This window comes from Notamacropus eugenii, chromosome 5 (genome assembly GCF_028372415.1).
Source record: "Notamacropus eugenii isolate mMacEug1 chromosome 5, mMacEug1.pri_v2, whole genome shotgun sequence".
NCBI classification, from domain to species: Eukaryota; Metazoa; Chordata; class Mammalia; order Diprotodontia; family Macropodidae; genus Notamacropus; species Notamacropus eugenii.
The window spans coordinates 102,655,781-102,727,869 of NC_092876.1; the positions used below are offsets into that span (position 1 = coordinate 102,655,781).

The following is a 72,089-nucleotide window of genomic DNA, read 5'->3' on the forward strand; positions in this document are numbered from 1 at the left end:
GATCTGGCCTTAGCTTTCAATACAGACACAGTTGTCAGCTGATCAGAGGATACCATGAGGACACCAAGGAGAAGTCCAAAATCCCCCAGACCCCTCAGAGTTGGCAAGGTCCTCTTTTAGCCAAGGGAAAAGATATTTGGTCAAGGCTAATGTGAAGATCTCTCTTTTCTCACTTCCTCCTACGAGGTTTTACTGTAAATCCATACTTGCTTCAAACTCTCTGTCTGTCTGTCTGTCTTTAACTCTAGTCTGATCATTTATAGATTAGCTATGAGCCCTAACCAAGTGTTCAGCCTATTTCCTAACCCTTCTTCCTGAAACACCATTCTATTACAAGTATTTTTAGTACTTGGTCTAAAGTATATGATTGAGATTGATTGAGTAACTTGTTACTTGCTTTAAGAACTTTACACAAGACTCTTTTGTTCCTCCAGGGCCTGAGATGCTACCTTTCCCAGGACCTGAGATGCTACCCTTCCCAGGACATGGAGAAAATCCCTACTCCTGTGCAATCCTCTATCTGGAAGAAGTAGAAGCTACAAAAACAGACAAAAGAGTCTGAGCCTTTACCTCAAGAAGGACCCCAACCTATGACTATAATAAATGCTTTTTGACTGACTCTAAAATAGGAAGAATCCTAGATTTGAAGTCAGAAGAACTGAATTTGAAGTGGTTCAAATCCCAAATGTGCCACTGACTGTTTGGTCATCTTACCTATAGAATAAGGGAGTAGGATTAAATCAATGATACCCCACCTTGTACAGGAAGAAGATTCCTAATTCACATTAAAGCATTTCAAAGAGACCAACAAAACAGTAATTGCACTATTAATAGCCATCTGATTGAAAAAATACACAATGACAAAAAGTTACAATGAATTCAAGAAAGTTTTAACATGGCTTTGTATTCTGTTATTTATAACAGCTTCTACATGAATTTTTAAAATGGTGATAAATATATCTGTGAGAATATTGATTTAGACATAGGTAATTTGCAGGTGCAGTCTCCTTCTGTAACCAGATAGTTGAGGGCATTGATCAGTCTCTTCTGTTCCACTCTCCTTCAAGCCTCCTTGTACAGGATATACTGTTGAGATTCATAGCTTTCTTTCTTTCTAGGTTACTCCACCTTTCATCCTAGTATAAGGCTTGACTATTTCTCTCACACCTCTTGATCAATGGAAAGGCAAAGTTTCTTTTTGTCTATTTTCAAGGTCTTACCTTTAATTTCAAATAAACAAGCATTTATCACATGCCTCCAATGTATCCAGTGCTATATTAGATGCTAGAGCTACAAAGATAAAAAAGAAAATCATCCCTGTCTTCAGGGAGATTACATTCCACTGGAGGAGTTTCAAGTCACAAAATCATAGATTTAGAGCTAAATATATATATAGCTATAGATATATAGATATATAGACATAAAAGTATATATAGCTATAGATATAGATAGCTATGTCCAAATCTATCTATCTATGGGTGGATGTGTGGGAGTGGGTGTGGGTGTGGGAGTGTGTGTGTGTGTGTGTGTATGTGTGACATCTGGTATGAGGCCATCTAATCTAATCCAGTCATTTTACCTAAGAGAAAAGTGAGACCCAGAGAGATTAAGCAACTTGTCCAAGGTCATGTAGGGAAATAAGGGACAGAGGCAGTTGTTGAACTTGGATCCTTTAATGCCAAAGCCATGTTCGTTGTCCTACCTGCAACCATCAGAACCCTGGCTTGGTGTCATCCCCTAGATTCTTGTCAATGGAATTTCCCTCCATTAATTCTCCATATTTTATAAGCCTCTGGTCCTAGAGTAATCATATAAATATACAAATATGTATATGCATGTATGTATGTCTCTGTGTATATATGTGTATACACATGTATATTTGTGTGTTTATGTGTATATATGTGTATATACACGTATATTTGTGTGTCATGTGTATACACATATATACACATGCTTCAAAGCTTTCTTGTCTAAATTAGCCATGTGTAGTCACTAATAATCAACATCAGAAGTCTAAGACGAGGGAGGTATATAGCTAGAAAACAGCTCCTGTAGGGAAAATAATTGAGCAATACGGTAAAATGCACGTTCAACATAAGATATGGCAGAAAAAATAAGCTTATACTATCTACAACTGAGTTAAAAGGTATAGTATCCAGAATGGGAGGGGTGGGGCAGTGTTTGAGGAGCAGAGAACACTCTATTGCATTCTGCACCGCTCAAGCTATGTCTGGTTAATTACACTCAATTCTAGGTACCATACTTTAGGAAGGGCATTGACAAGCTAAAGCATATCCAAGAGTGGGCAACCAGGATGGTGATGGGACTGAACAACATGCCATCCAAGGATTTATTGAAAGAATTGGGAAGATTAACCTGAGAAGATTAAACTAACTCTTGCTAAGGACAGAACTAGGAGTAATGTGCAGAGGTGGGTTTTGGCTCAAACCGCTTTCCACAAGTGAGAGCTGTCCAAGAGAACAATAGACAGTGTCATAAGGTAGTGAGTTCCCTACTACTGGAGTACTTCACAATAGCTAGAAGGTCATTGGTCAGGTGTATAAAGAGGATTATGGGCCAGGTTGGTCTATGGACCCTAAGGTCCTTCTCAACTCTGAACATTCTATGATTTTCTGATCTGATCCTCCCTCTTTTGTTAGATTCTTCCTTTTAGAGCAACTAGGCAGCATAGTGGTACTAAGCCTGGAGTCAGGAAGTTGTTGAGTCATTTCAGTCATATCCCATTCTTTGTGACCCTATTTGGGATTTTCTTGGCAGAGATACTGAAGTGGTTTGCTATTTTCTTCTCTAGCTCGTTTACCAGATGAGAAATTGAGTCAAACAAGGTTAATGACTTGCCCAGGGTGACACAGCCTGTAAGTCTCTGAGGCTAAATTTGAAATCAAGAAGATGAGTTTTCCTGATTCCAAGCACAGTACTCTATCCACTGCAGCACTTAGATGCCCATGAAATCAAGAACCACTGTGACACTTAGATGCCCATGGAATCAGAAAGATCTGAGTTCAAATCCAGCTTCAGACACTCACTAGTTATAGGACCTTGGGCAAGCCATTTAGCTATCCACCTCAGTTTCCTCAAATGTAAAAGCGAGATTGTAATAGCACCTACTCCCCACCCCCACCCCAGGACTATTGTGAGGATCAAATCATATTTGTAATGTGCTTAGATTAGTTTCTGGCATATAGTTGTCTTAATAAATGCTTATTCTCTTTTCTCTTTCTCCAGTTCCCTTCCCTTTCCTTTCCACTGCTCTAAAAAAAAAAAAAAATCCTTGCAAGTTCAAGTCTCTGGGACCTCTCTGCACCTCCATTTCTTTAATCCCCAGTCTTAGAATAAATCTGTCACTTATTCATCATTTTAAAAGTCCTCAATCAACCTAAACACGCAACCCTTACATTATCCTTTCTTATAGTAATAAATAGCATTCTTAAAAGTTCACATTTCTATGGATTATATTTTCCCTTTTCCTTATGGGGTGACATCTCAATATGCACACATCTGGGGGGAGGATGGTGGGGGAATCTGTTTTATTTTGTTTTCCTTAAACTTTTAGATCTATTTTATACATTCCTGGGAAGGAGAGAAAAACTCATGAAAATGCTCACAACTCTACTATTACACTCACTTAGAAGCAGGAATCACATTGGGTTTTTTTTTCCCCTGATGTTTAGAAGTTGGGAGTGCTGCTTTTATCTGCACCTGTTGTCTCTGTACAAAGCTGACTGCCTGCCACCACAGCTCTGATTCTGCTTTGTTTTGATGCCTCGGAGAGATTCAGAGGACAGTGGAAAGGCTCGTTGTAATTCAATAATGAGCATCTATGCGGCTTTCTTTTTCCCCTTGACCAAAAATGCAAGGTCATTCTGTACTGTGAAAGTCATTTCCTAGCTACATGCTTACACTTTAATTCATTAGTTTCAAAATTAGGAGACAAAGAAGAGTAAAACATCTGAAATTTGCATAATATTTAAACCTTGCACAGTGGGGAACAGAGAGAAAAAGGCAGCCATCTTTGATCCAGAAGCATATTTCTGTACTCTCCAAGTATAGTCACAACTAAAAACAATTATTTCAAGGCACCTTCTTCTGGAAAAATCTCTCATTGCCAATAAACACTCCTAAAAAAGCCACTTTCATCATGGCACCATCTTCTTCACAAACCATCAAATGTTCTCCATTACCTTAAGAATGAAATTTAGACACTTTGGTCTGACATTCAAAGCCTTCCACAGCTCTGTCTGCATTTACATTTCTAACTTAATTTCCCACTACTCTCCTCCACAAGCCCACTTCTTTCAGCCAAATTCATCAACTCCTTTTGCCCCCTAAATTTGCCCTGCTCATTCCTACTCACACATTGTCCCATCCTAGAACATTCACCTACCTTTTCTTTACCTGGTTACTCATTATCTGCATTTCCATGAAACCTAAATATTCTCCTCCCCCATGCTCTATGGCTCCCTTTGATGACCTTATCTCCATATACAGGAATGTGTTACTAGATTGTGAGAAAGAATTCATTGCTTTATATTTCTGTGTGAACATGCCTAATGTGGAAATATGTCTAGTATAATTGCACATGTATCAGATGGCTTGCCATTTTCGGGAGGGAGGTGGAGAGAGAGATAAAAATTTGGAACTTAAAAATCTCATAAAAATGGATGTTGAAAACTATCTTTACATCTAAGTGGAAAAAATAAAATACTATTTACCAAAAAAAAATCAGTGTGAGCATTTATACCTCAGAAATCTACAATAGCTACAAATTCAGGCTTGATTTCTTGTTTTGCTGATTGTCCAGACTTAAGAAAGTATTAATAATATAGGTTAAACTTCAAAGTACATGTGTATAGGCTTTTCCCCCAGAGATCCCAGTTGTTAACATCTATTTTTCCTGATATACCCCTGTGTATACCTCTTAATTGCTCCTTTATTGCATACTGCCATATGCTGCTATGTTGTGTTATTATTAACTTTTTTGATATGGTCACTAGACTGATATATGAGGAAGACCCCCAAAATAATGTTTCTGGATCATAGCAAGGCAACTGCAAAGACTTTTATGGGATTTTTATGTAGAAAATAGAGAGATGTAGTAGAAATTAAATGGAATTAAGGATGGAAGAAGCCCTCCCTTTGGCCCTATTCTGTTAAACATTTTATCAGTGATATGACATACTTTTAAATTTTGTAGTGACAAAGTTGAGTTCAATGCTTCTGGAACATAGAACTGAGATTCAAAATTATCTTGATGGCCCCAGAACAGCAAGCCAAAACCAGCAACAATTCACATTCATGTAGAGTGGTAAAGTTTGTCAAGCATTTTCTTCACAGCAATTCTATGAAGTAAATACTGTAGTACAATCCTTATTAGCCCCATTTGGCAGATGAAGAGACTGAGACTCTGAGGGCTTGTGATTTATCCATGGCTATGCAGCCACTAAATGTCTGAGGTAGTATTTGAACCCAGGACAAATCCATCACTCATTCCATTGAACCGTGCCTCTCTCAAGGAATTTAGTCTAATGAGGAGAAATATTTATAACAGGGCAGAGAATAATATTTTAAAAGATTCAATAAATGTATGCTGAAAACAAGATGAAATTTAATGTCTCAGAATTGAAACATAAAAGTCAATTGCATAAGTGAAGGATGTAGGAAAGCTAGTTTTGCAACAGTACACATGGTGAGGAAAGTCTTTAAGTGGTCCTCAGGTGATTTGTTAAATATGAACCAACAGTGTTACATGACTGCTTAAAAGGTTTTATGCAATCTAAGGTCATGTTAATAAAAGTGTAGATTAAGTGAAGTAGTAGTGTCCCACCAGGAGAAGTTCTTAACTTTTTTGTATGTCTTGGTTCCTGTAGTGTGTTGGTAAATATTTAAGAACTAGCTCTCAAAAAAAAAAAATACCTTGATACAATTTTTGTTTCATCCAAATTATTAATATTTTGCCCATCACTCTCTTTGTAGCATTTGCAAAAAATGCTCACGTGGAAAACTTAACAATCAGCTCTCATGATCCAATCAGAACCATCTGCAGTATAATCCTGCATAGACCCTTTGAGCAGTCTGGTGAAGCCTGTGTGAAGCCTGCTCAGAATAAGATTTTTAAATGCATAGAATGGTTATGATTAAAAAGGATATCAATGATATTGAAATAGTATTATCAATGTTTTCTTCAATTTTGTAGACTCCAAGTTAAGAACCTCTGATCTGTACTCTGCGTTATTCAAACCACATTAAAAGTACTATGTAGCACTATTTGGGCTCCGTGAATGAGTGGTTATTGACAAACTAGAGATAAGAGAATGAACAGGACTGTTGAGAGTCTGGAAACTTTGTTATATATGGAATGGTAGAGGAAATTGGAGAGGTTTCATTGGAAGACAATTTAGCAGCAATACATTGTCTTCAAACACTTGAAGCACAATTGGTTTTTTTTTTTTAGCATTTCTATAACACTTTAAGGTTTGAAAAGCACTTTACAAATGTATCATTCTAATAGTATTATTTATTTTAGGATATTTATTATCACCAGGTAGTAGGTGCTATTGTTATCTCCATTTTACAGATGAGGAAACTGAGGCAAAGAGAGATTAAGAGACTTGCCCAGAGTCACATAGATAGTTAAGTGATCGAAGCTGAAGTTGAATTCAGGTCTTCCTGATTCTAAGTAAGGTGCTCCATTCATTGTGCCACCTAGATGCCTCAGAATGATATTATTCTGTTTAATTCAACTCAAAATAAAAATGTGCATCCAAAAGAATTACAGATTTATAGAATGTTAGAGCTAGAAATTACTTCAGCAATCACCTAATTCAGTGGGGCCGATTCAAATAGAAACAAGGGCCACAAATCTATATATAAGGTTTTCTGAGGGCTGCACATTGACATAGTTTTCAGCTGTAAGATTATGTGCATTTCATTGTATTTTTGCTTACTTTGTTAAATATTCCCTAATTACATTTTAATCTGATTTGGACCACACAGAGTACCATAGGTCATATGCTACCTGCTGCCCTATGTTAGTCACCTCTGACTTAATTCAACCCTCTCATTCAATAGATGAAGAAATTGAAGCCAGATTAATGAAAATCATTTGCCCAAAGCAACACAGTAGGTGAGTGACAGAGGGAAAACTAAAAGTCAGATATGGTTCTTTCTACTACATGACGTATAAGAAAGTTGTTTTTCAGTCATGTTTGACTCTTTGTGACCTCATTTGGAGTTTTCTGAGCAGAGATACTGGAGTGGTCTGTCATGTCCTTCTCTAGCTCATCTTACAGATGAGGAAACTGAGGCAAACAGGATTAAATGACTTCCCCAGGGTCACATAGGGGTAAGTGTCCGAGGCCAAATTTGACCTCAAGTCTTCCTAACTCCAAGCTCTATTCACTGACCCACCCAGCTGTCTGTGTGATAAAGTAAGATATTTGAAAGACAAAGAAGGAAGTCATGGTAATTGTCTTCAAATGTTTCAAGATCTATCCTATGAAATACAGACTAAGTGGTTTCATTTTGTTCCAGAACTGGCAGAATTAGGACTGATTCAATTCAACCAAAAAATTAAGGACTTATTTATTTTGAAGATGATGAGACGATGAGGAGAGATACACTCTAGACTCTGCCCTCAAGGAGGTAGGGAAGGTGGAATGGGGGGAGAGGGGTGAGGAGGGTGGAGAGGCAGCAGAGATAACATACAAATAGCCATGCCACAAGTTAGAGCGTAATATATATATGAAGAGGATCAGATACTGTGCTAAGGCAAATTTGGTGAAAGAAATTACTTTTAGTTGAGGCATAAGAAGGAAGTAACTACTGAATTAGGAAATGTAACTAAGGAGCAGCTTCAACAGGTCAAGATGGGAAAGGAGCCCCTCTCAGGCATGGGGCAAGAGATGGTAGGACAGGGAGGGAGAGAAGGGGTGAGAAAAAGCACAGAGACTAGAAAGCACAAAGTGAGATCCTCTGACAGAGGATACATAGAGTGCTACAGGAGGACTGGAATGTGGAATATATCAAGGGAGATTGTGTAGGCAACAGGAAGCCACTGGAAGTTTTCAGGGAGAGAGGTGAGATCCTTGGGGTACATCAGGAAGCATCCTCAGATAGCAGTGATGCATTCATTGGAGAGTGGAAAATGAGGTAGGACAAGTTGTTAAAAAACAAAAAAGATCAAGGAGACAAAAAGAGATAAGGCAAATGGAAAAGATGAATGAGGTTCAAATAATATTTTACAAAGAGAATTGATAGGCATTTGCATTCATTAAATGTGTAGAGGGGGAAAGAGTCATGGTAATGATAACCATCCTCACCATCATCATAGGATTGGGAGGGAGTGGGACTTACCAGTCTAGTGAAGTTTACAGAGAGAACTATTTTAGCACAAAATAAGAAAACTTTCTAATCTTTAGAGCTGTCCACATTGGAGCTGGAGAAGGAATGGCAAACCCATGATAACAGATTGTCTCCCTCCAAAAGTGAATCCCCTAAGTTTAGATATATTCAGGCAGAAGCTAGGTGACCATCAGTCAGGTATGTTCTAGAAGATAGTCATCCTAGGGAAGTGACAGCTTCTCCATCCTGGTGACTTGCTTCAGGGTCACACAGCTAGTAATTTTCTGAGTCTGGATTTTAACTTGGAGGTCTATCTCAGAAAGTTAATTTATGTCTGACCCAGAGATCACCAAAACAATTGGAATAATGGTAATCCAGCAATGTTGTTGTTCAGTCATTTCAGTAGCATTTGACTCTTCATGACCCCATAGGAGGCTTTCTTGGCAAAGATACTGAAATGGTTTACCATTTCCTTTTCTAGCTCTTTTTATAGATAAGGAAACTGAGGCAAAGAGAGTGGAGTGACTTGCCCAGAGTCATGCAGCTAGTAAGTATCTGAGGTCAGATTTGAACACAGGAAGATGAGCCTTCCTGACTCTAGGCTTGGCACTCAAACCACTGTGCCACCTAGCTGCTCATAGTTTCAGCACTTAACACAGAACAGTAAATAGGAACATGAAGTCCAGACCAAATGAGGTGACAGGCCCTCTCTACTCTGCTCTAGTCATATAACAACTCCGATATTGTGGTCAGTTTGGGGCACCATATTTCAGGAAAGATATTTTCAAGCTAGGTTGCATTCAGATAAAGGCAACCAGCATGTGAGGTCATGCCATTTGAAGATCACTTGAAGGATCTGGGAATCTATTGGGTTTTGGTTTTTTCTCAGATAAATAATATTTAGGAGGAACATTACAGTTGTCTTCAAGTATCTGAAGGACTTTCACATGAAAATATCAAAGTTGAAATAATGTATAAAAGATTCGGAGGGCAGAGCCAAGATGGCGGAGTAGAAAGACGCACATACACATAGCTCCGAACCCACAACCCATAGAACGGCTACAGGGAAGTAACTCACGGCGAATTCTGCACCCAGAGGCCACAGAATATTGGAGCGAGAGAGATTTCTGTTCTGGAGAGACCTGCAAACTTCTCGCGGGGGGTCCTTTGCTCTGCGGACTAGGCGCCGGGACTGGGAGCTGAGTGCAGCCTTGCCGCCGCCGTGGCACCGAGAAGAAAAGATCCGAGCAGGCTTCGGGGATGGGATCTCCAGCGGCCACGCAGGTCCCTCCACCCACAGAGGGACCTTCAAACCTCTCGCAAAAGGTCCATCGCGCTGCAGACGCAGAGCCCAGCCCAGACCTGCCGGGGCCACGGCACTGAGAGATACAGATCCAAGCAGGCTTCAGGGATGGGATCTCCAGCGGCCGCACAAGTCCCTCCACCCACAGGTGACGGGGGTCAGTGAGAGAGTCTCTTTGGCGGGTCGAGAGGGGAGTGCGGTGCCCCCATAACTCAGGCCCCCCCGGGAGGTAGAAGCTGAGAGGTGGCTGCAGACCGGGGCTCCCCAAGGGGGCAGGAGCCTGGATCCATTGTGGAAGGTCTGTGCATAAACCCCCTGAGGGAACTGAGCCAGAGAGGCGGCCCTGCCCTGACCTGAGCACCTAAACTTAATCTCACACTGAATAGCAGCCCTGCCCCCGCCAAAAGCCCTAAGGCTGGAAGCAGCATTTGAATCTCAGACCCCAAACGCTGGCTGGGAGGATCAGGAGGTGAGGTGGGTGTGAGGAGAATATTCAGAGGTCAAGTCACTGGCTGGGAAAATGCCCAGAAAAGGGAAAAGAAATGACTATAGAAGGCTACTTTCTTGGGTGAACAGGCATTTCCTCCCTTTCCTTTCTGATGAGGAAGAACAATGCTTACCATCAGGCAAAGACACAGAAATCAAGGCTTCTGTGTCCCAGCCCACCCAATGGGCTCAGGCCATGGAAGAGCTCAAAAAGAATTTTGAAAATCAAGTTAGAGAGGTAGAGGAAAAGCTGGGAAGAGAAATGAGAGACATGAAGTCAAAGCATGAACAGCAGATCAGCTCCCTGCTAAAGGAGATCCAAAAAAATGTTGAAGAAATTAACATCTTGAAAACTAGCCTAACTCAATTGGCAAAAGAGGTTCAAAAAGCCAATGAGGAGAAGAATGCTTTCAAAAGCAGAATTAGCCAAATGGAAAAGGAGATTCAAAAGCTCACTGAAGAAAATAGTTCTTTCAAAATTAGAATGGCACAGATGGAGGCTAATGACTTTATGCAAAACCAAGAAATCACAGAACAAAGAGAGAAGAATGGAAAAATGAAAGATAATGTGAAATATCTCATTGGAAAAACAACTGACCTGGATAATAGATCCAGGAGAGACAATTTAAAAATTATGGGACCACCTGAAAGCCATGATCAAAAGAAGAGCCTAGACATCATCTTTCATGAAATTATCAAGGAAAACTGCCCTGAGATTCTAGAACCAGAGGGCAAAATAAATATTCAAGGAATCCACAGAACACCGCCTGAAAGAGATCCAAAAAGAGAAACTCCTAGGAACATTGTGGCCAAATTCCAGAGTTCCCAGGTCAAGGAGAAAATAAAAGATTCAAGGAGGCCAATTTTGACCCAGCATAAGAGGAGGAAAAAGTTTCTAACAAACAGAGTTGTCCAAAAGTAGAAACAAGTGTTGCAGGTTATAATAACAAATTCTCTTCTACTGAAGGTGGTCAAGCAAAGGATGGAGGTCTGTTTGTCAAGGATTTTGTAGAGGAGGCTCAAACTTAAGGTATGGTGTAGACTAAATGACCTCTGTGGTTCCTTCCAATGTTAAAAGCCTATGACTTTATTAAAAAGAAACCCTTTTTAAACCCCAATCACTTAGCTCCCCTGTATCTATCATAATGCTCTAGACATGAGCACTTATCAAATATTTGTTGAATTTAATTGAATTGAATCTCCTCAGATTGACATCCAGACCATGTTGGATTCTCCACATTTGCATTTTCTTTCCTCTCTAACTACATTAGTCATTCTAAAGGAGTCACTCTCTCCTGCTCCAGTTTAAAGCCCTTTGGGTGTGAAAGAGAAGGGGAGGTGAGAATGGCAGGCCTAGCCAGAGGATAATTCACTAGTGGGGGTTAGAATCAGAAAAGAGCAGAAAGAGGCCATAAGGATCAGCCAGTTCAACTGTCTCATTTGACAGATAAGGAAACAGTGACTCATAGAAGTTTGAGTGACTCATCTAAAGTCACACAGTGACTTAGTTTCACAACCAGAAACCCGTGTCCTGGTCATACAATAGTTTCACTGTGTGCATGGACAAACTAACCACTCCTCTCTGGGACTCAGTTTTCCCCTCAACGCCACAGGGATCTCACACATTATAAGCAATAATTAAAGCAAACTGAAGGGAAGTTCTCAGGTGGGTAAATAGATAATAGACCTGCCTGCCTCTGTATGCATTAGGCTTGACTGGAAATTCAGCCCTTCTGCTCTGTGAAGATAACATGGGGGTGGGGAGGTAAATCAGGGCACCGGGGGGCCTTGTTTGCTTTGCAGCTGGAAATCAAAAGACTGAAATAATACAGTAGAAGCAAGATAGACATGAACTTCCTCTCATCCCTATACAGCAGCTTTCTCTTCAAAGTCTCATTTAGAGCATTTCAAAACCTTTGAAGCCTTTTTGGTCCAACAGAAGCATCTCTGAGCGAGTCCCTGAAACTCGTTTGCTAAAAAGCATCCTACATTAGCATACATCTGGCATCAGAAGGAAGTGTTGAGTCTGCAAGCTTCTGTTGACTGGTGCCAGTCATTTTTAGTTTTGTTTGGTTTGGTTTCTAAGAATGCTTTGGAAAACCACTGCAAAAACATTAAGTGTGACCCTCTTTTTCCCCTCTACTTTGCAATTATAGGGAACTTTCATCTATAAGTTGATAAGTAATGTAAATGGATACAATACTATGCAAGAAGCATAGAATACTGAAAAAGGTAACTCTGTGTGCCATTGATCTCTTATCCAGGAAAAGAACGGACATCCTTTCTATGATGGTTAGCCTGGGAGATGAAATGGACATGGACATGGACTTCACAGACTTAAATGTATACAAGACAGAACAAGTTACACTATAGATGGATAGTATGGAAATATGGAAAGCAATGCTTGGCTCTCTCCTGTTAAAACCTGGACTTCTTAAATATGTAGGGGATCTTCACATCCTTACAAGAAGGAAGGAAACCAAACAGAAAAATGTAAAAATTTGTTGTTAAGACTTCAAGACTACCTCCCCACAGATCTTATAATCAGGCTGGGCAAAGTGCAACACCCTCAATTCCCCTTTCCTTTTCTGTCCAGCTTTGGTAATACACCATTTCACCAAAAGAGCATTTGGAATCACTTACTACTTTTGACATCTTTCCTTTACAGTGTGTTTAACCTGATGACATATATGTATGTTTTAAAAACTTACATGGGTGTGCATTGATTGGTACTTACTCAAAATCACCCCCACTCTACTTAAAGTGGTAAGATAGAAGTCCAATGAATTGATTTTAATCATAGGTCTTAGACTAAGTAGAAACAGTCTTTAAAAGCCATTTGATTATGTGAAATTATGCCATGCAGGAAGTCTTTTCCAATTGCTACAGGATTTCATCACATTCCCTGGGTCTTCCATAAAGCATCAAGTTAGCTGGAATCAGGAATTACAGAAATTAGAGTAAGTGTGACTTTCCAGCAAATGCCTGAAGACCTGAAATCTCCTTCCCCTCCACCCCCCTTTGACTGAGGGAAGACCTCTTGAGCTTCAAAGGGTCAGGAAGATATTGGATTTCTCATCCTCTCATTGGTGACCTTGACGTATTATCAACTGAGGGCACTATTTGCATTAAAACCCAAGGACAGACTAGACACAAGTTCACCATGCTTAAGGGGAATTTTTTTGAGTGTCTCCAGAATGGAAAACAAAATGACTCCAAGCAGCAAGAGGAGGTATGAGTGATCCCCTTGACCACATGCATTCTCATAACTTGAACATACATGTCACAGATTAAAGGGCTGCAGAAAGGAGAATTTATACATTTATTCACTCAAGAGCAGGAACTGGTTTTGCCTATCTCCATATCCCTAGCACTTAACACAATGTCCAGCACACAGTAGATGCTTAATAAATGATTAATGACTGACTGATATCAATCATACTGTAGGAAGATGATACTATTCATTCACCCATCAGAATAGGTAGATACTTTGAGCATATGCACATACTCAAAATTGAGTTGTAAGTAACATCTGTACTTTCTTACTATGCAATTGTAAGCCTGGTCAGTGTTAGAGTTCATGGTCCTGAAATAAAACACGAATGAGTAATCAAACATATGATTTTAGCCTATTTAATCTACACAAATGAGCAGTGGAGCTACCGGCAAGTATTTCCAGATTATATGCCCAGCATTGTGCTCGATGCTGTAGGTCATACAAAGGAAGTATGGTACAGAACACAGTCCTTGTAGACCTTGTGAGGATATGCAGTCTCATACTGGAGAAAAGATGCCCATATAGCACATATTCAGCCAACATGAAAGAATTTGTAATCAAGTGCAGACTAAATGCTATATGACTTAGGAGGAAAAGAGTCATTGTGAGCTGACATGTTCAAGGAAAAGTTTCACAGGTGATTTGGATCTGAACTAGGGTCTCCAAGAATCAAAAGGCTTCCCATTGATGAGGAGAGGAATACAATGAGGAGAGGGGAGGATTGAAGGTGATTTCACATGAGACATGAAATAGGAATAAAGAAATGAAGGCAGATAGGAGTACAGCAAGTGTGAAATAAGGAAATAAGCCTGACTAGTGAAAAATTTGTACTAGAAGCAGTGGAAAATTAGGTTGGAGAGGTGTGGGGTTAGGCTTTAGAGTAAAGAACATTGGAGTTAATGTCAAAAGCCTTAAATTCAAGCCTCAGCTCTTACATGAAAAGTCATGTCATTTTAAACAAGTCATTTAACCTCTCAGAGCCTCAGTTACCTCTCCTGTAAAATAAAGATAATTCTACCTTCCTTGCCTACTTCATGAAGTTGTGAGGAAAGTGCTTTGTTCACCTGTAAAAGCTCAATAAAAAGGTGACATATAAATATATGTATATACATATGATATGTTATAGACGATAAGGTATTATAAAAATGTGACTTTTATTCATCTATAAAAATAATAATCATAATATTCAATGCCACACTGAAAATTTTGACCTTTACCTACTATTACTCATAACTAGCACATGTATAATGTTTGAAGGATTATAAGATATTTTATATATATCATAGGATACTCACTTTATCATCCCCATTACAGACAAAGAGACTAGGGGAATCTAAGAGATTAAGTGACTTGCGAAGGTTTCAGAGTCAGTGAAAGCCACAGCAGGGGTTCAAATACTGGTCTTCCTGATTTAGACGCTACCAATCTACCCATTATGCTTACTGACCCTCTCGTAATAATAGTTGTCGTTTACATAATGCCTTAATGTTTGCAGATCACTTCATGTACCTTATCTCATTTGGCTCTCACCATATTCTTGTGAAGTAGGTGCTATTTATTATTATCTCCATTTTACAAATGAAGAAACTGAGGCAAGGAGAGGTCTCCTCCTCCTCCTCCTCCTCCTCCTCCTCCTCCTCCTCCTCCTCCTCCTCCTCCTCCTCCTTCTTCTTCTTCTTCTTCTTCTTCTTCTTCTTCTTCTTCTTCTTCTTCTTCTTCTTCTTCTTCTTCTTCTCCTTCTCCTTCATTCTTGAAGAGGACCAAAATGACATCACATGCTAAATTCAAATTTCAGTGTATACAACTGTGGCTGATCAGACCAACATGAGATCGGAATGCTCACCACAGATTGGGCACAGACAGTCCATGAATATTTGGGGCTGGTGAATGTCTGAGGCAGGATTTGAACTCAGGTTTTTCTGATTCCCCATCCAGTACTCTATCTATCCACCCTGTTACTCTAGACAATGGTGAATTACTAACAGACTATTCAATGGAAATGGGACAAGTGATATTGTAGGAATTTTAATCTAGATGGATGAGAGGAGAGAAAAACTAGTGGTAATAAGACCCATTTAGGAGCACATTTCAATAAGTAAGCATTCTTATCCATCCAATCTAGATTTTGACAATGCCTTCAATGATATTGACAAGCTGAGTGGAGCTACATCACTTGAAGACTTCTAGGGAAGAAGGGAATGTTCTGCCTCCTCACATACCTCATTTCATGTTGAGGCAGCTTTAAGTGCTCCAAAGGCTCTTCTTACATCTGCTACTGAAATTCCTACTCCTCTCTCGTAGGCAGAACAAATCCAATTCTTCCAAACCTTCAAATACTCAGACAAATAACATGTCCTCCCCTAAGTCTTCAGTTTTCTAGGGTATGCATCCTTATTTCCTTCAACTGACCTTCAAATGACCTGGCCTCAAGTCCAGGTTCTTTGCATAAGATGATGAGAAATAAAACTAGGAAGGCTGAAGTGGAAAAGGAGACATGAATCTAAGAGACCTGATAGAAATAGACACCTGGTTGGATATGGAAAGTGAACAACAAAAAACTCAAAGATATCCAAAGTTTCAGAATAGGAGGCAAAGAAAATGGTGATATACTAAAGAAAAATGGGAAAGGTAGAAAGTGAAGTTAGGTTGAAAGTAAAGATTACATCTAGTTTTATGTTGCTCCTATTTTTTTAAACTTTTTGAGAATGAGTCTCTCTATCTCACTCAGACTGGAAGAACAGAAGCCAAGTGGGTTTGATCCCACTGCTTTCCCGATGGGTGGGGGAGGAACTAAAAATAGGAAGAGAATTTAAAACGCAAAATTTTTAAAATAAACATTAAAATAAAGTACGCATTTATGTGTGTGTATACATACACACACACATGCATGTAATGCACAATATACTTGGATTTCAGCTAGGTATTTTAATGAGTCTCTCATGATATCCTTGTGAGCAAAATGTACACAAATGTGGACTGAATGACAACACAACACAGTAGTTTTGAAACTGGTTGAATGACCAGTCACAAACTTTTGGGATTGCTGGATTGATGTCAGTCAGGTAAAAGATATCTAGTGGACCCCAGAGCTCTGTCTTTAATTCTGTTCTGTTCGACACTTATAAGTAACTAGATGAAGGCATAGCCAGCATGTTTATCAAGTTTGCATGTGACAAAAAACTGAGAGAAATGGTTAACACATTGAATGACACATGTCAGGATCCAAATGCATTTCAACAGACTAAAATAATGACTCAGATCTAACTACATGAAATCTAATAGGAATAAATGTAAAGTTCTATACTTGGGCTAAAACATCAACTTGAGAAGAATGGGGGCTTTTAACAGATTGTAGATTTGATGTGTCAACAATGTGACACAGAAACAAGCTGAATTGATGGAAGCATCATTTCCATAGCAAAGTAAGTTATAGTACCTTCTGTCCTCTGCCCTGATCACATATCAAAAGTATTATTTTCAATTCTGAGTATTCCACTTTAGATACTGAGAAGCCAAACTGCAGCTACAGGAGTGTGACAGAGATGCAGAAGGGAGAGAAAACTGTTCCATATGAGTATGAATTCAAGGAACTGGAAGCATTTGGCCTGGAGAGAAGAGTTATTGGGGATAGATAACTCCTCAAATACTTGAATGGTTGCCAGGTAGAAGAAGAATTCAACACATTTTACTTGGCCCCAAAGGACACAACTAGGAGTAATGCAAGAAAGCTTCAGGGAGGCAGATTTCAGTACAGTATAAAGGAAAAACATTCTCAAATTTAGATAGCTATCTAATGGTGGGATGGGATACCTTGGAAAGTAGCAAGATATCGATCAGCTGTAGCCTTCAGATGGAGACTAGATAAATAATAATAATAGAATTAATATGGTACTTTAAAATTTGTAAATTATGTATGTATGTACACACATATATATGTATGCGTAAGATCTCCTTTGGCCCTCATAACAACCTGGGAGGTAGGTGCCATCATCCCTATTTTACAGATGTAGAAATTGAGGTTAAGTTATTTGCCCCAGGGCACACAACTAGTTAAGTGTCTGAACCTGGATTCAAACTCAAGTCTTCCCAATTCAGAGTACTCTATTTATTATGCCTCCAACCTACCTTTAGAATCATTTGATAAAGCCCTGTGAAACTCCCATTTTTGGATAATTTTTAATGATTCTAAGTAAATTCTATATTCAGAATTTCAAAGTTAGAGAATGGATAATTTAGTTAACTAATTAGTTGGACAGGAAATGAACTTCTGATTTGAAGAATTTTCAATCTTAGTATACTTAACAATATATAATATTTAATAGTAATATAACATATAAAACATAAAATAATTTTCTTACTTAGTATATATAGTAACATATAATAACAACTTTGTATTAATATATGCTGTTAGACATTGTAAATCATCAGACCAAAGGAGAGTGTAATCAAAATTCTAAGTCCTTGAAGTGTGAATTCAAGTGAATTCCTTTGGTCCAAGAAGAGGTGAGTTGTATCCAACACTGAAGCCTTAAGAAAATTCTATGAAACAGAAGTAGCTTAGAAGGGAGCAAGAGGGGAGAGAAGGGTCAGCTTTCAGCATGTAGAAATCTGCTATACTGGACCCAGTCATTTAACTCCTTCCCAAACAAAAATTTTCAAATAAATATTTTGGGTAATTTTTTTCCCTCACAAGGCATACATTTTATTATTAATATTTTATTAAAAAACTGAAATGGATTCACTTTACATAAGCTTATATCACAGTCAACTTTGCTGTGGGATGTTTAAAAAAAATTAATCTAAAACTAGAAAGGACTAGGGTTCCTTCTAACCCAGTCACTTTGATTGACAATTGGGGAAATCAAGTCACCAAGAGTTTAAGAGATTCATCAAAGGCCACACAGATGATGAATGGTAAAGCCAGAACTCAAACCCACAATTTCTGATATCAAGACCACTGCTCTTTCTACACTTAACAGACTTATTCTGAGACTAGAAGAGAAGTCTTGATTTTCAGACCATTACATTCTTAATGAATGTAAGTTTTAGGCAGAAAGAAGACCCAAGGAGCATGTTATTTGATTTGGACCCCTAGAACTCTCAGAAATCTCTTCCAAGCTTCAGTAAAAAATGCTCCTTATAAAAATAAAAGTGGTCAGTGGCTTATTCAACAATGTTCAATGGTCCAACCAAAGCAAAGGACAAAGTTTCATATACGTCTACTCTTTAGATAGATTTGATTCAAAAATATTGAACCCAAAGAAATTAATTACCAATGTATCTCCTATTTTTGCATTGGGAAAATAAAAGGGAAAGGGGAGAAAGAAGATATTCTTAGTATGTTTCTCCCAGAAACATCAGACTGACTCTTCGCTGTGAATGGCCATCAATGTTCTATGCCCAGCATGCTTCCCAGTTGCTGCCTGGAATAAATAAATATACTCAAGATTTAGCCCGACTATTCCTCCAAGGAATCCTGATTCTAAGACCGGCCATGATTGAATGGAACAGCAGGTCCAAATTGCTGCCATGTGCCAAAAAGAAAATGTCTGAAGCAATTAAAAACATCTTCACTTTAGCATATGATAGCAATCCAAACCATACCTTAAAATCCTAAGCAGTCCCACCCCCTGCCCAACCACCACATAGAGATAACTCAAGAATTTCCCTTTACAGCTCCATCTTAATCACACTTAAGGCCAAATGAAACAGGTGCAAAAAGGTCCCTAAAGCATCAAGGCCCTGAAGGAGGCCCATGACCCCAATTATAATTACAATAGGAAGCACAATTACCTCTTTTAGCTAAGGTGGCCACTCAACCAGCTTTGACCCAAGTGTCTCAGGCATTTAGGTCTCTGTCTGAGCAACTGAGTGACCTTGGGAAAGCCAAGAATGTGATGACCACAGCCACCACCTACCAGTACACTTATCACATGCCACTGCTCTGTTCCCAGATGCCCTGTACTTAGTTGGGGAAATAGAATAGGATAATATTCACTGCTGCCTGATTGCCTCCCAGTCTCTGTTCCTCGAGTTTCTGGTTTGTCCAGAAGTACATCTGAATAAGCCAAGGTCAAAAGAATTTGACTTGAAACTCTCCCTCCAGTCAGCAAGAACTTATTATATCCTTATAATGTTGCAGACCCTTCAAACCAAGATTTTTTGTTGCTGTGGTTTAGTCATTGTTAAGTCATGTCTGACTCTTTGTGATCCCTTTGGGAACCTTAGCAGAGATACTAGTGTGGTTGGCCATTTCCTTCTCCAACTCATTCTCCAGATGAGGAAAATGAGGCAAGCAGAGTTAAATGATATGCCCAGGGTCACACAGCTAGTGAATGTCTGAGACCCAGTTTGACCTCAGAAAAATAAGTTTGACTTCACTGCTCTATCCACCATGCCATCTAAGTCAAGAGAGACCACCACCAAAACAGTCCATTTCTTTAAAGGAACCAAAGGTATGGCATATGTACTTTTTAAAAATGCTATGAATTTTTGGTTTTGAAAATTTAAATCACAATTTCAAAATGTCATGGAAAGAAAATTGTGCTACTGCATCTAAGACAGGAAGCACAGTGGATAGAGACTAGGCCTGGAGTTAGGAAGACCTGAATTCAAATCGAGCCTCAGACACCTACTAGCTATGTAACCTTGGATAAGTCACTTAACCTTTCTTTGCCTCAGTTTCCTCATCTGTAAAATGGGAATAATAATAGCACTGACCTCTCAGTATTATTGGGAGAATCAAATGAGATGATAATTGTAAAGCACCTACCTCAAAGAAGGTGTTATATAAATGTTAACTATTTTTATTGCTATTATTATCATCAGTGTAGAATCACCAATTGCCTCCTTGACACGTCCATTTGGTAGTCTCATAGGCATTCAAAATAGCATTTGTGGTCTACTCAAAAAAAAAAAAAAACCTACTTTTTTTCTAATTGACCTATTTCAGTGGAAGGCACTACCATCCTTCCAGGCACCCATGTTCACAGCCTTGAAGTCATCTTCAGCTCTTGACTTTCCTCCTCACCCCCTACAACTCCAATGTACAATCAGTTGCCAACTCTTACAGATTATACATTCCCTCATCTTTCACATATTTCACATCTTCTCTCCACTTACTTGGCAGCTACCTTAACTCAGATACCCATCGCCTCTTGCTCAGATGGCTGCAGAAGCCTTCTTCCTCTAAGATCTCCCTACCTCTGGTATTTCCCTTCCTCTAACATCTCCCTTCCCCATTCCACCAAGTTCTCAAACTGATGCACCTCAGACACAGGCCTGTTCAAAAGCTTCAGCAGCTGTTTATTGCTTCTAGGATAACAAACCATCTCTCTTGTTTCATTTGTAAAACCCTTCAGAATCTGGCTCCAGCCTATCTTTTCAAGCTGATTATTTGCTAATTCCTCTCAGACATCCTATTTCGGTCAAACTGGACTATTTAATGCTATATCTTGTGCCTTTGTATAAGCTCCACCTGATCCCTAGAATGTTCTCACTCTTCATCTCCACCTCTCACATGCCTTAGCTCCTTTCAAGGTTGACATCAGGTTCTACTTGCTACATGAGGCCTTTCCCAAGAGTGTAGTACCACCAGCTCATGCTGTACTAGAAAGCCACTTGTTAAATTTCCAGTGTGAGTGTTTACATCTTAGAAATTGACTAATGCTACAAATAAGAGCTTGATTGTTTTGTTGATAGTGTAGGTTTTTAAAAGTCATGAAGAAAATATTAGTAATGCAGATTAAACTTAAAAGTAGGTCCTACATACATTTTTTAAGGCGGAAGAGCCAGTTGTTAAACATTTAACTGCACAAAGGTAGTAGTCTACCTTTCCTGATCCCCAAGTGATTAGTCTTTCCCCCAATCACTCTGTGCTGATTTTATTTTTTAATTTGTTTGTGGGTATCCATTATTTCTACTACATACAATAGAAATGCTTTGGTGACAAAGATCGTTTTAATTTTTTCTTTGTGTCTCTAGTAAAATGCCTGGAATTTAATCAATCAACAAGCATTTATCAATTTAATAAGCTAAAAAAAAGTCATCTTGAAGGTCAAACTCTTTATTTTTACAGATGAGGAAATTACTGTGACTTGCCTAAAGTCACATAGAGCTCTAAAAACTATAAAGCATTACTTAGATGCCAGTTATTAATATCATCAAAATGCTAAAAGTATTCTACAAATGTCAGAAATTACTAATGGTTACAGGTATGTAAAGTCTTCCACTGATGACTCATCTCAGCGTAGCTCCTCAAAGACAATATTGTGGAACTTCGGCTCTAATCCACTCCACCAATGAAAGTAGTTCTGAGCCTGGGCCCAGGCTCAGATGAACTGTATGGTTGGCATTTGAGACCTGCCCTAGTAAAGTTCAGAGGCCACCTGTTGGTGATTAATTTTTCAACTTCAGATGATTGCCTACTGTGTTATGTGAGAATTGAAATCAAAGTCATTAAAAGGAGCATTCATAGGACGCATTGTATGTAGATCCCTGACTTATTAAAGCATGAGCAAGTGAGCATGTGAGCAAATGAATCTGGAACAGAGGTTCTTAACAGAAAACTGTTAAAAAATATATATCGTGTTAACTTTTCTAAGGAGGAACTCGTAGGCCTCACAAGGTTGCCAAAGGGATCCATGACAGGAAATCAGTGAAGAACCCCTCATCTAGAAACTGACCCCAGAACGCTATTCTGACATGGAGAAGGAACCAGTATAATATAGCTATCCTCCCTGGTGCTTCAGTCAAAGGAAAAGTATTTTGATTATAGGAGCTGAAAGGTTTGAGACCTCATTTGCCTGAGATAAAAATGACAGTCTAGCCCCCTGTGACTGGGAAAATAGCCAAATATAATATGAAATTTAAAAAACCTGGGAGGATAAAATGAGCATCAGTTAGGATAAAGGAATTTTTTTAAAGGCAAGCAGCATTTGAGGCAGTGTGGAAGACTCCAATTATTATAATTGTATGGACTAATTGTGTTTGTATGTGTGCTTGCATACGTTGGTGCATGTGTATTCTCCCTCTCAGTGGGGGTGATGGTGGTGGTGGTGATCAAAACAGTTCCCAGATATATCAGTCCTCAAGATAGTTCTGACAAACGTGATCATCTCCACTTCACAAATATTAAGATATGGGACCCAATATGGCACCCAAAGTTGCTTACCTCAGGTCATAGAAACAGAATCCAGGGGTGCCAACTTCTAGACTGCCATCTGCTGTGGTAGGCTTTCATGTTCAAGCTAGAGAAGGGGCCTGGAAGCCCTCTCAGGAATGGACCTTTTGATCTGAGCTACAGACCACACTAAACAAAATTATAGTTTTCCTAACGATTTTCCATGGAGTTGGCCACATCGAGAAGGTTTCTTGTTCACTTGAAAGGGAGGGAAGAAAATCTGAAAATATATTTTTGATATGGTTGAATATATAGATGATGACTGAGAAATAGACACCAAGAAAAATAGCAAATTCACTTCATGCAAAGCTTATTTGAAAAAGCAAGAACAGATGAGTTAAAAACTGGGATCATATCCAGGTGGACAGATCTTTGCCTAACATTCCAAATACATTCTTCCTGTTATTAAAATAATATAGGGAACTGGGGTAGCTTGTGGATTCTCTGCATGCAGTCTATTTAGCCCATGCTGTGACCATTTCAATCTCTTTTCAAGTGGTGTTGCTTTAAAAGTCTTTTCATTTCTGGGTATATTTCTACTCCACCCTGGCAAGGGAAGGGCCAGCCATTCCTTAGGCTGTTTTCCTATGCAGAAGTAACTTAATAGGACCAAGCCTTACAAGAGAAGGGAAGAAATGGTGTAGGGAAGGAGACTTGCTGAAGGGCTCTATGCCATGTTTCCTTCATCCCCATTCCATAATGCTGAGCCTTCAGAAATTTCCTTTCAGCTCCGCTGGTCCTGCCTTTCAAAGATAGCTTTCTCCTGCTCTACACAGAATACCCTTAGTAGTCAAGAAGCAGTACAAGGTTAGTGAACTGGGAGTATAGACATTAAGGAGAACAAACACAGAATTCAAAGATATTGAGGCTATAAGAGAAATTAGAGATAATCTAGTCTAAGCCCCAACTGTTTTACAGCTGAGGAAACAGACCACCAGGGAGGCTAAAAGAAAAAACAAAAAACAGTCTCAGAGCTGGAAATTGAACCCAGGTCTTCAGATGTGCCAACCAAGACTTTTTCCACTATACTGTCTAGATTTGCCCAAAGTCATGTCAGCCCAGGAATTACCTGAGAGCGATGCCATATCTGATGGATCCCTCATGTGAAAAGGCCTTTAAGAGAAATAAAGGAACAGAACAAGTATCTACTTGTTCTTATTAAGTATTTACTATGTTCCAAGAACTGTGCTAGGCAGGATTCTCTGATTGGTCCCAGAACTCTCAGTAAAAGGAGCAGAATTACACAAAAAGGTATACTATACTAAACCTAACTGGGGAGGCGTTTGGTTTTATCTGAGTTACTGTCCCTTCTTTTCATAGCAAAGCTTCCCAAAAGAAAAGCAATAGTAATGTACAGTGACTTCCTCTATTTCCCCACTAAATGAGCTTGGAGTCATGATTTCATTAGTATAGAGGGAGTTCCCCATGAGGAAACTCTACCACAAATTAGAATGCAAGAACAGGAAAGTTCTATAAAGTGCTTTGAGATAAGATGAGGAAGAAATCATGTCCAGAAAGGAGGTCTTTTCCTGGAAAAGAAGACAGTTCAGTAAATGTAAATTTACTGGAAATTCAATTAAATTGAATTACAACAAATATTTATCAAGCTCCTACTATTTATCAGTCACTATGTAAATCACTGGGGTTACAATGAAAATACAGACCCTGTCCTCAAGGGGATTGTACTTTAAGTCCAATTTACTTGCAAGGTAAAACATCACCTCCCTGACATCATTGTTCCTTGAGAAGGGAGGGCAGTCAGCAGCAACATTTTAATGGAGAAAACAACATGCAAATAACTATGCACATACAAGGGCAGATAAGAATTCTTCTCAGAAGGCACCTAGCAAAATTGAATTCAGCTGAATGGAGTGAAGTCTCCCATATGGCCCATTCAATCCCTTGTTCTCTGGTTGTGTCCTCTCTCTGATATACTAAGACTTTCTCTTATCTCTTCAACTTTTTCTAAAATGCTTTGACCATATTCTGGATCAGGCCTAACTCAGGTCAGTTCAATATTTTGTCTCAGAGTTTGGATGAAATGAGACATTTATCGACCACGGAATGCAAATAAAATAACTTTACTGATAAGTGTAAGAAAGGCACAATTCCTAGTTAAACTCAAATCAACCACTACCCCCTTAGTCTCTGCGTTTTCTATGGCTATGGGTTATAATAAGTCAGAAGGACAACCCTGCAAAGCTGTGAGAATTCAACAAAACTTCTGATAGTAACGTCCCATAGGCTGGGCCTTTTACATTTCAGGAGGCAAGGAAGTCCAATGGCTTTCTCTGTCCCATTTAAAAAATTAACCCAGACTACCTAAAAGAGTGCTCGCTACTCCTACCGCAGTGAGGATGCTCCCTTTGCTGCTCTCACATACTGCCTCAGTGATATAAATGCTATATTCTTTCATCAGATTGTAAATTCTTTGAGTTCAGGGACAGTTTTTACTTTTGTTTAATTTTCAGTATGTAGCACAGTGCTCAGCACATACTAGGAACCTAATAAATTCTTGTTGATTGATAAATGTACTGAAAAGGAAAAAAAATAAATCATAAAAATGCCTCTCTTTGTATCCTCAGCCCTTAGCATTGTGTCTGGCACATAGTAGGTGCTTAATCAATGCTTGTTGACTGAATGACTAACAAGCATACCTTTAAGATTTGCCTTTCTCCATGGGTTATTTATTGTTTGTGGCCTTCATTATCTTTAAGAAACACTGTAAGGCACATATAACCTATATTGAATTGTTTGCCTTTTCAAATGCAAGGGGTGGAGAAGGAGGAAGAGAATTTGAAACTCAAATTTTTAAAAACAAATATTAAAAATTGTTTTCTTCACATAATGGAAGGAAAAGAAAATACTAATTTTTTTTTCAAAAAAAAACATTTTAATGGGGTGAAATGTCTTTCTAGGAGGTTTCTGAAACTTTGGAGACAGATGAAGGCAGGAGAAAAAAACGCGTGCATGCATGTGTGTGTGTGTGTGTGTGTGTGTGTGTGTGTGTGTGTGTGTGTATGCTCAACTATCATCCAGTCTGTATTTTGACACCGTCCTTTAGAGTGGAGCACCAAGCAATATAATAGCACAATTCTGAAAGTTTCAGTGTGTCTATCTGATACAGCCCCTGCCCTCCCATTAACCAGAAAAGGGGTGGGGAGAAGCAGCAACCCCAGCTTCACTGAGTTTCTCACTACTTGCCGCCACCACTGTGAACTCTCTGCCTGTGCCACCGTTGAGTTCTGAGGAGGAAAACTTATTTTATCTGGGTCTTAGAACTGATGAAAAAGCAGTACCAGCCCTTCAAGTAGCTACACAGAAGCAGCTAGTTGTCATGTTCTTTGAGAGGCAGGAAATAAGATGGTGCTTTATTTTTTAGTAGCCCAGGAGACTGCAACGATTGTATTAAAATTTTAATCACAAACTCCTTAAGTTTAAAAAAAAATTCACAAAGGACACATTGTAGAAGAGAGTTCTGCCATTTGGAGCTTTTTTTTTTTTTATAAATTTGTGTCAGATCACAATTTGCTGTCTGGGAAATGTAAATTAGTTATTAATGAGCCAAAATTCTAACATCAAAGCCTGTGCATCTACATGCCAGAGAAAAACAAAAAGCTCTCACAGCAGTATAAACTGCTACATGCACTGGCCTGAATAAGGCATTCATTTTTACTCCTTGCTGCCTTATTAAAGAGATTGATATCCTTACATCCCACCATACAATGGCAATCAGATCATTAGCATCACCTCCACCTGAGCACTGCATGACTTTAGGAATTTTGGGAGAAGACAACATATATGTTTGTGAGCTAAAGATATCTTCGGAAAGTAGCAATGAAGTTCTTTTCCTTGCCATCAAAACCAAACCAAAGGGTGCATTCAGGCTTGCGAGTCTGATCTGGACCCAGGCCCCCGTTCAACTGGGAACAATGATCTGTTTTATAGCTGTTCACATTTAATTTCCCAACTATCCCCAATTCTTTCTGTTTTCATGGAGAGTAAAAGAGATTTAACACCCATATCCAAAGAGAAATTAGAACAATGGCAGCTTGGTTTGGGGATACGTTAAATTGGACATCCGGGAAGAATTATTAGTAAGATATTGGAAGAAAAAACCTGGAGCCCACGAAAGAAATCAGAACCGAATGTGGAAATTTGGGGGCAGCTGAGTGACAGATGAAACCATGAGTGGAGGAAGGAATTAGGCATAAAGAGAGAAAGAGCAAATAGAGAGACTTGGTGTACACCCACAGAGAGAGAGGAACTGAAGAGAAGGAGCCATCTAAAAGAGAAAGAAGGGAGTCAGAAAGATGGGTGAATCCAGAAAAGGGTAGTGGGACAAAATTGCCCAGGGATTTCCACTCTAGGGCTTCTCAGATTTGGCCTTGAACTTTTCCTCTGCCCAAAATCAAAAACTAAAAGACAGTCATCCCCTGCAGAGAACAGCCACATGGCTGTTGGTATCTCTTTATTCTCCTCTCTGTGGCCCCCCTCTTCAGTAGTAAGTCATCAGAATATCCCCCTTGGTCAGGTGTTTGGGTGAACTGTTTATTTACAAGAGTTTGAGGAACCATCTAGTACAAATTCTATATGGGTAGGCAAATTACAAATATATGAGTATCATGATGTTCAGCTTGGATAGGCTTAACACAAAAGTGCAATTTGAGAGAAACATTGAACTTGGGACCATAGAATCTGAGTTCAAATCTCTACCCTCACATTTATGACCTGTGCAACTTTGGGCAAGTCAGCTTAAATTCTCTGAACATCAGTTTCCTAATCCATAAGTTGAGAGAGATGGTCTAGATCAAGTGCTTTTAATCTTTTTGGAATTTTGGTGAAACCTATGAATCCCTTCTTAGAAGAATGTTTTTAAATGCATAAAATATATAATATAACAAACCAAACCCATAACATTGAAATACAATGATCATTTTTTTAAAGTTCATGGATCCTAGGTTAAGAACACTTGGGAACTGTAAATGGTCTTTTAGGTCCATTCTAACTCTAAAGTCATGATGCTATGAAAAATCTGGCTTTCCAAATTTTGCTTCATTTCTGAAATTGCCTAGCCAATCACTCTCAGTCTCAGAAGGCCTTGAAACAATTAAATCTAGAGGTATAATAAACTCTGGGTTCAGACTGAAGTCCTTGGCAACCTCCTGACACCCCTTAGTTGGCTGTTTCCATTCCTGGATCTTATATATACCTCAAGAATTCCTCTCTTTTAGGTTCCCAGCCCAGATCATCTCTCTATGGATATACTACCTCTGATTTAATTTATTTCCCAGTTCCTCCACACCATCTTTTTTGCCATTCCACCTTTCTTGCCCCCTAGATCCAGGCACCTTCACTCTTTTAAAACAAAATATTTTATTTTTCCCCAATTACATATAAAAGCAATCTATAACTTTTTTTTCAGTTTTGAGTTCCAAATTCTCTCCCTCTCTTCTTTCCCTCCACCCTTCCCTGAGAAGGTAAACAATTGGATAGAGATTATGTATGTGCAATCATGTAAAATATTTTCCATATTTGTAGAAGAAAAATCAAACCAAAAATAAAGAAGGAAAAAAGTAAAGTGAAAATAGTATGTTTCAATCGCATTCCATCAGTGTTTTTTATCCCCCCTTTGGAGGGGGACAGTATTTTTTATTATGAGTCCTTTAGAATTGTCCTAGATCATTGTACTGCTAAGAATAACTACATCATTCACAGTTGTTCATCATACAATATTGTTGCTACTCTGTACAATGTTCTCCCAGTTCTGCTCACTTCACTCTGCATCAGTTTATGTAAGTCATCCTGCACATTATTTGTTATAGCATAGTTGTCATTACAATATGTCATTACAATCATATACCATAACTTGTTCAGCCATTCCCCAATTGATGGATAGCCCTTCAATTTCCAGTTCTTAGCCACCACAAAAAGAGCTACTATCAATATTTCTGTACAAGTTCTTGCCCCCTTCTCTTTTTTTAACCTCTTTGGGAAACGGATCCAGTAGAGGTATTGCTGGATCAAAGAGTATGCAGTTTTTTCTTTTTAGTTTTCAATATTCACTCTTATAAGATTGAGTTTCAAATTTTCACTCCTTATTTCCCTCCTCCCTCCCCAAAACGATGTGCAATCTGTATAGGCTATATATGTACAATCATATTAAACATATTAGTCATGCTGCGAAAGAATCAGAACAAAAGGGAAAAACCATGAGAAAGAAAAAAAAGAGAGAGAAAATAGTATGCTTCGATCTGCATTCAGATTTCATAGTTCTTTCTCTGGATCTGGTTAGCATTTTCCATCATGACTTTTTTTGAAATTGTCTTAGATCATTGTATTGCTGAAAAGAGCTTCATCTATGAAAGATGGTCATTGCCCAATGCTATTGTTACTGTGTACAATGCTCTCCTGGTTCTGCTTACTTTATTTAGCCCCAGTTCATGTAAATCTTTCTAGGTTTTTCTGAAATCCACCTGCTCATCATTTCTTATAGAGCAATGGTATTCTATTACATTCATATACCACAATTTGTTCAACCATTTTGCAGCTGATGAGCATCCCCTCAATTTCCAATTCTCAGCCACCACAAAAAGAGCTACTGTAAATATTTTTGTGCATGTGTATCCTTTTCCCTTTTTTATGATCTCTTTGGGATACAGACCTTGAAGTGGTATTGCTAAATCAAAGGGTCATAGTTTTATAGCCCTTTGGGCAGAATTCCAAATCGTTCTCCAAAGTAGTTGGATCACAATACCACAAACAATACATTAGTGTTCCAATTTTACCCCATCTCCAACATTTTCCTTTTCTGTCATATTAGTCAATCTGATAGGTGTGAAATAATTCCTCAGAACTGCTTTAATTTGCATCTCTCTAAACAATAGTGAGTTAGAGCATTTTTTCATATAACTATAGATAGGTTTGATTTCTTCTTCTGAAAACTGCCTGTTCATATCCTTCAATGATTTATCAATTGGAGAAAAACTAGTATTCTTATAAATTTGACTCAGTTCTCTATATATTTGAGAAATGAGGCCTTCATCAGAGATTTTTGCTATAAAATTTTTTCTTAGCTTTCTATTTTCCTTCTAATCTTGTTTGTATTGGATTTGTTTGGGCAAAACCTTTTTAATTTAATATCATCAAAATCCATTTTATATTTTATAATGCTCTCTATCTTTTGTTTGGTCCTAAATTCTTCCCTAATCCACAGATCTGCTCTCCTAATTTATTTGGACATGGACATGTCTATTCTTGGTCCATACTTCGTGCGTTGGAGCCATTTCTGGTATTTGTCTCATTATTCATGGTCTGTCCCTCCACTTCTACCTCATCCTAATGAAATATCCAAAGCCCATATTTGCATTCACATATAGAACTTTTTATATACAACAAAAAGGGCTATAATTATATAGTAGATACTTAAAAGCAGTGCTGTCAAACTCAAATAGCAATGGGGGCCATACATAAGGATTCATGGGCCACCTACTGACTTAGTTTTTAAATGAAATGTTGTGTATGTTTTGTTGTATTTTTATTTATTTTATTAAGTATTACCCAATTATATTTTAATCTGGTTCAGACTACACTTGGGATGTTGTGGGTGCACTTTGATACCTCTAAGGCTATTCTCACAACCCCCTCTTAAACTGGTGGGTCAGGTTCCAGAAGCAATCCCTTCAGGATTCTAAGAGTAGCCTTGATGGGGCTGGGAGTAATTTCCTTAGTATTGTTGCTCATGAGCCACCCCTAGGGTACTGCCCCTTCTGATTATCAGCTGATATCAATTAGTCAGGAAAGCTAGGTGATACAGTCGATAGAGTGCTAGGCCTGAAGTCAGGAAGACTCCTCTTCCTGAGTTCAAACCTGGCCTCAGACACTTACTAGCTGTGTGACCCTGGACAAGTCACTTAACCCTGGAGTCATAAAGAGTCTAAAATGACTAAGCAAGAACAAATAATAATAGCTAACAGGGGATAGAGTACCTGGCCTGGAGTCAAGAAAGCCTGAGTTCAAATCTGGCCTCAGACACTTACCAGTTGTATGACCCTGGACAAGTCACTTAACCCTGTTGGCCTCAGTTTCCTCATCTGTAAAATGAGATGGAGAAGGAAAAGGCAAACCACTCCAGTATCTTTGCCAAGAAAACCTCCAAATGGGATCATTAAGAGTTGGACGTGACTGAAATGACTTAAGAATAACAAGAAAATCAATTAGACAAATTGAATTCCCTATTACTTAAGAGTATTTACTAAGGTGATAAGGTCAAAATAATTGCCTTTCAAAAGTCTATGGCATACTTTCCCACAAATACATAAAGAATCCAGGGGCAAATGAATCCAGTCTTAGCAAGCACAGCAAAAGGTAACTCAAAGACCCTGGATCCTAGGAGTCCTCTCCTTTGCAGGAGAAGTTTCCTTTGGTGTGGTGTAGCTTCTCTTCTGGGCTCCTTAGAATCCTGAAGCTATCTTTCCTCCTTGTGTCCAGTATGTCCTCAGATCCCTATGCAAACAATGTGTTAGCTGTTTGGGGAGCACTACTAGGATTAGAAAACTGATGGGGATTTCCAAACCCTCTGACCTTCCAAAGTTCAGAAGATCCTCCTCTGACCAAGATAGACACCAAGAAAACCAAGGCCAAGGCTGAAGTTCTCCTCCTCCTCCCCCACCCTGCCCCAATTATTCTTTTTCAGGGAGCTGGATGGAAGGCTTTCAGCCTAAACTGCTTGACCAATGCTCAATCTCAAACTAGTTGGATTTGTACAAAGCATTCAAGGAATGACCAAGTCCACCAATCTGAGCATAACTCATGTAATGCATAGCCAAAATATTTTTGATTGATTAATTAATTGAATCAATAGCGGTTGTCTAAACTTTGATCACATCATACTTCTAATTCAATCAAAATATATTCTCACCTGATAAAGGTATCTAGGCTAAGTGCAATGGAGTAACTGACTTGATTTAACACCGCCCCCCATACTTATAACTACAATAAACCTAATCAGGGAGAGGTTTAGTTTTACCTGAATTACTGTCCTATTTCCTTTCTTCCTTTTATCAACAAAGCTTCTCAAAAGAAAAGCAGCAATAATCGTATACATTCACTTCCTCTATTTCCTCACCACAGGTGATTTTGCTAGTATAAGGCATCCCTAATGAGTAAACTCTCAACCAGTGCAGATCAGCACCTGTTCTGTACTGTGAATCTTAGGGAGTTGTCTGGGGTGGGGGGCACCTAGAGGTTGAGTTTTGCCCAAGATCACCCCGCCTTTGTGTCACAGATTGGCATGAACCCAGATTTTCCTGACTATGAGACCAGTCCTCCATAATCTAGGTTAAGCTGCTTCTCCATATACTCACCATATTGCCACACAATGCTTTGCATTGTACTATTTCTCCTTGCCTCTCAACTGAAACTGATCTTTTGAACATCACCAAGGACCTATTTATCCTACCATCCAAAGGCTTTTTCTCAGTCCTCACGTTCTTTGGCCTTTATATAGAACTTGGCATTGTTTACTATCTCCTTTTTTGGTATTTTCTTTTCCTCCTCTTTTGCTACCTCTTTACTAGCTCCTTCTCTATCTTCTTATGTGAATTCCATTCCTCCTTTGGCCTCCTACACATAGGAGTGCCCAAAGTTCTGTCTTCAACCCTTTGTCTCTCCCACTTCACTCTTTTCCTTATGAATCTCACTATTCTCAGAGATGCAATTGGGATCTCTATGTAGATGTATGCAAATCTTTATCTCCAGCCTTGATCTCTCTCCTGACTTTCAAATCTACATTTCCAAATGCCTCCAGAACATCTCTATATTACGTTCCAAGCACCTAAACTTCAATGTCTAAATTCAATTAAATTACAATCCTCCCTATCAAAACAGTCTCCTCCTAAGTTTCCTATTAGCTAAATTATTAATTCACCAAACATCTGTGAAGTGTTTGCTACATAGAACTCAATTTAAGTAGCATTAATTAAGTCTCTACTACATACTAGGCATCATTCTGAGCTGTAAAGACAAAAATGAAGCATTCTGTCCATGCCTACAATAGTCTGAAAACATATGTAAATAGAAAGTAAGGCACAATTTACATCCCTAAACAGCTTATAATAAGGGAATAAAACAAGATAGTAAATTGTCATATCTGTTACAAGTTAAAATATAAGCACATGAAGGAAGGATAAAGTGCTATGACATAAGATGAGGAAGAATCAGATACAAATGGGAACTAAAGAAAGGCTTCACAGAAGAGGGGGCAGTAAGTAATTCAAGTTCATTTGTTCAAGTAAATAGAACTGAAATGAGCTAAGATGGTAGGTGATTAAAGTGGAACCCAGGGCCAGGAATCAGGTAAATAACTTGAAATCAGGGTTCAGAAGAGGATCATTAGTTAGAGTAAGGTAAAGGTTAAATAGACAAAAAAGAATCCGGGAAGACTTGTGCCTCAAAATATAGGGTAGGTCCGTGTCCTGGCCAGCAATCTGGAATCAGGAAATCCAGAGCAACTGAAAATGTAGGACATGGCAATTTGGAGAACAGACAGGACATATCAATATTAAGGATACCTTGAACAATCCAGAACTAAGGAGAGGCAGCCCCCCCCAGGGGATACAATGAGTGACACTTCTGAATGCTATTTTTTATAAATGCCTACAATTTCCATGCCAAAAAATTCCACTCTCCACAACACATGGGAAATTATTTTGTGGTAAATCAATTTCATATGCTACAGTGACAGTTCAAAATCTCCACTGGGCAGTACCACACAGGGGGCACAATTTTCAAACCACATCTACCAGCAACAAATGCCCACTGCTGCCACTCATCTTGATAGTGCTATAACTTTCTACTGCCACTCAGAAGTTTCTTATATGCCTTCTGTTAAAGAAGAAATCATTCCTAGGTTGTGGCTTGTCTCTAGAGCAACTATACTACATGCCTAGCAAACCCTAACACAAGTCTACCTCAACTTACTACCCCTGATACACACATACACGTACACACATAGCACACATGTACACACATGCCTGTACACATGTATGTATTATACACTTATATGTATATACTTATATACACGTGTGTGTACTTATATACATATGTGCATATACACACAAACACACATAGATGTATTCAGTTCTCATTAACAGGTAGTTTCTTGACTTACCTGGTTTAGAGAGCTGATAAAGTGACCTCTCAGAAAACTCAGTGACAAACCCAATTTCTTGAAAGCCCATCATCCCATAAGGCACAATGAATTCACCTTCACCTGGTGTAACAGCAAGCAAAGTAGGATTTTTTGTTGTTTTTTTGGATTGAGTTTTAGCCAATCAAGTGCCTTTGATTAAATCAAGAGTCTTCTTTTGAATCAAGTCTTTGATTGAAACAAGAATCTTTGACTGGAAATAGTATATATATACATATACATATATATATATATTTTATTGCTTAAAGGAAGAGAAGAGAGAGAAGTAGAACAAAGAGAAGGGAGAATGAGCAGGCTAGAGGAACTTGCTTGTAGGGAGGCCTAACAGAAAGAATATTTGTGATGTATAGAGCTCTATCTGTTGATCTGTGTTAATTCCTCAGACAGAAATCCTGTCTGTTGATCTGTATTGATTTCTCAAACAGAAGCCCTGTCTGTTGGTCTGTGTTAATTTCTCAGACAGAAGTTCTGTCTGTTGGTCTTTATGAGTAAATTGAGATGGTGGTCGTGGTAATGTGTATAAATATTGTTATAGCTAAGTTTTGTTTTCCTAGAAACAGAAGCTATGGACAGGAGCCCCTGGAGCCTGCTGTCAGGCAGGAGCAGAAACAGTTTGGAGTAGAACAGTCCCCATGAGCTGAGACAAGGAGCAAGGAGCAGAGAAGTGCCTATACATGAACCCAGGAAAGAGCTCAGAGTGGTTGACCCACAGAGTAGAACCATTTGGAAGTTAGTCTCAGGTTTTGGAAGTCAGCCTCAAGTCAAGATGAGAGAGGACTTTACTTAGATACTGTGTATTGAGTAAGGAGACTGTTCTTACTATGACCTAGGAGTAGATGGCGTAGTATTTTCTGCTACCCCTTAAGGATGCATTGTGCTAGGGAAAACCCTAGCCTGGGACCCCTGACTTTGGGGATGCAACAATATATGCTATGTGCCATATATCATACTGAGTGTTATGAGATACATATAGATATTAGATGATATGTTTTGCTTAACAATGTTGCTATAAGTGTTATATTTTATTGAACAATAGTTTATTACTGAATAAATAAGGAGTTTAATAATAATAATAAATAGAGATCATTTAGATCCTTTAAAATCATTCAGGTATGCTGCATGATTGACGTTGCACCTGGTCACTATTGAGACTAATCAGTAATACGTTCTAAAAGCACATTCTAAAACCTCTAAAAGAGGTTTCTGCACATTAGGGAAGACTGTAAACTTCCCCTAAGGGAGAAGATGTTTTTCTTAAAAATTATCTATAAAGAGATTTTCTGTAAATTGAATGATATGCTGTAGTTTTGGTTGATTTCCATGACAAAATTGAAGATGCATTCCCACAGAGGAAAGGAAAAAAGTAGGTCATAAGATGTAGTAAGTCACACTAAATTTTGTAGGAATTCAGAACACAAGTTTAAATCACTTAAATGGATTTTTTTCACTAGTAATAGTCAGTGAGTAGCAATGTTAAAACACTGCACTTCAATTTAAAATATTATGCCAGGCCTTCACCACGATCTTTGGGCTGTCTGACTCTAGATTATAAAATGTTATGTCTCTTTCATGGATATATTTCAGATTTCAGCCCTTGAGCTCTTCACCCCTGAGCTGTTCTTTCAATTCAATTTTTTAAAAAATTGATTCAGCACCTTGTGTATATTCTTGTATCTACTAAGATACTGCTCTTACTGCTTTCCTCTTCCTCATTCTTTCCCTTAATCAACATCTATAACTCCTATTATAGTTAATCTCTTGAAAAGAGTTTGTCTTGTTCCATATCACCTTCATTTAAACAAACACCCTCCTCCCTTGTCATATTCGAGGTCTAAGAGGTAAAAGTATCCTTGTTGTTATTTGCTATTTCTACAAAGGACAAATTCCTGCAGAATGGATTTCCTTTTAAGCAGGATATACCTGTAGCAATATTTGGCCATGTGAAGAATGAACACATAAAGACATACATGAATGAATGAATGAAATGAATATATAATTAAAAGGCATTTGTTAAGTGTTTACTAGGTACAAAGCAAATGCTAAGGTAATGTCTTTTAGATAAATTATTTAGGCTAATATTTCACCAAGAAAAGAAAAGTGAAACAATTTGATCTTTAAACAAATGTTCTATAGATAGAAATTCAACAAATACTGCCAGGTGCTGATTAGTATGGAGAAGAAATTCCCCTGAAATGATCCCATTACTTCAATTCTTACTGCAGATTTCCACTGTTGTTGTTTGGTCATTTTTCAGACATGTCTGCAATTTTCAGTTATCTCTTTGCGACCCTGTTTGGAATTTTCTTGGCAGAAATACTGGAGTGGTTTGCCATTTCTTTCTCCAGTTCATTTTACAGATGAGGAAACCAAGGCAAACAGGGTTAAGTGACTTGCCCAGGAATACATAACTAGAAAGTGTCTGAGGCCAGGTTTGAACTTTTGAAAATGAGTCTTCCTGACTTTAGGCCCAGCATTCTATCCACGGAGTCAATATTTTCACTGTGCTGAGCCCAATTACCATATTTTATGTAATTATAATTTTGAATAGTGCAAATTCTAATCACTTCAGGGAATCATTATTTTGCAGATTTGGACCTAGCTAAACCTCTTGGTACCTACTACTTATTGACAGTGTACTAAGAGAATTAAAACCCCTTTCACTAGAGGAGATACTATGATTAAAAAGGGGAAAAAAAGCATTTATTAGCCACTTTCTACATGCTAAGCATTGTGTTAAATGCTTTACAAATAGTAAATCTCATTTGATCCTCACAACAACCTTGTGCTATTATTACCCATATTTTGCAGTTGAAGAAACAGAGACAAATAGAGATTTACGTGGCTTGCACAGGGTCACACAGCTAGTAAATATCTGAGCCTGGATTTGAATTCAGATATTCCTGCCCTTAGGCTGAGCACCATGTCCACTATACCACTTAGGTCATTCAAAATTCATCTCCATACACTTAGAAGACTATAAACCCCAGTTTATTTTACAATCTAGTGTTAGTATTCAGTTAAGGATCACTTAAAATAAATTGTACTTGACTCATAAAATATTGGAGATAATCTGCTATTATGAGGACCTGGGTTTGAGCCCTGACTCTCACTGACCAGCAGTGTGACCATGGGTAAATCCCTTCATTTCTCTGAACCTCACTTTTCTCTTCTATAAAATGAAGCAATTATTCTGGATTCTGGAAGCAATTATATGCTGGATGTTTTACAGAGCAGCTAGTGACTCAGTACATGCAGAATTGGGGCCTAAAATCAGGAATTCAAATTTCACCTTAGAGGCTTATTAGCTATGTAATACTGAAGCAAATCATTTAACCTCTGTTTGCCTCAGTTTCCTCAACTCTAAAATAGGAATGATAGTAGGTAGCACTTACCTCACAGGTTGTTGTGAGGATCAAATGAGATATTTGTAAAAAGCACTTAGCACAGTGATTGGCACATAATAGATACTATATAAATGCTTATCTCCCTCTTTCCCCACTTCATAAAATAACTCAGATACAAGTTATCATTATTTTTATGAAAATTGGAAGGGACATTTGGGATCACCTAGTCCCAACCCTTTCATTTCACAAATCACAGATTCTCAGAGCCAACTGTGATGTATAAAAATTTCAAGAGATATCATTTCTGGGTAATTAATCATTTTATTAATTATTGCTAGCAAATAATTAATAAAAGGCATCAGTGGCCTCTCGAATGCCAAAGATGGATCATGGGGCTTCTTGACACTTGTATGCTCTTGGAAGAGTGGTTATTCCCAACAGATGGCAATCAACTCTGATTGGTTTATAATTAATGAGAAGAATGAGTATTATAATAAGAGGAGGACTTTTTCTAATAAGGGGCTAGGCCATGACTTAGATTATATCACTCATGGACAAAGACTTAGATTATATCACTCATGGACAAAGAAAGGCTATCTCAAACCAGACCACTCTCAGCCTTGGGCAATCTAGACAAAGGAATCTAGTCAAAGGACCTACCCTTCTCTCTTCCTTCCCTCCCTCCCCAACCCAAGCCCCAGTAGAATACAATACCCTGGAATTTACCTTAGATTAATTTTTTTATTGGTTGGTTGGTTGGTTGGTTGGTTGCTGTCCTTTGTTCTGGAAGAGGACCAAAACGGCTTCTTTATGCTAGAGTCAAGTTACAGTGTGTCCAATTGTGGCTGATCAGACCAATACAAGCTTGGAATGCTCTACCAAAGGTCAGGCACAAATAGTCCATATGAACATTTTGGGTGGGATTCTCTAAATTTGAGTATCTCACATTTCTTTTGAGCTGCTTCAGTTCTGCTTTGGATTAATTTTTTTTTTTATATAAGACTCTCTAGTTAGGTGGGGTCTCCCAAGTAATTCCTTGTCCATCAACAATGTCCTTTAAGAGACTGAACAACCTACAGGTTTCTGGTTTCTGAATGAGGAAATAAGAATTGAAATTGCAGTCCACTAAAACCAGATCTTTTTTTCTTATCATGCCCCTTCTATACTATACTTGTGAAATTTATTTCAAAATCAAGAATAAAATATTACATTTATCCCTATTCAATTTCACCTTAATTTAATCTATCTTTCTAACCTATTAAGATCTTTTTGGTTTTTGACTCTGCCATCTAATATGTTACCTAATTTCCACCCCCTAGCTTCATATCCTCTGCAAACTTGACAAGTGTGACCAATAGTGAGGAAAGGAAGGCCTAGAAAGATGAAATAACTCGCTCAAGATCATGTAGCCATTAAATTGCAGAGACAAGACTTAAATCCGGGTCTTCTGCATCCAGTTCTAGTGCTCTTTCCACCACCTCACGCCTCATCCTTGAGGAAAGAGACTGCCATGATGCCGAGTTCAGTTCTGTGAACCAAAGAGATACTCAAGTAAATATTACTACCCAGATTCTGAACTGTTGAATAGGCCCCTATGGAGGAACTACACAAAAGTAGAATTAAGTAACAAGGGGGCTTTGGGAAGGAGGTAAACATCAACCCAAAAAATCCTGTTTACAACAGAATACAGAATTTACTGGAAAATGCTTTTAGTGGTGACCTGGCCTAGACGCTGAAAGATTTACAATATGGGCTATTATAAAACCGTCTGGCAATGCTTACAGCTGGGTGGAAGTGTTCATCCCACTATCTGGAAGCTACTGTATTTGGCTGGCTGTCTACTCAGGTCTGGTTTGAGTTTTTCTCATTTTCTTCTGTATCCCAGACAACACTAAATGACTGGGATTTTCACTTTGTCCTAGGCTAGGCATTTGGCTACCTCACCTCATAATAGAGAGATTTTCATATACCTACAATGATCTAATCCCATTTGACAAAATACTTTCTTTCAGCTACAGTCTGTGGGTAAGGGGGAAATGTCCAAGTCCCCCACGTGTTAGCTGGCCATCAGCTATTTTTTGCCATTTTTTAAAGTGCCTCTCTTCTCTAGTTAAAGCACTAACTGTATGTACTTCCCAACAATTTACGGGCCCTCACCTGTATTGGGGTACAGTAAACAACAATCAGATGCAGATTGAACATTTTAAGTGCTGTCACACAAGAAAACATTTCAGAAACCCTCTCCCCCTGCTATTTTTTGTACATTATAGAATAAATACACTTTTATATTTATTAGGTTCTCTCTGGACCTCAATTTCCCAACCAAGAAAATGGAATTGCATTCATTCATTTCACAAATATCTATAATGCACTTAATAATCAATCTACAAATCTTTTATTAGCTGATACAGTAAATCTCTTACCTCCTTTCCCTTCTCTCCTTCCTCCATATTCCTCCTAAATCTCTTAGAAGCCCAAACAGACCTGTAGGGATTTAAAATTTAGGGGTTAAAATGATTAAATAATATCTATAAATAGATATATCTAATAAAAATTAGAAGCATTTCCTGTGTATCAGGCACTGTACTAGGTGCTGGAAATACAAAGATAAAAATTAAATAGTCCTAGACACTAAGACATTCCTACTGATATTGTACTAAGGAGGAGTTTGCATTCTATTTTGGGGTATTATGATAATAACAGCCAGCATTTATATAGTGTCTTAAGGTTTGCAAAGCACTTTTCAAATATTATCTCATATTGTCCTCACAACTACCATGGAATGTAGGTGCTATTATTATTCCCATTTTACAGATGAGGGAAGATATAAAGAGGATTCCCTACTTCAACATGATCATTATGAAGGCAAAATGAAATCATTATGGTGAAAATTCTGTGAAAAGATGAAACACACTGACCATAAAGCATTAATTAATTATTCTGATTTTGAACCTGAAGCCAAAGCAACCTGGCATAATAGACAAAATGTTGACTTAAAAGTCTGAGAGATCTGGGTTCAAGTTTAACTTCTAACACATAATGAGAGTGTGACCCTGGCCATGTCACTTAACTCTAAGAGCCCCAGACAGCTCCCTAAGGTTATGAAGTTGCAAAGAAAGTACTGACCTGCATTGGTAGAAGAAGTTACCTCATTGAGGGCTCTCTTTACCAATGAAATCACAGGCACAGTCCCATTCCACTCTGAACATGAAATCTCTACATAGATAGATCTCTTTGGGCTTCTAAAATATTTAGGAGGAGAATGGGGGAAGAGTGAAGAAGGAAAGAAAGTAGAAAAATTTGTTGTAGCAATGATTTAATTGTAGGGTGGGAACTAGCAGATACTATGGACTAGAGAATTCATCATTTTACCGATGAGGAAACTTAGGGGCATAGGCTTGGGAGTGGCTTTGTTCCCTGCAATGCTAAAATGTATTGACTTTCTGGTTATTATGATGGATTTGGCTTTATCGTGTTGGGATCTGGCTTTCTGGTGTTGGCTTTCTGATGTCTGAATAAATGTTTTTCTTCTGCCTTCTTTATGGAGAGTTTGTTATATTTTGTGATTCAGAACTACACCAGCATATTCATAGTCACTGTCAGTACTGTGAATATTGTCTTGATGATAGAGACTGTAAGTGATCCACCCATTATCATATAATTAAGAAGAGTCTGAGCTTGATCTTGAACCTAGGGCTCCTAATTCCAGGACCAGTGCTCTTTCTATTTAATAATATAGATGATATCTGTTATCATCTGAGTCATAATACTTGTTTTTCAGGCATCTTATTGCCCTGTCCATGATCACCTTTACAAAAATATAGGGAAAGGGGAAGAAATGAAGGTCTCAGTACTCTATTTTTTATCATTTATTAGCAATTCTGGAAATGGCTTAATGAAGGAAGAGGTGGGAAATTCACTGGCCAATCTATCCAGTACTATCATGAATTGGATTTAATTGAGGCAGAGTTGCACAAAATTGTCAGCCTCACTCATGTGCAAGTCAAGACATTACCCATGATGTCACTGGTCCTCTTGAAAAACCAAGGACAAACAAAACAGTGCTATCAACCTTCACAGTACTTTTGAAAGCATTTCTGGGACCAGAAGTCAATCAATCACCCAGGATTTACTGACTGGCAACACTTGCCTATTATGTTACAGTGAGGATTCCTCTCAGGTATCTATTGGACTAGGGAACTGGAGAGATCCCTTCCAACTCTCAATTTCTGTAAGTCTCTGATTCTGGTTGTAAACAATATAATCACGATATGAGTGGGTCCCATTAATAAAATGAGTCCCCATCCAAAGGATTGATTACTTATGGACTAATTTTTGGAATAGTTATAGCTGTTAGGTCAAATGGTCAGTTAGTCCAGTGATATTTATTGACTGGATACTTGTGTGCTCAATATTCCCTCAAGAAATCAGGAAGCTCAGAAGAAACAAGGATGTGTGCTCCTCCTATTGAGATATACTTATGGCAGAGATGTCTCTGAACATCAGTTTCCTCATCTGTAAAATGGAGATAATCACCCCTGTTAGCTCTGGGGATGTTTGTCCAAAGGAAGGATGAGTTTACAGTAATCTGTAGCCTCGATGCCTCTTTCTCAGACTTCTTAAAAATAATAACACTTTTAAGATAATCAAATATGGCATTCCTTTTTTTATTTTATTTTTAATTCATGGAATAAAATAAGCATTTCTATAATATAGTATATTAAAAATAACAATTGTCCACGAAACTGCAAACCTTCTATGTACAACCTGCTATTCCTTTGAAATATACAATTAAATTCTGATGCAACTTTTTTCTTCCCTCCCTTCACTGCAGAAATGGCTACCATTAGACACAAATAGGTATGTATAGGTAACATTCATACACACATATATGCACAAATACATATATACCTATACATGTATATGTGCATATACATATACCCATATATACCTATACATATATGCATATATAAATGTAAAATTATTCTATACATACTTCTTATCAGTTCTTTCTCAGAATGCAGATAGCGTCATTCTTCATATGTCCTTTATTTTTAATTTGGGTATTTATAACAGACAAAATAACTTATTCACTCAAAGTCTTTCCTAAAACAATATTGCTATTACTGTACACAGTGCTCTCTCAGTTCTGCTCATTTTGCTCAATTATTTCATGCAAGTCTTCCTGTTTTTCTAAAATCATTGAGTTCATCACTTCTTATAGCAGAGTAGTATTCCATCACAATCCTATACCACAATTTGTTCAGCTCTTCTCCAATTGATAGGCATCCCTGCAATTTCCATTTCTTTGCCACCACAAAGAGAGCTGCTAAAAACATTTTAGAACATCTAGGCTCATTTCCTTTTTCCATAATCATCTTGGAGGAAGCAAGCAACTCCTTCTCCTTCCTCACTTTCTGATTTCCTGAAGGTATACTGAGCACACAAGTAACCAGTCAGTAAACGATGGACCACTTCCAGCATCAATCACCTCTGCAAAGACCAGTGCACAAGCAATCAAGGCTTTGGAAGGACATTTCATTTCATTAACAGGGCTTCCTTGTGTTTCACTGTGACTATATCTGGTTTTCAATCAGAAATACAGAAATTAAGAGTAAGAAGGGGCTCTCCAGCCATTCATTCCAACCCATACCTGAAACCAATTACCACCATAACAAGCCCCATTATGTGATCATCCAACTAAGGGATCCCTTCACTGCTAAAGAGTCTGAATGGGAGATACTTGCATCCCACAACCAGTGTGTTCGGGAGTAAAGGCAGTAGTAAAGGCATCTTTGCATCATTAAGGTTACAATTGCCAGTTGAGAACCATTATCAATTGATAAATCCATCGACAAACACTTATGAAGCACCCACTTTGTGCCAGAACTGTACTAGATGCCAGGGATATGAAGAAGAAAGGGAAACTATCCTTGACCAAAAGGAAATTCTGTTCTATTGGCATTTAGTCTATCTAGGGCCACTTCTAGATAATTCAAGGAGAAGGAAAAGAATGAGTCCAGCAGCACAGCTGATGTGGTAATCTCTTAATCACTGGGGGAATGTTGTGTAGTTCAATGATTTATTAATACGTATTTGTCCATTGTTATGGCTAAAAATTCAAAATTAGCCAAGGCATAGCCAAGCTGCCCATATTGTAAAGACCTAGTCTCTATGTAGGCCCACACCATGGGCACACAATAACAGTGTGGGTTTGATGTTTAAAATTCACCCTAAATGATCCCTCCAGCTTGAGGTGTTTCCTGATCTCCCCCAGATTCTAGAGCCCCCCCCTTCCCCAAATTACCTTGTATTTAAATGAAATAATATTTGTAAATCGCTTACCATAATGCCTGGTATATAGCAGGCATTAGATAAATACTTTTCCCCTCCCCCACCGATCCCAAATACAAATATAATTTAAGTGACTTGCTCAGGGTCCCACAGCAAGTCAAGTATCTGAGGGAGAATTTGAACTCAGGTCTTTCTGACTCCAGGCCAAGAGGTATAAATATGGAGCTACTGAAAAGCCTCTAAGGCTAGCTAGTTATCGTAATCATACAATAATAAGCTGACAAGAGACAGTTTGGCATGGTAGATAGAGAGCTGACCGAGTTGACTTCAGCCAGGAAGGTAGGTTCAAGTAACTGAGTGACCCCCAACTTGTCCTTTAACTTCTCAATGCCCAAACAGTTGGAGATTTGTTTTCATGGAGGGCATTTCCTATGTCAGCTTGAATCACAGATCTGAATCAAAATATTTTTTAAAATTTATCTATATTTGTACAGGTAAAACACAAGTTCAGTAAAACATAAGTAAGTTTCTTATGGGTAACAACTATTTCAGGAGTTTTTTTCTTTGTCTTCCCAACAACTGGCACAGAGAGTACTAACTGGGTCTTGACTGGTTTAATACTAAAAGAAATGTGAACAACAAAGGATCCTGGATCTTTAACATCTGCTCAGCATCCAGTAATAGTATATTGTGCAATTTTCTTGAAATCAGTAAAACTCTAGTAACCAATCTGAGTGAAATCTACTTGCAGAAAGACTCACAAGCCAGCTATGTCTTCACAATAACATGAAGAAAAGGAGAGAGAATAAATGTTAGCAGATAATGCAGCCAGGTTTACAGCTTCATGTTTAATTTTCATCAAGGGAACAAGTTTTTGGTGAGAGACAGGAAGCACACTTGTTCTAGGTGAGCTCTGATTTCAATCAGAAAAAAAGAAAAGAAGAAAATTAATTTGGGCCACTCTAACAAGCCCCTACTCTAGGCCTAGTCACATTCAAAAGAAAGAAAAGGAAAGTATCTGTGTGATAGAGCCACATCCTTTAAAAAGAAAAAAAAAAAGAGGTTGAAAGAAAGGGGAAAGAATCTTTTTTTTAAAAAAAGTCAAGTTGAACTAAGCCCGGAAAGAGAGGTCCGCATCCACTTGAACCTTCTCAGCTAACTTCTCATCCATACCCTTTGTTTAACTATGAAGTTCCTCCCCACTTGTACCCCCCTATTCCCCACCCCTACCCCATTCTCACCCCCACCCCCCCACTCAGGGAACACTGAAAATGAAATATTGGAGGCCTTACAGGCTTGAGACTATGAAGAAAGCACAACAAATTCAGCCTTTTCTGCTAACTGGCTTAGTGGGTTGTACAGCTTATTGATCATTTACATTTATTTCATATTCAGAACTGCCAACCGGCCCTAAAGGGTCAGGAGCAAATAAATTAACCTTAAAGTTGGGACCTCAAGGTCCTCAATTTTTAATTTATTATATTTGTGTCATCGTTTAGTTATTTGCATGTTTTTTCTTCCATGAGAATGGATGTTCGTTGTGGGCAGGGATTGCTATTTTGGCTTTATAGTCTCAGAGTTTAGCACAGTGCCTGATAGTAATGAGTGCATAATAAATCCTTGTTGCCTAGTTTGTTGAATGTTTTCCTCTAAAAATAATTATCTGATACACATATGCTTGTGTGTGTGTGCGTGTGTGTGTATCTGTATATTTGAAGCATTTGGGGAAATAGTCTTAGATACTTTAAAATTAAACAGTTTCTCAATATTCTTTGCAAATGTCCTGATGAAATTAGAAATTTATATCTAATGTAATTTCAGTTAATTGTTAGATCTACATATCAAATAACATTTAAAATAGGTTGCTGCTTTGTCTTCAAATGCAGAATTGCCAAGTTAATGAAGGTGAAGACAGCCATTCAGGTTTGCATTTAAATCCCAGGAAAAGACATTCTGCCCAATTCTTTCTGTCACCTTTGGGAACATCAGCCATCCTTCCAGAACCTTTCCTAGAAATCTCCACTTTAATGAAAATAAGGCTAAAGGTTTAGTTTGGGAATGGAATAGTTCATGCATTATCCAAAGGAGTTTAGTTTCCCAAGCAGCTATGGGGGTTGAATGGGTACAGGTGCATGTTACAACTTCATGGACTCCGCTCCAGGGTACCTGGACATCAGCCTGGGGTGGGAGGGTGCCCTATCTCCACTATACCATCTTCCCCCACCCCCTCACTCTATTCTATAGCTTATTCCTGGTGAGTTTCTAACTCAATGGCAAGCACATGCCCCAGAACTGTCCCTTCTTCCCCTCTGAAAGGGGTAGGAAAGGAAAAATAGAGACTTATTTTGAATATATGGGCTACAGAACTGGGCTCATTAGTTTTAAGTTAGGTTTTGTTTTATGAGAAGGCACAGGCATGTGGAGCAGTAGAAAGGGTCTTGGCCCTTGGTTAGCAGATTTGGAACTCTGAGCTACATTGGTCAGTTGGGCCGCTTGGGTCAGCTGGCCTTTGATTGTAAAAATTAGGGATACTATTTCATGTGTGTTGTATTATGAACTGGGATTCTCTGTGATGTGACATTTTGGGGTTTTGGGGGGGTTTATTTAAACCTCTAAACCAGGAGTAGGGGGGAACCTGCGGCCTCAAGGCCACATGTGGCCCTCAAGGTCCTCAAGTGCAACCTTTTGACTGAATCCAACCCAAAAAGAGGTGTCCCATGCATGTCAAAATCACAAAAGATTCCTTGAAAGATATATCAAGAAGAACTTTATTCAACTACTATCTGATTGTTAACACCAAGCATATGATGTAGCTATTTTCATAGCAAAAAACAATCGAATGGTGAATACCTATTGTCTAGAGCAGAGGTGCCAAACATGCGGCATGGCCCACATGGAGCCCACAACACTCTTGAGTAGGTTCAGACCAGATTGAAAAGTTCATATATAATTTAAATGTGTTGATGTATTAATTTTAAAAAAAAAGAAATATATAAATATAGTTTTCTAAGTCAATATGAACCTTTGAGGATCATTATGTATGATTTACTGACCCCATTTACATTTGAGTTTGATACCCCCAGTTCTGTGTGATATGTTGCTTCTTGAATATCCCATAAAAAGAGTGGATTAGTACATATATCTTGGATAAATATCTTATATGGGCAATGGGTCCAAAAACTGAATAGGAGAATGGTATGTTTGACAGCCTTTGGAAAATTGTACAATGCTTATGATGACTCCAATCCTCTCCCTGCAAGAAAGACAATTCTCTTATTGATCATATGATGTCATAGTCACTGAAAAATCTTTTTTTTATTTTTTTTTTCTCTCTTTTTAATTTATTTATTTAACTTTTAACATTCATTTTCACAAAATTTTGGGTTCCAAATTTTCTGTCACTGAAAAATCTAAGTTGTGAGTCATCTAAAAAGCAAAATAGAAATGCATGGTGGGTGTGAAAAGCCTTCAAGATACCATTAGTGAAGAATTCAGTAAAAGGAATGCAAAATGGCTCAGTCAAGAAGACCCAAGTTCGAATCTGGCCTCAGATACTTACCAGTTATGTGACCCTAGACAAATCAACTTAACCTCAGTTTCCTCAATGGTAAAATGGGGGTAATGATAGAACTTAAGCTCCCTGGTTTGTTGTGAGAATTAAATAAGATAATACTTGTAATGCACTTGACACATAGTATTTGCTGTTTGGTCCTTTCAAGCTCTTCATGACCTGATTTTTGAGGGGCTTTCTTAGCAAAGGTACTGGAGTGATCTGCCATTGTCCTTCTCTAGCTCATTTCACAGATGAAGAACTAAGGCAAACAGAATTAAGTGATTTGCCTAGGATCACACAGGTAGTAAGGATGAAGATGAGTCTTCCTGATGACTAGGGAAAGAAGGTAGCCCTAGCTACCTGATAAAAGTGGAGGGACAATTGATGAATAGTCCACATGCTTCATTGGCATCCATGCAGTGTCACGAGACCTAGAGGAATGGCTCTAGAATTTCTGGTGGACCCACAGGGGAGGATCAATGAAATCACAGATATAGGATAGACCTATCTTGGACCAATGTCATATTTTAAAGGAATGATGCCCCAATGAGATTAGCATCATTCGGCAGTAGATTACTTATATGCCTTCCTCAGCTCAGGAACATAAATATCAGAGCCTTTAAGATTTCCATATGCCTTCCTCTCTGTTCGGAGCCTCAATAAGGACTTGCAGAAGTGAACAAGCAGTCAGAAATATGAGACTCAGGTGTGCACTGCACCCACCCGACAAAGACCCCATACAGATCCAACAGTGTACAGGGAGAGACAGGAAGCCACAGCCCCACCTTCATCATACTAATTTCTTTGAAAAACCAATTTGTTTCCTTTCCTCTTTCCAAAAAAGCTCTTTGGGAAGTTTTGCTTTATTGCTAAATGGTTTTCTTTATATCTGGATGATCAATTCAACTGAGATTAATTGAGCATAAAGCTGACAGCATCTGCAAAGCCGCTTATTAGTGAACATGAGCCAAAGCATAGCAGAACACACCAGCTGTCATTATGCACTTGTTGTTCGGGGGCTCAAACGCGCACCTGAGCCTCAGGTTTTCTGATACATGTTCACTTTCGAAAGCTCCCACAGAGACCTTGAATGGGAAGCTGTGCAGATGGGGGTTAGAGGGAAAGAGACACAGGAAAACCTGAAATGTTTTGATAGAAGGTTACAGAACTGGGCTGTGACACAGATTACATTGTAATCTCATGAGGACACTATTTCGCACCTAACGGGTGACATGCAGTGTAATGCGGGTCCATGTTATACTTCCAGGAAAGGAGATTTAATTCATTAAGTGCCCAAGTCTTTGTTGCGAGACTTTATCTCAGCACGGACCTGCACCCTAGAAACAGCTTTATAGAAAGCTACAATGTAAATTGATCAATCATAGATCTGGACCAAATATATAAATATATGTGTATACAAAGGTGTATAAACCTATATGTAGCCTAGCTTTATATGTATATACATATACACGTATATAATATATTTATATGTTTGGTCTAGACCTATGATTTAATCATATAAGATCATACACACAGAGATTAAAGAGATCTTAGAGGCCATATAATCTAACACTATCATTTTACAGCTGAGGAAACTGAGGCCAAACAAAGTTAAGTGACTTACCTAACCAAAGTCACACAAGGATTAGGTGCTGCAGTGGATAAAACACTAGTTTTGGAATCAAGAACACCTAAATTCAAACCCAGCCTCAGACACTTACTGGCTGTGAGACCCTAGGCTAGTCATTTAACTTCTATCAGTCTCGGTTTCTTCACCTGTACAATGGGTATAATAACAGCACATACCTCTCAGGGCTGCTATTAGGATCCCATGAGATAATACATGTAAAGTGTTTCAAAAACTTTAAAGTGCTATATAGATGCTAGATATCATTATTCATTGGAAGCGGGTTTTCAACCTAGGTCCTCCAACTCCAGAGTCAACATTCATTCCTTCATACCACAGTTCTATTGGTATAAGAAATTCTGGGTGAGAACATGTCCTCTGCTAAAGCACTTCAGCAACTACACTGAATTGATGGTTTTAGGGAATTGCCTTGAGAAGTCAAGAGTTAATTGCTAATGAGAAGTTAAATAATTTGTCCAAAGTTAGCAACCAGGATGGATAAGAGGAGAGTCTTGGACCAAGAGCCACTTGATAATAAGGCTCTATATTTACTGTTGTCTCTTGATGAGAAATATGCACATATATGTCTATGTATTAAATGTATGCATTTATATTTAATACGTGCTTTATATGTATGTATGTACATAGTCACACAATGAGATCTATAGATAGAAAAAGTTATCAGCAGCTTCTGGAGTCTACACAGTTTAAAGCCTAGCTCTGCCGGTGCCAGGAGACTGGAGAGTGTGTCCTGGAAAATCAAAGAAGAGGTCTCTGGCATCTCTGCCACCTGACCAGGTTGTACTCAGCCATACCAGCACTACATCAAAGGGCAGCAGACCCCATTCTCTCAAGTCTCCCCTCCTCCTTCCCTTCCCTTGGAACACCATCCAATAGATTGCTATCCTGGCTCCCTCCATGATAGGGGAATGGGGGAGGATAGAGTCATTTTTAGTACTACTTATCATTATGCAAATACTCAAATGACTCTCATTGATTGTATGTTCTCTCCAGTGATGCAAATTACAAGTCAATCTTGTCTACCTATTGTCTGCAACTCTTGTCCTCCCGGTGAACATGGAAGACATTCCCTGTCCATGTCCTCCCATAGTCATGAAGGGGTGTCCACTCAATATTACTGGCATCTTGAAGATATCAGTGGAGCACCCAAGTTGGCCATCTGTTATCCTTTGAGTCAGACACATAACTAGCCCATATTATCTTTCTATCACATATTTCCCTAATGATATTTTTTGTCTCCATGGTGAATAATATTTATCCCAGATGCCCTACTTTGGGACTTCTCTGTGTGACATTTAAAAAGTTTGAGAGACATAGTACTGGGGTGATTATTTTAGTTATAATGCTGGATTATTATTAATAAAAGGGGTCAGTGACACTCTTAAATGTCAAAGACCCCTCATGGAACCCACTCAATGTTTACATGCCCTTGGAAGAGTAGATATTCCTGAGGATGGCAATCATTCTGATTGGTTAGCAAGTAATGAAAGAGAATAAACATTAAAATGAGAGGTGGGCCTATCCTAATGAGGGACTGGGGAAAGAAGTATATGATATTGATAATGCCATTTACTTCCAAGTCACCTCCCCACCTCAGGCAATTTGACAAAGTATTTATCTACACTCAAACTGGAGGAGAATACAATGGGGAGGAATTTATCTAGATAAGATGATCTAGGTGGAATCAGTTTTCGACTGATGTCAATAAAATCCCTCAAAGACTGTGTTTCCAACAAGGAAACAGGACAGGGAAAAAGCCTAGATCTCCCCCTGGCTTTGTCAAAGCTTAGCACATAGTAGGTGTTTGTTGATCACCTGATTGAAGAACCCTCTCTAGACTACCCCCTTTAACTTGTTGGTTGGTTGTTGTCCTTCGTTCTCAAAGAAGACCAAACTGGCATCATCACGATAAAATGAAGTTTCAATGTATATGACTATGGCTGATCAGACCAATAAGAGCTTGGCATGCTCTACCACAGATTGGGTACAGATAATCCATCTGAACATTAAGGGTGGTTACTCCAAATTTGCACATCCTATGTTTCCTTTGTGTTGTTTCAATTCTGCTTTGCTCATAGAGCACAGCACCTTTTCTAATGTGGGCATACCATGCTGAGCAGTCCTGCACCAGTGTCTCTCATGTCACACAATAAAATCCAAAGTTCTTGAGAGAAAACTTGAAAGTGTCCTTGCATCACTTCTTTTGACCACCATGTGATCAACTGCCCATGCGAATTCTACATAAAATAGTCTTTTTGGCAAGCTTACATTTTGCATTTGAACAACATGACCAGCCCCTCGGAGCTGCGCTCTCTGAAGCATAGTTTGAATACTTGGCAGTTTAGTTTGAGCAAGGACCTCAGTGTCTGCTACCTTATCCTGCCAGGTGATCTTCAGAATCTTCCTAAGACAGCTCAGATGGAAGCAATTCAGTTTTCTGGTATGGCACTGGTAGACTGTCCATGTTTCACAGGCATACAACAATGAAGTCAACACAATGGCTCTGCACACCTTCGTAGACAGCCCAGGGGCCTACAACCCCAGGCTCAAAGTGTTCTATGGGTCTGCACTTTTAAAACTGTTCCTCTTAAGCCCTTCCAGTTCACCTTCAAAAGTAAATCCTTTGACACAATTAGCTCAAAGCGAAGGCTGATGGCTGATGTGGTAACTGGACTCTTTTCTGTAGCTTACTCTCTTCTCAGCTACCAGAAATATTCATTTTTAGAATGTCAGAAATGACTCTCCTCTCCTCTCTACTAGGTAAATAACTTCAGAAATCCCTTCCATTTCTTGGACTCTGGGAAGTCTGCTTGACTGTGAAATGGGAGGTTGACTAATGGTCCCCCTCGACATGATTCTTCATTGCCTCCAGGAGGAGAAACAAAGGATAAGAATTTTAAAAGGATAAAAAACAAAGGATAAAACATTTCCTTTAGAGTCTGCTAATAGGACACTCAGAGTGTGACCCATTCACTGTCTCAGATCTTTTCCAAAGTATAAATATGATTATTCCCAAGTCTGAAAGGGGCAAAACTTTGATATGACATTATTTCTATTACCTGGTTCAATTGACTAATGGTCCTCCATCAACCTTCCACCACACAGGTAAACAGACTTGATCACAATATTTCAGAAATAGAAGAGATTTCCGAAGCCATCTACATAAAGTGACCACCCATTTTAGGATTAATGATAGGTAGAAAAGAAAAGTCAGACATAGTCTGACCCATCTTTGAATTTAAAGAAAGGTTATTTCAGAGAGTTCAGGGAAAGGGTGAATGACACCCAACATCTAAATTCTACACAGTGATAGTAGCCTAAGAGACATGAGAAGCTTTTTTTAATAAAAGACTCAGTCTCCCTATCTCACTCAGGCTAGAAGTATAATAGCTGCCATGCTGAACTCTCTGTTTTTCCTGACCTAAGCCAGATGATCCCTCCTTAGGCAGCCTAGTGACCCTTCCTTTCCAGGAGGGGGTCATCATTTAAGTGCCAGACGTAATGTAGAGACTTGATTAACTTTAGCCCTACTTCAGTTCAGAATTCCCCAATTCAAGGGCCTCGCCAGCCCTTGTAGGGAGATGGAAGTAGGAGAGATGGAAGACTTTAAAGAATACAATTCTAACAATACAAACATTTCCAAAGGTGGGCGGGGGCAGGGGTGAGAGGAGGAGCCATCAAATGAACCTGATTTGTATACACAGAGAACTGATGAGGCAAATGAACTTTTTTATAAAATGTAAAAAAGGAAAGAAGCAAAAGCAAGTTATAGAAGAAGAATACAATATGGTCCTGTCATAGGGCCAGAAGCTCAAAATGACTTGAGGTTGACTAGAAATGCTGAAAACAACATTTTGTTTTGTTTGTTTGTTTGAGCTATATTAGGGGAAAGAGTAGAATCTTAGAATGCATAGGATTGCTGCTCCTGGTGAAAGAGATGATAGTAGTGGGTAAAAGAAAAAGGCACAACTACTTGTTTTGAGTCTTATTTCACTTCTGTTTTCTCTGCCAAGAAGAGTGATCTTCAGACTGAAAGAAACAGAACAAGAATAGTCAAAAGACAATTGAATCCCAAGATAATTAAGGAGATAAGAAGAAAGAACATAAATGTGTCCTTAATTAATTCACATAACCAGACCTAGATGAACTATATCCCAGCACATTGAAAGAAATGGCAAATGTGATTGCTCATCCCATATCAGCAGTCTTCGAAAGATCACAGACAATGGGAGGGGTGACAGAGGACTGAAGAAGGGAAAATATTACAATTTTCAAAAGATAGAAAAAAGAATTAAATCTAAAAACTGCCTATCAGTGAGCTTTATCTTCAATTCCTGGCAAAATTCTAAAGGGATGGCTAGTGAATGTCTAGAAAAAGAAGTACTGATCACAAATTGCAGTATGGCTTTATGAAGAACAGACCATGACAAACTAACCTCTTTTCCTTTTTTGATAGGTTTTTTAGACTACTGGATCAGAGAAATGCTAGGTATAAGTTGCCTAGATTTCAACAAAGCAATTAAGAAAACCTCACATGATATCCTTATGGATAAGACTAGAAAGGTATGTGCTAAATAATAAAACATTAAGTAGATTCAAAATAGTTCCAATGGCCAGACTAAAAATGTAGTACTAAGTTGTGTCCATCTGGAGGGCAGTCTGCCGAGTAGTCAGTTCCCACAGGAATTTGTCCTTGGCTCTCTGTCTCTCTCCTTGGCTTCACATTTTTACAAATGACTTGAATGGAGACATAGGTGGTATTCCTGTTAAATCTGTAGCCAACAGGAAGTTGGTAGCTAAACTTTTAAATGAAAGTGTTAAGATCCAAAAAGCTCTTGACAGGCTAGGATGTTGGGGCAAATATATTAATATAAATTGTAATAAGGATAAATGTAAAGTCATACATGGAGACATAGGTGGTATTCCTGTTAAATCTGTAGCCAACAGGACTTTGGTAGCTAAATTTTTAAATGAAAGTGTTAAGATCCAAAAAGCTCTTGACAGGCTAGGATGTTGGGGCAAATATATTAATATGAATTGTAATAAGGATAAATGTAAAGTCATACATGGGGTTCAAAGAATCAACTTTATCAATACTAATGTAGGATGGGAAAGGTGTGGCTAAATAGCAGTCTCTGCAATAAATGAGGGCTTTAATAGAATGCAAACTCCAAATATATTAACAGCAACTGAAGCAGCTAATGTGACCCTAGATTGTATACCATCCTGCATGAGGAAAATGCTAATTCCTTTGTATTTCTTCCCTGTCATATGACATCTGGATTGTTGGGTTTAATTCCACATTCCATATTTTAAGTAGGACACTGGTGTGTTAGAGATGATCCAAAGAAAAGTAAGCAGAATTGAAGACCCCTCAAGCTTGTTTATAACAGAATTAGTTGAAGGAATTGGGGATGTTTGGCCTGTACAAGAAAAGTCTTGTGGCTTAAGACATAATAGCTATCCTCAAATATTTGAAAGGTTTTCATAGAGAAGAAATGTTAGACTTTTTTCCATTTATTCCCAAAGGGAATAATGGGAGTGATGAATGTCTGAATGCAGAGGCAAATTTATGCTTAATATAAGGGGGAAAAACACATCTTCATAAAACTGTCCAAAAATAGAATGGATTGTTTTGGAAGGTAATTGACTTTCTGATCACTAGAGGTCTTCAAGTACAGGTTAGATCAGCAGTTGTTAAGAGAAATTGAAAAAGTTTTTCACAAACAAAATCAATACAATAAAATTAGAAAGGAAATAATTAGGGGATAGTATTTGCAGCAAGTTTTTCTGATAAAGATCTTATATCTAAAAAATATAGGGAACTTATTCAAATATATAAAACAAGATGCATTTCCTGATAGATTAAAGGATATGAACAGCAAGATCTCAAAAGACCAAAGGCAAATTGTCAACAACCGAAAGAAAAAATAGTCCAAATTGTTAATTATAAAAGAAATGCAAATTAAAACAGCTCTGAGATTCTACTTCATACCCATCATATTATAATATAGATTTTAAAAAAAGAAAATTGTTGGAGTGACTACAGGAGGACAGATATACTGATCAGCTATTAGTAGGGCTGGCAAGCCATTTGGAACTATACCCACAAAATCACTAAACTGTGTGTACCCTTTGACCTCGCAATACTGCTCCTAGCTATATACTCCCAAAGAGATCAAAAACAGAGAGAAAGAACTAGTATGTACAAAAATATTCCTAGAAGAACTTTCTGGTTTAGCAAAGAGCCAGAAACTGAGTGTCCCTCTAGTTGGAGAACAGTCAACAAATATGGCATATTTAATGCAACAGAATATTATTTTTTCCACGCACAATGACAAAAGAGATAAAGTCAAAGAAACTTTGGCAGATTTGTTTGAACTAATAAAGAGTGAAATTAGAACCAGAAAAAAAATTTCTTTTATTAAATTTAATTTAAAAGTTCTAATTGAGAAAAAAAAAGACATGCCAGACAAACCTTATTTCATTTTGTATAGTTACCAGATTGATCAGGGTAAATAACACAAATACCATAAATGTGAATTTCATCAAGTTTGACAAAGTCTTGATGGATCCATATAGAATAATGTCAATTAGATCATGGTATAGTTAGGTAGAATCAGAACTAATTGAATGATGAGACCCAAAATGAGACTAATTGATCAATGTAATTCTGCAGACAGTAACCAGATTGATCTTGCTTTGTTCCATTTTTTTGTCAAAGACTTGGTTGAAGACATGGGTAGTACCCTTTTTAATCTGAGGTTAAGCTGAAAGGAATAATTTACATACTGAATGATAGAATCAGGAAACAAAAACATGTAAACCACATGGAACAATGGATCAAATCTAATAAAATGTATGAGATATAGATATAGATAAATTCTGGTTTAGAATTCAAAAGTCAGCTACCCATATGGGAGAGGTACTCCTAGAAAGCAGTTCAGGTCCGATAGACCTAGTTCATGTTCTATAAATTCCATATGAGTCAGTGATAAGTAATGTTAGCCCACAGAATCAATATGATGTTAGGACATTATTAACAGAAACTCTGTGTCCAGAACAAGGTGGAAGAAAGTTCATATCCTGCTATAATCCTTCCTAATTAGGTCAAATCTGCATTAGTTTGTTCAGTTCTGGGTATCAAATTTAAGGAAGGACGTTGAGTGTCATTGTGTTAACAAACATTTATTAAGTGCCTACTACGTGCCAGGCACTGTGTTAATCAATTTTGTCCAGAAGAGAGTAATCAATGTAGTATAGTGAGGGGACCTGAAGTCATGCCATATAAAGTTCATTTGAAGAAACTAGGGATGGTTAGCCTAAAGAAAGGATTATTAAGGAGGACATTATAGCTGTCTTCAAGTGCTTGAAGGGTATAATTTGTAAGAGTAATTATATTCATGTTACAGAAAAAAATTTTTTACTTGAAGTCAGAGGACCTAAGGAACAAACTCGACATACAAATTCCACAAACGTTGATTAGGCACCTACTATGCGCAATGTACTGTACAGTGGGGATACAAAGTTACTACCAGGGAGATACAACCTGTACACAGATAAATATTTACTAAGTAATTTCAAGAGAAACTAAGCAATCCCATCGGCAGGAGATCAGAGAGAAAGTTTAGGATTCTAAGAGCCATGCATAAGAAAAGACTGTATTCTCAATTGAGGGAACATCCTTTAAAGGCATAAAGGCAGAAGATGGAATGTGATACATAAACATGGGGGAAGAGAGAGCTAGCAGATGAACTTATTAGACTAGAAATTACATAAAGGAGAGGAATATAAGAAAAGACTCAAAGGCCACTTTGAGCCACTTCTACTCTCCCAGCCTTCCTTACTTCATCTGTAAAATAAAGGAGCTGAATTAGATGACCTAGCTCTTAATTCTATGTTCTTATGTTACTTGATCCCAGGGGCAGGTAGATAGTGCAGTGGATAGAGAGCTGGACTTGAATTCAGGAAGAATTATCTTCTTGAGTTAAAAATCTGACTTCAGGTACTTACTAGCTATATGACCCTGGGTAAGTCACTTAACTCTATTGGTCTCAGTTTCCTCATCTGTAAAATGAACTGGGGAAGAAAATGGCAAACCACTTCAGTGTCTTTGCCAAGAAAACCCCAAATGGGGTCACAAAGCGTCAGACACAATTGAAACGACGACTGAACAACAAACAAGTGATACTTGAGACCAGACTATAAAAGGCTAGTCCCAGCATTCCAAGCCTGGACAGTATGGAAAACAAAGAGACCAAAACTGCCACAATCATGTCTAAACACTTGCCTTCTAAATTCTGAATCACAGACCTCTCACCAGTATAGGGAAACTCTTGGACTTCCCCTACCACTTTTTTATTTTTTTTCTATATAAAAGCAACAATGACGAAAGGAAATCCTTTGTGGAAGACTTCCTACCATTTCCTAGCAACTTTTTTTTTTAATCTAATGGAATCAGGCCACCTCTCCTGGCAAATGATTCTTCTGGAATTTGATGAAAGGGTAATGTTTTGCTTCCTGTTGCGTGTATTTTGCAAGTGGCCATGATCAGCATAGGTTTTTATGAAGATTTTCTCAATCCCATACTTCCCAGCACCAAACACCAGGGGTAGCCTAAGTGCTTGACATCTATAGGTATGAATATCCCTTTGACTCTTGAGACCATTTCCTGTACTAGGATCTTTAAATGGGGAATCTGCCTTGCAAATGGAAAAATAAGGCTGTAACTAAAACTTGCATGATTAAGTCACTGTTATCAAAACAAATAAAATAAGTGGTTAGAACTGTGTCTCCAAGGCATCCATTGGTCTGGCTCTCTGAAGCTGTGGTGGAGAATCAAGTTTACTATATGGAGAAAGGGAAAGAAATACGCATTTGTATGTCTACTACATGCCAAGTGCTGTGCTAAGCACTTTACAAATATCTCATTTGATTGTGAGGTAGGGACCACTATTATCCACATTTTACAGTTGAGGGAACTAAGGCTAATGGAAGTCAAATGACTTACTCAGGGTCATATAGTTAGCTAAGTGTCTAAGGCTGAATCTGAACTCAGGGCTTCCTGACTCCAGGCCTGGCCCCACCTAGCTGTCTTGGAGAGTGTGTGACATGATACAAGGGAAAGAATGCTTGATTTGGAGTCAGAGGACCCAGCAAATCCCTGTTCTGTTGTTTATGACTTGTGAGACCCTATCGTCCTTTATCGCTCTGGTCTTCAATTTCCTCAGGAAAATGAGAGAGTTTAGAGTAGCCAACCTCTGATGTCCTTTTCTTCCACTTCTAGATGTGATCTTATTCTTATGATCCAATGTGGTTCTTTGGAATTATAAAGAAGCAAAAGTGTAGAAAGAGCTTCAACAATAAAACTTTGGAGATGCTCTACTAAAGCCAGTCAGTTGGTAAACATGTATTAATCTCCTACTGTGTGCCAGACACTATATTAAGTACTCGTATTCGTCCTTCATTGCCAAAGAAGACCATGCCATCAGAGAAATGATGACATGACTTGCACTTGACTTTGTTTTGAGTGAAGGAGGTCTGTAAGCACTAAGTACTGGGGACACAAAGAGAGGTAAAAGTCTAGTCCCATTTCCCAAGCTCATAGCCTAATGAGGGAGGCCAGCATGCAAAAACTATGTACAAACGAGACACAAAAGATAAATTGGAAATAATCAACAAAGGGATGGGCATCACAGTGAAAAGAACCTGGGAGGAAGAAGAGATCTGTTCCAACAAGACTGACAGATGAAGAATGTAGAGTCAGCTTCCTTGAGATTTCTTCCACAAGGAACAGCATAAAAGCATTCAGAAAATGGCACAACTTTCACAAGCTGCCATCCTTCCAATATCAACTTCCCCAGGCAGGCTTCAGGGCTTTGTCAAGCTAAGATGCCATATTTATTGTATATCTTCTGATGCAGTAGAGGCCATAGGCAGAGAAGGCTGGTCTGCACCCCATCCCCCATGCACACTCCTTTTCCTTCTGCCATGGCCTTTGGTCCAAGGACCCAAGCAGCAGCCTGTCCAACTTGTCAGTACAGCCAGGACAAGGGATGAACCACAACAGCCTAGGGCCAAGAATGTGACCACTATTAATTGCTGTATTTATATATTTCTTAACCATTGTTTCTAACTTTCTCTTTTGCCACTGGTGAAATTTTTGAGCATTGTTGCCCCAATGCCATTCCCCCATAAGCTCTGAGGTTTTTATTTACTGATTTTGCATAGAGTTTTGGGGGAACACATATGTTGAGTTATAGCAGAGCTGACTATAGTGATAATAAAAGGTCATGTTTACATATCACTTTAAATGTTTACAAAGTGCTATGCTGTTGAAGGTATGGGAGAGTATTATCATGACACCTTTGCCCATTAGGAAAATGAGGCTCAAAGAACCTCAGAGAATGGCTTCCCAAGGACACACAGGTGCCAAGCATCCAGGTCAGGAAATGAACCTGAACTGGCCATTAAGAGATGGAGGCCAATTGAGAGGGAAGACTCTAGTGGAAAAAAGTGTCCCCAGGAGGTCTTCCCTGGGTCTTATGCTATTTAACATTTTAATCAACATCGGGAATGCTGTGGTCACCAAGCAAATAGATGACCAACCTGGGAGGGTAGCTAACACTATGTAGATGAGAGTCAGAATCAAAAAATATAGACTAGTATAATGGTACAACTCTAATAACATGAAATATCATAGAGATAAACACACAGTCCTTCGCTTGGGTTCAAAAAAGAAATTGTTCGAGTACGGTATGGGAAAGGAACAACTGAATGACAGTTTAATGAGAGAAACCTTGGACCTTGGGCAACTAGGATAGAGTGCAAAACTTGGAGGCAGGAAGACTCATATTCCTGAATTCAAATCTAGCCTCAGACACTTATAACTGTATGACCTTGGGCAAGTCACTTAATTTTATCTTCCTAACTTCAGGCCTGGAATTCTATCCACTGTGCCACTTAGCTGCCCTGAGAATATTTAACCTGGAGAAAAAAGGGTTTGGAGATTAGAAGGACCCTATGAAATGATTCAACTTGTCCTTCTTAGCCCCAAACTGAGAACAATGTATAGAAGCTGCAGAGTCTGGTTTTGACCAAATGTAAGGGAAAATTTCCCAACAATTAAAGCTATCCAGAGGTAAAATGCATGGCCTTATGAAGCAGTGAATTTACACTCACTGGAGGTTTTTAAGGAAAGGCTGGATGATCACTACTCAGGGAGGTTACAGAGGGGATACTTATTCATTAACTCAGTGGCCCAGGACCTCCTTTGGATTCATGAATTAAATCCAGTCCTGGGAGCCTGACCCATAAAAGTCATTTTCTCTTGATTCATTATGCCCTCAAACTGGAGGTATGTCTCCAAAATAAAGCCTAGTTAAAACTTGTGTTTGGATTTTCCAAAATGTTGATATAAGCTCCCCATATAAGTATTCAGCTTACTAAATGCATACTGATTAGAATAGCATTTATTTCATCCTACAGAAAATATTGAAGATGCAAAGGACTCCCAGGAGCTCCTAAACAGTTACAGAAAACACATCAAACAACAAACATTTATTAAGCACCTACTATATGTCACCACCATCTAACCACTTCATGCCTTGTTGGTCTCCCTCAAGCTTTCTTTCTACCACAATGTATCCTCTGCTCAGCTGTCAAATTTGAGCTGTGCAAGGTCACGAGCCTCACTTCCTCCTCCAGAGCTGTTTGGGGCTAGGGGCAATATGTAGATCAGGATGACTGGAGATGTCCCAGCCATTGGAACTGGTAATCTAAGGCATCAAGGAAGAGGAGGACTTTGGAGAGAGTCCAGGCATAAAAATGAGGCAAAGCATCTCAACTGCTCTTCCTAACATGATGGTCCCAGGAAGAAAGTCAACAATGAGGAGAAGAGAGCTCCAGGAAGTGGGGAGGGGAGAGAAAGAGGAAGGGGGAAAGAGAAAAACAGGGAGGGGAAGAGAGAAAAAGAGGGAGAGGGAGAGGGAGAGAGAGAGAGACAGAGAGAGAGAGAGAGAGAGAGAGAGAGAGAGAGAGAGAGAGAGAGAGAGAGAGAAGGAGAGGGAGGAAGGGAGAGAAAGAGGGAGGGAGAATAGAGAGATTAAAAAAGAGAATCACAGGGCTCAGTATGGAAGGTAGGAAAAGTCTCTTTCTTGCCTCTGGTAATAATCTGCCTTCAGTAACACCACAGTATGTGTTGTGGTGTGATAGAGAATAAATAAGAGACACAGGAAGGAATGCACTAAATTTCAGACAATGAATCTAACATTGCCTTTAACAATATTCTGGTTTGTAGGATTCGAGGAGTAAGCAGACAGAGAAGAGTGGTTTCCCCTGAGGGATCACACACCCCAGCAATGCTCCCAATAGGAAGTGCGTTCCCAGCTGCTGTTCTTGAACACCACAGAGCTTTCTCTGCTCTTTTCCTTACTCCTAGCTCGATAGGACGAATCTGGAGGCAGTATGGACAAATCGGTGTTGTACACAGTTATGTGAGATATGGCCATGATCTTTACAAAGTAAGGAGAGCCAAGGCTATTGTCACCACCCCTGGGAGATGGAGAAAGAGAAAGTACATTTTCCTTGGGGAGCCTTTTGATCTGTAGATGTGCTCATTAAAGGTGTGTCATTCTTTATAGGTTTGAAGAGAAAAGTAGCACCTCCCCCACCTCTTTCTACTCCTCAGAAATCAATCAATAAACATTATAAATACCTAATGAATGCCAGGCACTATGCTAATTTGGAGGTATATAAAGACAAAAATGAAAAAGTCCTTGCCTCCAAATAATTATAATGGGGAAAGGCAACTGCAGAAGTCACTGGGTATTGGAAACTTTCATTTATTCAATTCATTTGAAATTTGTTAGTGGCTGTCCTCCTCTATATCTGGAGTAGCTAGGTGGTGCAGTGGATGGAGCACCAGTGCAGGAGTCAGGAGGATCTGAGTTCAGATCTCACCTCAGACACCTGACTCTCACCAGCTGTGTAACCTTGGGTAAGTCATTTAACCCCAACTGGCCCATCCTGGGTCATTTCCAGTCATCCTGACCAATATCTGGTCACTAGATTCAGAGGAGAAGTGAGGCTGGTAACTTGCACAGCCCTCCCTCACTCAAAAGAAAGTTAAGTGTAAGTCGTGTCATTATTTCTCTGATGGCAAGGTCTTCTTTGGCTATGAAAGATGAACATACCTCTATATCTGGAAAGCTCTCCCTGCTCTCTGCCTCTTGGCTTCACTGGCTTCCTTCAGGTCCTTCCTAAAGTCCCACCTTCCACAGGAAGGCTTTCTCATTCCTCCTAATTCTAATGCCTTCCCTCTGCTGATTATTTCTAATTTATGCTACACATAGCCTGTGTGCATAGTTGTTTCCATATTGTCTCTGGGTTAGAGTCCGAGTTCTCCAAAGGTAAGGACTTTTTACCCTTTTTTATTATTCCACTGATTAGCACAGTGTCAGGTACACAGTAGGCACCTCCTAAATGCTTATAAAATGACTGACCACTTACAATATATTTGGCCCTGAAGGAGAGAAATGACATATGTTCTTTGCCCTCAAGTTGCTTACAAAATTTGGAACTTTCTTATCTGTGTGCTGCTGAGATATTCTGGCTCTCTAAATTACCTGTGATTGTAGCATATCTACTCTTGGGAATCATCAGAACTTGAGAAATCCCAACATCCCCAAGAGTTCATGCATCCTTAGAGTGAAAACAAAATGGTTCTCATTGCGTTCCATTGGATCCCTTCTGGCTGTGCAATTTTTTTACTTTTTCTTTTTTTTATATTTATTGCAGGGAATTTCCAGTCTTAACAGCTTGTGGGATAATTAGAGGAACAGTTTAATCAAGAGGGTTAATAGGATATAGCACATTTTCTCTGTTAGTGCTCCATAAATGTTTGTTGGGTTGGAATGGACTCTGAACAATTTAGATGGTATTATATATGGTGGCATCCTGGTTCAGCAAAACTAAAAGAGATGTGATGGGCTAATGAAACCTCAGCAAGTCTGTTAACTTCTTGGCACCTCAGTTTCCTCATCAGTGAAATGAAGAATGTTATTGTCATGTCTACCTCACGGGGTTCTTGTGAGTCTCAAATGAGATAATACGTATGAGGTTCTTTTTAAACTTTAAAATGCTATATACATACAAGAGATTCAGGATTTCACATATAATCTTTTATCATTCTGTTTTGTACAGAGAAATGTCCTCTTTCATGTTTAAGTTTAGAATTTTTTCAAATAATTTTAATTTTAAAATTAAATTTTTTAAAGTGCTCTACAAATGCCAGTTATTATTCTTTATCCAAGGTCACACATCAGTTAGAGTTAAAACTTGAAACTGTGTTCTTCAGTCTCCCAATTTAGTAACAATCATCATGGCCACAAAAACTTTCCCTAATGATCAGCTTCCAACAATAAAATTAGTTACCTATGTGTAACACATCCACCCATGCTCTAGGGGAAAGAGGGAAGTTGAGCCAGGGGATGGAAGGGGAGAAAGACAAGATTACTAATTGGTTGACAGACATCTACAATACTTCAAACCTGCATTCAGGGCAGACAGAAGTGGAGAGACAAGCTCAAACTTAGGAATGTGGACAGGAGCCATAGACTTGTGGGGAAGCTGGGCTCTAATGTATCCCTTGAATCACTAAGGTTGCTAAGAGCAGACTCCCTGTCACATTGTTCTCTCCTGAGGTTTTATTCCACTTCCTAATTAAAAAGCTCTCATTAATTCTTAGTTATTTTGCTGTTTTCCCTATTCAGCATAACTTCTTCCATTTTTTAAATTTAATTTAATTTAATATTTTTTAATTTTATTTTTTTAATTTAATATTTTTTAATTTAATATTTTTTTTCTATTTTAAATTCTGAATTGTCTCTCTCCCTCCCTCCTCACCACACACTAGAGAAGGTCACCATTTGATGGGAAGATAGATATATAGATAGATGAAAGATAGATAGATGATAGATAGATAGATGAAAGATATATAGATAGATGAAAGATATATAGATAGATGAAAGATAGATAAAGGTAGATAGATGAAAGATAGATAAATAGATGAAAGATAGACAGATAGATAGACAGATAGATAGGTAGATGGATGGATGGATTTATGGATGGATGGATAGATAGATAGAAAACCATACTATACATAGTTCTATTTATCAATTCTTTCTCTGAAGGTAGATAGCAACTTCCTTCATAGTTCCTTTGTAGTTGATTTGAGTATCTATAATACTCAAAATAAGTAAGTCATTCAGTTATTCTTCAAACAATGTTGTTATAGTATACAGCATTCTCTTGCTTCTGCTCATTTCACTCTTCATTATTTCATGCAAACCTTTCTACTTTTTTGTAAAATCAACCTGTTCATCATTTCTTATAACATCACAATCATATATTACAACTTGTTTAGGCATTTCCCAATTGATGAGCATCTCCTCAATTTCCAGTTCTTTGTCTCCACAAAGAGAGCAGCTGTAAATATTTTAGAACATCTAGGTTCTTTTCTTTTTTCCCTGATAACCTTGGGAAATAGAATTAATAATGATATTGCTGGGTTAAAGAGTGTACACAATTTCATAGCTCCTTGGGCATAATTCTAGACTGCTCTCCAAAATGGTTGGATCAATTCACAGTTCCACCAACAGTGTATTAGTGTCTCAATTTTTTCAGATTCCCCTCCAACATTTGCCATTTTCCCCTTTTATCATTTTAGCCAATCTGGTAGGCATTAGATAACTCAAAGTTGTTTTCATTTGCATTTCTCTAATCAATAATGACTTAGGGTATTTTTTTATATGACTATCTATAGCTTTGATTTCTTCATTAAAAAAACTGGCTGCTTATATCCTTTGAACATTTATCAATTGGGGAATGACTCATATTTCATAAATTTGACAACATTCTCTATAACTCTTTCATTTCTGTTCATTTACTTTGATACAGAGATGTATTAGCAATCTGTTGACTATGCTTTGTGTAACCAGTAGTTTGGGGGAGGAAGATTTACTCTCCCTTTGGGAATAATTAGGGAAAGAGACCTTTATTTTGAACTCCTGTTGTTTTCCTAGACTATAAATATTTGATGTGTAGTAGAAAGATGCAATTCTAACCTCTTACTCCACTTGGAGAAAGTTCCCAGCCCTAGTCCTCCTCCTGTACACCCCAAAGGAAGAAATTGAAGTCTCCTTTAGAAACATGGTGGGATATCTATCCATGCCTCACATGAACCATTAAACAAAAACATTTGCACATCTCTATTACTTATATATAGTGCTGTATGCTGATTAAGATCTTTACATCCATTTTAATTGATCCTCACAACAACCATGAGGCTATGAGGTAAGTAGAACAAGATGAAGATGCTAGACTTCTACAACATTACACCATGTGCCAAGTATGTCTTCACACAAATAGTGATCAATAAAGCCAGGACTCAAACCCAGGTCTTCTGATTCCAAATGTGAGGTTCTCTTAACAACACCATGCTAGCTGTCAAGGCTTCTGCTCAGTTTTGCTCTTAAGTGAGCCAGGATGATGTCATTTACACTGTTAATAAATGCTACCTTCCAGACACTGCTGCTGTTTCTAATCAGTCATTTCCAATTGGATGAAAACAGATGAGATTGACCCTAGAATACAAGAAGGCAGGGTTCTTCACCTTTTCTGTGTTAGGGACTCCTCTGGCAGTCTGGTGAAGTCTAGGTACTCTGCAAAACCATGTTTTTAAATAATTGAAGGAAATACTAAATTTCAGTTCAAGGTTAGTGAAAAGAAAGATTTGTTGCTTTCCCCATTCAAGTTTTTGGACCTCCTATATTCTCACTGTGGGGGTGGGGGTGAGGAATGATCCATAGGCCCCCAGTTTAAGAATACTTGTTCTACAAAGAGACTTGTTTGCACACTGTGAAATCTAGAGATACCTTCTATATGAAAAAACCTTTGACACTTTTTTATGTAGACCTTACATGATTGAAGCCTGGCTAAATACAAATAAGTTTCTATTGCTAGCCTCTCTTCTTTTAAACCCTTTCTAACCTGCTAAATCCAAACTAAAACATATCACACAAAGAAAATTTTTAGACTACCTATTATTCCAACCCTCCCATTTTATAAAAGAAAGTGAGATCCAAAGAAGGAAAGACATTGCACACCCACAGCCACAGAGGTAGTTAATGGAAATTCGTCCTAATTCAACTCATTAGATTGTTCATTGAATTAGTACATTGCTTCCTTTCTTCCCCCCCCCCCCCTTCCCTCTCTCCTTTCCTTCCATCCCTCCTCTATTTCTTCTCCTTCTATCCACGTAGGAAATCATGCCCTTACCTGTGGGTGCTCTGCCTAAAAGAACATAGATTTCAATGGTGAAAACTTGAAGGACAACTTGGGGTTTTCAGGCTGGATTTCTTTTTTTTTCCTCTTCCCTACTTATTTACGCTATCATTTTTAAGAAAAGAAAAAACCGGAACAATTGGCTTTTTTCCCCCTATGTACTTTCATTTATGATTTCTTGAAATACAGCATTGGAAAACCAGGCTTTGATAAAGCCCATTGGGATTCAAATAGAGCTACTTGACCATGCCTTAAACCGAAATCACTCTGCCTGTCACTGATTGGCCAACAATAGGTCCCAGCCAAAGCCTCAATTGGTCATTGTTTGAGTTTTGTTGGCAAAAAAAAAATGGCAATTTTTTTTCTGTTTTGGTCAGAAACCCAGAGGGTCTTCCCCTCCCTGATGATTTTTTTTTTGACCAGGTAAAAAAGGCCATTTTTTGCCTGATTTCTTATCTAGCCTTAATCACTGAATGGGCATCGTCTCAGACAAACTGAGACCTGGGAAAGACCTTAGCTTAAATAGGCCAAGAATCTCCCATTGCATGTGGGTCCGTCTCCAGTCATCCTGATCTATATCTTGCCACTGGACCCAGATGGCTCCAGAGGAGAAAGTGAGGCTAGTGACTTTGCACAGCCACGCTCACTTAAATCCAATCCATTTGTAAGTCAAGACATCACCTTCCCTATGTCACTGATCTTCTTCAAGAATGAAGGACAGACAATAACATCAGTCCATATATCTGAGACAGCTGGTGCAGGTAGACAAGAAGTTAGACCCAGGAGTGAAGAGTGAAAATAAAAGACTGGATTGCATATAGGAAGTTATGTGGTGCTTTTAATACTCCCTCACTACGAGAAAGAATCCCTTTCACAAAGACTAAAAGGATCATATGATCCTAAATTTGGAAGTACAAGGAGCCATAGAGGTTGTGTAGTCCAACCACTTTACAAATGAGATTAAGTGACTTGCCCAAAGTCTCATAAGTGACAAGTGGCAGAAATGGGATTTGAACCCAAGTTCTCCCATCTCAGGTCAGTGAGCACTTTAAACTTCCTCCCTTACAGTACTACAACCTTTTCTTCTTCTAAGCACACTTACAGGACATTAAACTTCTGGAAAAAAACCAAGAAATTCCACTAACTATCCAGATGTTTCTAAATATCTATGAGTTTGGCATTATAAAAGCAAAACATCTGGATAAATGGCTGACCTTTCTTCACTTTCATCCAGATATTTGTTGTCATCATTTCCCATTTAAATCTGTCTTTCTCCTCCTGCACTCACCCCCATTGTACTGATTCATAGTAAGATGTTCCCTGAGGTGAGAAGCTAACATAACAAAATAGGTGAGGTTGATGCAACTCACCAGATCATTGGGAAGATTCACCTGAAAGAGTAAGTCTAAAACTTTTGGAAAACCCGGAGAGCACCCTGTCCCTGGAAACTTTCCCTCTGACTGAGGCTGTTCCAGAGATTCACTCTATGACCCTGAGCAAGCTGTCCCATCATCTTATGCCTTAGTTTACTCATCTGAATTAAGACTTCATTCCATTACCTGCCTCACAAAGATTAAAACTATAGCATGTGGTACTTCTTGGGGAAAGAGGATAGACGTTCCTATTTACAGATGTTATTGTGCTACTTGTATCAAGCTCCAGAACATTACAGGGTGTCCTTAATAAAGTCTATGATGATTCAAAAGGGATCTCCCTAGCAGCCCACAAAGGAAAACTAAACAGATTTTTTTTTAATGTCTATTGTAAAGACTACAACATATAATTGAATGGTCAGTTCATTGAATATATCATTTTTGTTGTTATTGTTGAGTCACATCTGACTCTTTCTAACCCCATTTGGAGTTTTCTTGGCAAAAGATAGTGGAGCAGTTTGCCGTTTCCTTCCCCAGCTCATTTTATAGATGAGGAAACTGAGGCAAACAGGGTTAAGTGACTTGCCCAGGATCACACAGCTAGTAAATGTTTGAGGTCAGGTTTGAGCTCAAGAGCAGCTAAGTGCTGTAATGGATAGAGAACTGGACTTGGAGTGAGGAAGACTTATTTTCATATGCTCAAATGTTTGAAAAGTCAGGCACAAACTGAAAAATGACTGAACATGTTCCTCAATGAAACCCAAAATCAAATTAGTTTTTGAGGAAACTTGGTGGTATAGCAGATAGAGTATCAGATTTACTGAACTGGAGAAGGAAACAGCAAACCACCCCAATATCTTTGCCAAGAAAATCACAGATGAGGTCAGAAAGAGTTGGACAAGACTGAAAACAATGAACACCACCCCTCCCCTCAAGGAACTTACATTATAATGGAAGAAGGCTACACAAAATGGAGCTGAAAGGCAAGGAGGGAGGGTGGGATGTTCATATTAGGGGACATGGTAACAAAGTCAGAAAAAAAGCAGAGAGAATGAAGTACAACCATATTAGGCTACTCTCAAAAACGGAAGTCCTAGTTGGAGAAAGGGGCCAAAAAGGCAGAAGGATGTTCCAGGATGAGAATGTCCCAGGTTCTGAGGAAAGTTTCAAGGTGAAACATGATGATGAAGTCCAAAAAGTCAGAAGCAAAATAAAGGATAATTTATGAAGGGGAGATTAAGGAGAGAGTACATTTAAACTATGGGGGACTGACCACTCAGGTAAAGGTAAGAGGTGAAATAGTTATAGTCTTCTTGGATTTCAACAAGGTGTTTGGTAGTCTATCCAATATCCTTTGTAAAAAGATAGAGAAATGTTGACTAGGTTATAGCACATTTAGGTGGATATGAAAGAGATTGAATGACCACATTCATAGATTAGGGATTCATGAATCAATATTAACCTGGAAAAATATTCCTCATGGAATGCTGCAAGGATCTGTCCTTGGCATTGTTCTAACGATTTTTGTCAGTAACTTGCATAAAAGTACAAAAGTCATACTCATCAAATTCAAAGATGACAGGAAGCAGAGATTAGCTAATATATTGGATGGCAGAATTGGGATGCAAAAGTATCTTGGAAAGGTTCAACTATGAGATGAGTAAATTGCAGAAATGGAGGATAGAGGAGGCTTGGCTAGACAACACAGTTAATATGAAGGTCTTAACGAACTGCAAACAAGAATGTTAGTAACACAATATGGTAACCAAAAAGATTAAACCATTGTGTCCAGAACAAAGGCAGTTAGATAACCAGACTGTCCTCTGCTCTGATCTGACCTCATATCTAGAGCACTGTGTTCTGGGGTCATGTTCTAAGAATGACTTTGATAAGAGGGGCTACCTAACAACTATAATTTTAAAAAGAGAGTCTGAATATACTATTTCAAGAAATCATGAAAGAAAACTGTCAAGACATATTAGAAAAGAAGATGAAGTGAAAATAGAAGGGATCTATCTATTAATCTCTGTCAAAAGAAACCATAAAATAAAAACTCCCAGGAATGTCATTGCCAAAATTCTGTTTCCATATGAATGGAAATATACCATAAGCAGCTAGAAAGAAAAAAATCAAAGTACCAAAGAAACACATTCAGGATCACAAAGATTTGATACTTTCCACTCTAAAGAAGTGGAATGAGATGTTCCAAAAGGCAAAGGATATAGACCTACAATCAAGAATAATAATCCTAAATATCCCAAATGAAAAGACCAGAGCTGAGTTGAAATTTTGAAATAAAAATACAAGTGTTAAGAGAAAGACAAAAAAAGGAAATGCAAGTAATTAATTGAAAAGAACTTTATAGGGATGAACTGTTTACATTCTAATGGGGGAGGATGAATGATACAATAATCCTTTTGGAACACTAATGTGCTACCAAGAGGGTCAAATAAGACAGAAGGCCTAGGGATGATTTTGTTAGGACTTGATGATCAGACCAGATCAGAGTTGAAACACAGAGAATCACAAAGAGTTTTTAAAAATTTCAAATCACAAAGAGAAAAAAGCTTCAATTTTTCTATTTTGTCCCAGCTAAACTCAAAAAATTAGGAGTATCAATCGTGATTTTTAAAAAATTAAGAGCAAAAACAGTATTAATTAAAGAGATAAAGGGAAACTATGTTTTGATGAAAAGTACCTGAGACAATGAATTAATTCAATACTTAATATATATTTACCAAATGACATAGTCACTAAATAACTAGAAGATAGTCAAAACTAAAAAAGTAAACTGTAGACCAATACGTCTAATGAACATCAACGCAAACATTTTAAATAAAATTTAAGCCAAATGGCTATAACACTTCATTCAAAAGAAATTGTGCATTATGATCAGGTTGGATATGCCAGGCATGCAGGGTCGATTCAATATTAGGAAAACAATTAACAACTGTCAATCTAAATAACAACAAAAATCATATGATGATGAATAGGTGCAGAAAATACTTTTGACAAAATATGGCACCTATTTCTGTTTTTAAAAATAGAAGACAGAAATAACAGAGTAGTGTGTTTCTAAAACCAAGTGACGTCATGTGTAATAGGGATAAAACTAATGGTCTCCCCAATGACATCAGGATGAAAGGAAGGATGCCCATTGTCAATACTATTATTTTATATTGTCTACCACTTGTTTTGCTTGGTTTGAACTCCATCATGTCCCTATGCTGAGTACCTTCAGGCACCTCCCAAACCCCACACCCTTCCAACTTCCATTTGTGCATTGTCTTCTCCCATTAGATGGTAAATTGCTTTAGGGCACAGACTGACTTTTTCTTATTTTCATCCCCACAGCTTAGCACCATGCCTGGCACATGGTAGGTACTTGGTAAATATTTATCATACTGTATCACATATAATCATGAATGCTAACTATAGTGCTAAGAGAAAAAAAAGAAATTGAAGGAATATGCATAAGCAAGGAAGAAACAAAATGATTGCTCTGGGTATGTTAGAGAACCCTAGAGAATCAAAAAATATTTGATACAAAATCTTTAGCAAAGTTATAGGACATAATATAAAACCCCCCAAAACTGTCAGCATTTTTTGTATATTACCTAAAAACTCAGCAGGAAGAGACAGAAATTCTATTAAAAATAACTAGAGATGGAGCCAAGAATGAGGATTAGGGGCAGCCACTCAACTGAATTCTTCTAATATTCCCCTCCAAAGGACTTTTAGATAGCACTTCAAATCAAATTTTGGAGCAGCAGAACCAACAGAAGGTTGGAGTGAGACATTTTTCTGGTCTAAGAGAACTCAAGAAATCAGCAGGAAAAGTCTATGGCACTGGGGTGGAAGTCTGTAGAGTGTCCACACCCAATGGGGTGGGAGCAATAGCAGCTATGGCAGCAGCTTCAGAAGCTCTCAGCCCAGAGACAGTGAGGGGATCAGACAACTTGATCAGAAAGTGATCACAAGGGACCCTTTGCTGGCACTGGGTATAGCTGATACTCACTAGCAAGTCTATCACCCATACACAGTTTGGGGTTAGTTCTGGCTCCTCTCCACGGAGGAGAAGAGCATGGGTGGTTGGTCACAAGGGAACAAGGACCTTGGTCACAGTAACAAAGCAAAGAGAAGTGCTATCCCTTGTGGCTTCAGGGGACTAGAGACACTTCCTGTGTAAAGACCAGAGCATATAGCAGGAGAGCAGCAACTCACACCTCTCCCAGGAACACACCACCCTGGAGGTACCAAAAACTTGCAGACTCCCAGAATTAACTCTGAAAATGGCATTATGAGAAAGCCTGAAGCTTGGCACAGTACTTCCCTGCCCCCAGATGACCACAGCCCAACTTCAACATAAAGTTGAAAGTCAAGTAGTAGGACAGAAAAATGAACAAATAAAAACAAAATAATAACAATAATATGACCATAAAAAGCTACTATAGTAGCAGAGAAGACCGAGACATGACAACAAGGTGAAAACAGCTAAAAAAAAGTCTCAAATGAAAATGATAACTGTATCCAAATCAAGCAAGAATTCCTGGAAAAGTTAAAGAAAGAGATGAAAGTGGTAGAGGAAAAATCGGGAAAAGAAATGAGAGTGATACAAGAAAATTATGAAAAGAAAATTAACAGCTTGGTAAAAGAAGCAAAAAATACTGAAGAAAATAAAGGATTAAAAAATAGAATTGGTCAAATGGTAAAAGAA

General features: G+C 38.4%; 1 long non-coding RNA gene across 1 annotated transcript; it reads right to left on the reverse strand.

Annotated features, from left to right (window-relative positions):
* Nucleotides 1-37,888: 37,888 nt before the first annotated feature.
* Nucleotides 37,889-39,647, reverse strand: LOC140508863 (uncharacterized). The gene is made up of 2 exons (XR_011968507.1): nt 39,585-39,647; nt 37,889-38,689 (listed from the first exon to the last, which is right to left on the reverse strand). It is a non-coding gene; the product is annotated as an uncharacterized lncRNA (long non-coding RNA).
* Between the last annotated feature and the right edge of the window lie 32,442 nt (nt 39,648-72,089).